Below are 55,875 nucleotides of genomic sequence, written 5' to 3'. Positions count from 1 at the left end.
TCAACGCATGCGATCGATTCCTGCAATAGCTACAAAAATAGACATTTTGATGCAGAATAACGCGTGATATAGGGTTAACGGGGAGTTTCAGTGCTAATCGACGCAAGCTCATTTTTTCACATAAATCCTTAGTATTATCAATGCATATTCTGCTTATCAAGTCTCATAATTTTAAGTAAAAGGCTACAATAGCTTGTATTTCTATAAACTATCAAAAACTAAAAAGAAATTTTAAAAATTGTTTTTGTTTTTTGAATTTGGCTAAGAATTCAACCATTGTAATTAAGAAAGATGCAAATCACTGTAAGAAATGAGAGAAAATAAGTTTAATTTTTAAAAATAAAAAATAAAAAACGAAATGATTACCAACGAGAAGTCAAATTTTAAAATTTAAATTTCCTCAAAACTAATTTTATCGCCTAGTGGTGTACATGAGTTGGGTTGGGGTGGGTTGAAGATGTTTTTAGGACCAACCGGAAGATTTGGGTTGGTTGGGTTGGCTACCCAAATGACCCAAATAAAATTTCCAATCCAACCCAACCCAATCCTTAAAATTCGGATTAGGTTGGGTTGGGTTGTCGGGTTATAATTTTTTTTAATTAAAAATATATAAATTTATATACAACACATGACTAATAACTAAAATCTCATAAAATTCAAATACTAAATACCAAATATCTATGATATTTATTGCAAATTTTTAAAAAAACAAATATCATAACAATTTTAAAAGAAAAATATTAAAAAATCACAAATTAATCAATACAAAGTAATCAAACTTTAAACAAAGATGTATATATATTATTAATATATATATAATTCAGGTTGGGTTGGGTCAACCCAAATTTTTTTTTGGCCAACACATGACCTAACCCAACCCAACTCAAGAACAAAACTAACCCAACTCAATCCTTACATTTTGGGTTGGGTAGTCCAGATTGTTTGGGTTGTCGGGTTATTTGAACACCGCTATTATTGTCGGTACCAACCAAATCAGTGAAAAATAGTCTAAATTGATAAAATTAGGATAGCTAAAAATCAGAAAAAAAAAAAAAGCTAAAAATCATTAAATCACTTATGATAAAATTATATATACATATATTCATTTTACTTTTATTTTATTTCATGTTTTTTCGGATAATTTACACCAACCCCCCCCCCCCAAAAAAAAAAAAAAAAAAAAAAAAACTCCTAAAGACACTTTGAGAAGATAATTTTATAAATTGAAATTGAGTTGTTAAGTTTAATTCAATATATGAAAATGATTAAACAAAATTTTTACGGAGAACATTTTACTTCTTTTTAGAATAAAAATTTAAATAAATGATCCGAGTAATCCAACCCAATTCAAATATTTCATGGTTGGATTGGATTGAGTTCATTCGTTAATTAGAATTATTTGGGTTGAAGAAATTTATGACCCGAACAATTGGGTTGGGTCTAAAAAATTCTTCAACCCAACCCAAACTAACCCATGAACACCTTCGAACATTTCATATCTTCTTCTAAATACTTTCATTTACATGATATCTTTGAATAATTGGTGAGGAGATATGTTTCTGAAACTTCATATTGTTATCGATGTCAATATCTATATCAGTCAATTTAGTAATTTTTTTTTTCTAAATCACGAGAGCATTATAATAATGGCTGCATTAGGTCCATTCCATTTTAGGTGTAAATAATGTAAACAACCTCAATAGAAATCAAATTCTGATTGTGAACCGCCTATGTAAACAAACTCAAAACAATCCAATACCAATTCCTTTTGCGATTGAGGGTTTATTACAATTGATACATGAATGAAAACTCATAAAAATCGGCATTAAAATCTCTCGACAATACTAGAAAAAAAATAGTAAATAAAAAGAAAAAAGTTTGTGTAAATTATACATATCAATCATTTAATTTATTCATTTTGAGTAAAAGTTTCCACTGTGTGTGAATGAACATCAAGGACAAAATGTGATGGCATAGTTAGCTCCACCCGAGCAAGTAAATGTACTTCTTATCATCATATGCATAACTATAAGCTTGAGGACATTGGCTCTTGAATACCTTCGAATAATTCGTCGGCGGGCAAGTTTCCGGCTGATTATGGTCTCCACTGCAACAATATTCCGGCTTATTAAAAGCCATACACGCACTTTTACATGCTATCACTACACCACGTTGGCCACGCACTTTTACATGCTATCACTACGCCACGTTGGCTTTTAACGGCCAATTCCGGTGGACATGGCTTTTAACGGCCAATTCCGGTGGACAAACGGCGTTCACATTTCTTGTACAAACACTTGATCCGCCTATTGGGCTTACTGAAACCAGCAAATTAAGACCCTTTAGGACCCTTATGGCTTTGTTTTTTGTGTCATCCCAAAATGCCTCATACCAATGAAGATAGTTATTCTCACTTATATACCCAATCTTTCTATTATCTAACCAATGTGGGACTTTTGGTTGTATTCCCAATAATCCTCCATCGAATAAAGGACCACCGAGCCTCCGGTCTTAATTAGTCATCCATCCGTCTAACTCTTACCTAGACTAACTCCTCTTCACTGAAGCACACCCATCTATCCGATAAAGTTCTCAACCATAGATTACACCATGACTACTTTTGAGGCTCCACTACATCTTTGATCGACACTGAAGGATTCTACCAACATTGCTAAGTTAGGGACATGACTCTGATACCATTTGTTGGGAAAAAAATCTTGTCACTTCTACCGCACGAAAAAGCAAAAATAACAGAGAAACTGAAAGGAAACCAATAAAATAGGAAACACAAGAATTTACATGAAAAGCTTCCAACATGGAGAAAAACCACAGTCAACCAGAAAGAAATCCACTATGTGAAAAATTGTTACAATCACACGGAATATTCTCTCCCGATTCCAACCCTAGAAACCCATGACTTTCCTTTTTTTTTTTTTTATGTAGGAAAGTGCACTTCTAATATTTTTTCAAAAACCCAACACTAATATCGTAATTAATTGCAACATTGGTAGAAATTAATTACAGAATTTAATTAACTATAGAATGAGTTTGATAGAATTTAAATGATACAAGTGACAATTTTAGAAGCGTAAAATTTGAATTGTTCACTTAAAATATACATGGCACGTAATTTCTACACAATTTTTTGGAAAAGGACCAAATAAATCTAACATTAACCAATGGTGGGCGACTTGGTGAAACATCAAATCTGTTGGTTTATCAATCATCTATTGCCATCCCACAAATTCCTAGTTTTTTATCACTACCCTATACAAAATTTAGAGGACAACTGAGTTTATAATTTATTGAAATTCCAAGAATGAAAGTACAACTTTTTCAACTTAGCCAAATTAAGAAGAAAAAAAACACACACAAACACAATAATTAGCCATCCAAAGAAAAGCCTTATTTGAAACACAATAATGATAAAAAGAAACTTTAGATGATCTTTCATTTTACACTGCCATAAGTTTGTGCATGAAATCACCCACATCTTTGATTAGCAATGAAGCATCCTTCAGCTCAGGAACTGCATAAAATCCATGAATGGCATTTGGATATTCAACCAAATCAACTTCTTTGCCACTCTCTTTCAGCCATTCATAGTACTTTTTCCCCCAATCTAGCAACTGGTCCTTTCCTCCCACGATCAGAAGCGTCGCCGGAAACTTCACGTCGGAAATGTCTCCGGCACGGGGACCGAACACATGCGCCGCCGGGTGGTTTCTGTTAGACCCATTTGGCAAAAACGCCTTCCAAAACCAATCTGCCTCTTCCAAGGTCAACATTGGCGACTTGCCAAATCGAATCTCCGACTCTACTCGCTCCTCTCCCCCGAAAAATGGTTGTATTGCAATTAAACCTTGTTAAGAATATGAATAAAATGTTAATTAAATATACCTAATGTTTTATCCCATTATTTAGTTTGACTATTATAGAAATAGAATATCGAACAATCGACCTTATGTAATAATGGATGTCATTTAATTCTAGATTAATATCGACAGTCATTATACTAAAACTTTTGAGCTCACATGTACACATAAAATGTTAAAGAATATGAATCAAAAGTTTAGTTTAATTTACAACTTATGATGACAAAATTCCTAAAGCTTCAAAAGAAAGTTTGTAAATAAAAGAAACATTAAATTGTGGGGTCCAAGTAGAAGTAGTTGGTTCCTTTTCTACATTACCCCTTAATATCTTAATAGAGTATCTATTCATAGGATACTTTAGGTTGGGTTTGACTCCGTCAAAATTTATAGTTTCGCCTTTTAATCTTAAAAAATACTTAATAAGTCTTTGTGATTTTTAATTATTTTTATATCTAATACGTCCCTAATTCATTTTTTTAAAAAAAAATTAATTGATTATTGACGTACTAAATAAATAACTTTATGTTTAGCAAGTATGTGAATTATAGAAAACGTCAAGTAGGTCAAAAAATAATTACATACATAATTGAGAGTGTTAGGAATTTATTGAACACAAATCTTAAATTTAAGGATCTATTCTACTTTTCTTTCAGAAAAAAAGATTCATAATACTGGACATAAAATGAAAAGTTCAAGAATATGTTAAACCATTTTTACCTACTTCATACAAAGTTGTAAGTTCATAATTGTCAAAACGGACATAATTCAACTTACATACATTGATGTATTGACAACTTAGAAATTTGTTGTTCAAATCGTCATACTTTCTATTATACTATACTAAAAAAAAAAATGTGATGAGTTTATGAAGATATTGATCACTTTTTAAAGTTGAAGTGGGCATCTAAAATGGAGGTGTATGAAGAGATGATAGAGACAGGAGGGAGGGGCGCTATCGAATTGATTGAAATTGGATGAAGAATTCATTTTTTTTTCCCTCTTTTTCATTAAATAATTAGAACGATCACATAAAATAGTAAGATATAATAGATTTGGTTGACCCATGGTTCAAGACATAGGATTAGATTAAGTTCGAATGAATTTCAAATTATTTATACAATTTTTATCTCACTTTATCGTTATTTTTTTGAGAGGCTTAAAATATATAGTCTTTTTTAGAATAAACGTTAATTTGATTGTTCTTAATCTTTGTAGAGTGAAAAGGGAGAATGTATCTATGTTTAAAAATGTTATCATTTTACTCGAGATTTGAATTTTGTTTACATTTGTAACCTATGCTTTAAGATTTACACTTTTTAGTCTCAATTTTTTTACTAAATTTGTTTTTCGTCTAATAATTTTTTAAAAAATTATAATTAATTAGGTTTATTATTTTTCATCAATTAATTAAATTTAAAATGTCAATTCATAGTTATTTTATATTAATTAATAAACAGTCAAATATTGAAAATGAATATTTGAGTGAAAAATCGAGGTTAAAAATATAAAATTTGAAAACTATGATCCAAATTGTAAAACAAGACTCAAATCTCAAAATTAAAATTGTAATATTTTTTTAAAAATTTATGTACTAAATAGAAATCAAACTCAAAACTTAACAATTAAAGAGTGTAATATTTTGTAACCTAAGGATGACTAAGTAAAAACTTATGAACCAAATTTTTTTGTTCCATTTATTTTTTTTCTTTTAAGTTTAGTAACTTAAGTAATCATTAATTTTAAAAAATAATATACTAAATTAATTCAACAAATTTAAAAATATAAACATCAAAATAAATATTTTAAAGTTCTGAAATAAAAATAAAACAAACTTCAAAAGTTTAGAATTTTTAAATTAAAAATTATTATTTTACGAAGCAATGTACTTTTTCCTATTATATTATATTATACACTTTTATTTTTCAAAGTTTCGTCATCATATAACCATATCAATAATTAAATCTAAAGACAATAAACAAAATTTGAAAATGTCATATGGCATAAAACTCATCAAACCTTTAATCTTCAGCTTCTTGAAGTCGTAGCCGCCGGCTTTAACTGCCACTTGGTGAGCCAGGTTGCCGCCGGCACTATCACCGGCAATAAAACACTGATCAAAATCAACGTTCGCCGGAAAAACCAAATCCGTACCGTCGAGAAATTTCAAAGCATCAAATCCATCTTCATAGGGAATTGGGTATCGGTGTTCCGGAGAGAGGCGATAATTAACAGAGACAACCACCACACGTAGGTCACGTGCGAGTCTTCGACAGAAATCATCGTAAGGCATCGAATTAGCCGAAAAAAACACAAACCCGCCGCCGTGATAGTAAACGACGACAGGCAGGGAAACGTTATCGGCGAGCACGGAAGAAGAAGGAAGAAAGAGGCGAAACCAAAGATTGCGGAAGGGGTCGAAAACGACGTCGTTAGTTGAAACGCCGTTACGGGGCTTAGAAGAAGGAGGGGTTTTGGGGTCGAAGAAGCTCATCAAGAAACGGTTGACGGTGATGTTAGGGCGGCGACTTATGAAGGAGGCAATGGAACGGAGGCGGAGAAGAATTCGAAACTTCAATGGAAGCTTTTCCATGGACATTATGGGATTCTGAATATGGGAGAAAATAATTAGCTTAAGTGACTTTTGTTTGGTTTATGTCACTCTATTTATTGCTTAAGTATTTAGTTATAAGATAATGAGAAATGGATCATTTCTTTGAAAGATTTTATACTCGTCCAAGTAAAATGACCGGTCTATAAATTAACCATTAGAATTAATTTCATCAATTTTCGTCATATAAGATCAATTAAAACCGTAAAGCTTGACTTTTAGGTCGATCATCGAAAATAAAAAAGTCATAAAGATAAATTTCGTAGACTTCGTGAAAATCGACTCATAGGATCACCCATAAAAGAAAAATAATGTTTAGGTATGGAACTAACCACATGTTAGGTAAATTATGACAAGATTAAGTTAATAATCGTTAAATTAATTATTCAAAAGATTAATGGTTGCGAAATCATTTTTCTATACAATAAAAAGAATTTGAGACATTTGAGGTATATGATGAAAAATATCCCAAATTCTTTATTCTCTTAACTCTCTTTATTGTGTAGTGCGATTGCCTTTCAAATATTACAAATTTACTAAAATTTGGTATCAATAATATCCCTAATTTGTTTTTTTAGTTTGTTTTCCAAAATTTCATATTAGAGATATCTGTTTTTTTTAATAAATTTATGATCATTTTCTTAAGGGGATGTGAATGAATAATTATTTTTATTATTATTGTCTTTTTTAAAGGGAAGTAACAATGGAAAAAGGAAGACAAAAATAATATTTGGTTTCGTTGGAGATTGCGTGATTATCTATGGAACTTCAATGGGGCAATGTGGGCTCCTTTTCTTATAATATCAGAAGCCGTCTAGAAAAAACAATATTTAAGAAAATAAATTATAGGGAAAATAAACGTTTATGTCGTCAGATTTATAATTTTCGTTTTTTGGTTCCTATGTTATAAAATGATACACATTTAGATTTTTAACCATTTTCGATTTAGTTTAACTTTTGAAAATCAAGCTAATTTTTTTTTTTTTTTTTTCATTTTCTTACCATGACTTGTATCTGTTTTAAATACAAGAGTTTAATTATTTATCAAAATTCAAAAGTAAAACAAGTTTTCAAAACTATTTTTTAGTTTTCAAAATTTGACTTAATTTTTAAAAACACTGACAAAAAATAGATAACAAAGCATGAAATTTTATAGGTAGGATGAGTGTTTATAGACTTAATTTTTAAAAATAAAACAAAAAACTAAGGCCCATCTGGTAACCATTTCGTTTTTTGTTTTTGGTTTTTGAAAATTAAGTTTATAGACACTATTTCCACTTCCAAATTTCTTCATTTGCTATCTACTTTTTACCAATGGTTTAAAAAATCAAGACAAAATTTGAAAACTAAAAAAATAGCTTTTAAAAACTTGTTTTTAGTTTTCTTTTTAATTTAATTTGGCTAAGAATCCAATCATTGTACTTAATAAATATGTTAATCATTGTAGGGAAATAGGCTTCATTTTCAACAATGAAAAACAAAAAACGAAATGGTTATTAAACGGGACCTAAATGGTTACTAAACGAGACCGTAATTTTTAGATTTTTGAAATTGATATCAATTAATTCATAGATTTCAAAATGTTACCATTTTCAATTTGGTCCCTAGGTTTCAAAATTTAAAGTTTTAGCCTCGATTTTACATTAAATAGTTGCTTTCTATCATTAGCATTGATGTCAATTAATTAATTTAAAATAATTATGAAATAAAATTTTAAATTTAATTTTATTGTCAAACTCAATTAATTTTAATTATTTTAATATTATTAAACCAATTAATATACATTAACATTACAGATAAAAAGTGAATAGTTGATGAAAATCAAGATTAAAAGTGTAAATCATGAAATTTAGAGACTAAAATGAAATAAAATTCAAATCTTAAAGGTAAAATTGTAAGATTTTAAACTTGATGACTAAATTTAAATCAAATACAAAATTTAAAGATTAAATATGTAGTGAAGATTAAACATAATGGACGAAAATAATTTTTTCCCCCAAGTTATAAAAAATAATATCGAACTTGTTCCTTGTCAACACTTTGGGCGCCATTTCTTAATCCATCTCAGCGTTTTATAAAAAGTCTTCTAAATAGTCAAAATAATAGGCTGATTTTGAAAATAATAAACGAAAGAAATAATTAAAAAAAATTAGATATATGGCAAAATGTGAGATGCATGTACATAGCAATTACATATAACAATTATATGTATTTCCACATTTTTCCATCGCATAGGATATATGCAGATTTTCCTCCTCTAATGATTAGATGGTGCAGTTTTGAAAATGCGACTAAAATCCTATATTAGTTAAATAAGGAGATGATTATAGATTTATAAGAGAAAATAACTATCTCCACTAATATGAGATATTTTGGCATTCGTGAAACCAAAAACAAAATCACGAAGATTTATGTCTAAAGTAAACAATATCACACCATTGTGGAGATAAGGGTCGTTCTCTCTATCTCTTTTTATCCTCTAACATTGAATCTCTCCTTAAATCTAAGTTTGTTATTCTTTTTAGTTTAAATATGATCAATTAAATTCTTATGGATTAAATTTTCGAATCACGAATTGAAATCATCGAGACTCATTCCTTTACCAACTCTCTAATAGTCAAAAAAGTTCATCTAGATCATTCATATCTTTTGCTATGACCAAGTTCAAACACAAAACTTAGATTTTTTTTTAAATAAAGAATAGTTACCTAGATTTGTTATAACAAGAAGAAATTGGTGGAGGAAGAGGCTATCAATAATAAAACAGTTACATTCTGTTTATTAGTTACAACAATTTATTTGTTACATTTTATTGTAACAATTTATTTGTTACAACAGTTATGATTCTGTTTGAGTTTGTTTGTATTTTCTAGTTGTTAGTTAGTCAAGCAAACTAACAAGTTCTTCTATAAAAGGAACTTGAAGTATGTAAATACAATAAGTGAAAGTAATAAGAAAGTATTTCCACATACCTTTTCTCTCCATTTGTTATGGTATTAGAGCATTTCCGCAAGAGAGAAAATTAAAAACCCACCCGAACGCCATTACCCTCGTGCAGTCCTATTATGATGACATCAGAGAGTTCAACGTCTGGCAACTCTTCGGAACTCGACGCCCAAATGAATCCCTTCATCCTTCAGCATTCAATCATCCCAACCACCAATCTGGTATCTACACCACTTGCAGGATCAAGCAACTACTCTTCATGGAGCAGAGCAATGAAACTTGCATTATCAGGGAAGAACAAGATTGGTTTTATTACTGGAACGATTGAAAAACTATCAGAAGGAAGCTTACAATCAGCATAGAAATGTAATAATGATATGATAACCTCATGGATTATCAACTCAATCTCAAAAGAAATTGTTGCCAGCTTAGTTTACAGGGGAAGCGTCAAAGAGATATGGGATAAATTAAAAGAAAGGTACTGTCAGTCCAATGGGCCACATATATACCAGTTGAGAAAGGATCTTGTAACTACTACTCAAGGAAACCTTTCAGTGGAAGTATATTACGCAAAAATCACTATGATATGGCAAGAACTTGTTGAATACAGACCAACGGATGAATGTACTTGTCAAGGGTCAAAGAAGATGATAAAATTCTTGAATGCAAAATTTGTAATGACATTCCTTATGGGCTTAAACGAGTCATATGCACAAATCAGAGCACAAATTCTATTGATCGACCCTCTGCCAACAATAAACAAGGTATTCTCTTTTATCATCTAAGAAGAAATGCAAAGATCCATTAGATCCACATCTACAATTGAAAGTATAACTCTAATGGCTAATGCTGAGAAAAGATTTACATCTGAGAAATCTAAGAAGAAAGATACTCGGCCAGTATGCACTGTGGATATAGAGGTCATATTTCTGACAAATGTTATAGACTACATGGTTATCTACTAGGGCATAGACTAGCAAATAACAATTCAGTCCATCAACAAAGGCCGCAGAACTCTATGCAAACTAGTAATGAAAAGCCATTAGAAGCTTCTAAAAGCAATCAGTCTGCCTTCTTTGCCAGCCTGAATAATGACCAATACTCACAGCTCTTGAACATGCTGCAAATACACTTGAATAATCAACAAATTGATGAGATCCCTAAGACAGATACTACCCACATAGCAGGTACATGTCTTTCTACTTCACTCATCGAATCTTGTTGGATCATTGATTCTGGAGCCTCTTCTCATATATGCCATGATAAATCTATGTTTAAAGAACTACATAACACTCAAAATATGTCAGTTATACTACCAACTAAAGCTCGTTTGAAGGTTGAGTATGTAGGGGACATTCTAATAGCAAAACAGTTGATATTGAAGGATGTTCTATACATTCCTGATTTCAAATATAATTTGTTATCAGTGAGTGCTTTACTTAAGGATGGAAGATATTATATATCCTTTACTAACACCAATTGTATCATTCAGGACAAGTCAGTTTCGAGAACGATTGGGAGGGCTGAACTAATCAGTGACCTATACTTACTCAAAGTAAATGATGAAAAGAATAAAGACTTGTCTATTGAATCTGCTGACTGGCCTATTGAATCTGCTGTGTTTTTGTGTAAAGCTTCTGCAACTACTTGGCATAATCGTATGGGACACCCCTCTATTAGTAGAATAAAAGAATTGTCAAAGATTATAGAGATTTCTGATTTCTCAAATTGTAAACAATTCTGTCACATTTGTCCTTTAGCTAAACAGAAGCGTCTTTCATTTCCTACCTTAAATAATGTTGCTGAGAATATTTTCGACCTTGTGCACTGTGATATATGGGGTCCCTTTAAAACCCGAACACATGCAGGTCACACTTACTTTGTCACCATTGTTGATGATAAATCAAGGTATACATGGATACATCTCTTGGAAAATAAAAGTGAAATTCTACTATTCATTCCCAGTTTCTTCAAACTTGTTGAGACTCAATTCTTAAAGAAAATCAAAAGTTTTCGTTCTGATAACACTCCTGAATTAAATTTCAGAGAATTTTTTGCCAAAACAGGAACTACTCATCAGTTCTTCTATGCATATACTCCTCGATAGAATTCAGTGGTTGAAAGGAAACATCAACACCTCCTCAACGTTGCAAGAGCCCTAATGTTTCAGTCCAATGTACCTCTCACTTTTTGGGGAGAATGCGTCCTCACTGTAGCATACTTAATCAACAGAACACCTATAGTTTTCCTATCCAACAGCACTCCCTATGTTGTTCTGTTTAACAAAACTATTGACTATGGCTTCATAAAGACATTCGGATGCCTTGCCTATGCTTCTACACCAACAGTCAACAGGTCACTATTTGATCACTTTGAAAACAAAGGTATTACTGAAAATCTTGTTGTTAAAACCTTAGAACGCTTATGTGAGAATAACCACGGTATTAATGATTCACAACCTCATATTGAAACCTCAGAAGAAACCAATCATACCACCCAAACAACCATTCCCACAGCCCCAAGAAGGTCATCGAGAGCACATTACCCACCTTCCTACCTAAAAGACTTCCACTGTAACCTCACATCCCATATAAAATCACCCTTTCCTCTTCACAAATACCTCTCATATAATACTTACAACCAAAACCATAAGACATACATCCTAAATGTCACTTCCATCTATGAACCCACCTATTACCACCAAGCTGCGAACCACCAGATTTGAAAGAAGGCTATGGCAGAGGAAATAGAAGCCATCGAACGAACTAATACATGGACTATTGTCTCTCTTCCAAAGAATCATCATACCGTAGGCAGTAAATGGGTTTACAAAGTCAAGTACAAACAAGATGGAACAGTTGACAGATATAAGGCGAGACTTGTAGCAAAAGGCTACAATCAACAAGAAGGAATAGATTTCTCAGACACCTTCTCACTTGTTGCCAAAATTGTCACTGTTAAAGTCTTCTTCACCCTTGCTGCATCCTACAATTGGTCACTCACTCAAATGGACATCAATAATGCCTTCCTAAATGGTGATTTGTTTAAAGAAGTGCATATGTCTTTTCCATTGGGTTATCAAACCTCACAAGTACCACGAAAAGGTGAGAAACTAGCCTGCAAACTTAACAAATCTATATATGGGCTGAAACAAGCCTCGAGACAATAGTTTCTCAAGTTTACAGCTGCTCTATCTTCACATGGCTTTCATCAATCCAAGTCTGATTATTCTCTTTTTATCCGAGGACATGGACATGATTTTGTATCATTGTTGGTATATGTAGATGACATATTACTAGCTGGACCATCCCCTTAAATACTCAGCTCAGTCAAAGAAGTCTTCAAAGGACATTTCAAACTCAAGGATTTAGACCATGCGAAATATTTTCTGGGATTAGAATTATCCAGATCTCAATAAGGGATCATGATTTCCCAAAGAAAATATTGCCTCCAAATACTTGAGGATACTGGATTTCTTGAAGCTAAACCAGTTACAACTTCTATGGATCCCAATTTGAAACTATCAAAGAATGAAGGGGAGCTTCTAAAGGCAGATGACATCACATGTTATAGGAGACTGATTGGTAGGCTTATATATCTTTAAATATCTCGGCCAGACATATGCTTTGCTGTTCATCGGCTAAGCCAATTCATCCACAACCCCACTAAAGCTCACTTAAATGTCGCTCATCACTTACTCAGGTACCTAAAACGGTCTCCTGGACAAGGCATTTTAATCAGCCCTATCACTTCCTTTCATTTAAAAGCCTTTGTGGATGCTGATTGGAGATCATGTCCTGATACTAGAAGATCCATTACTGGTTTCTGCATATTCTTAGGGGCATCTATCATATCATGAAAATCAAAGAAACAAGCCACTGTTTCTAGATCTTCTGCAGAAGCGGAGTATAGGGCACTAGCCTCAGTTACTAGTGAATTAATGTGGATCTCTCAACTCCTCAAAGATCTTTAGGTTAAGATCCTAATGCCCACTACTGTATTCTGTGACAATCAAGCTGCTATTGCCATTGCCTCTAATCCAATGTTTCATGAGAGGACAAAACACATAGAAATTGTTTGTCATTTTGTTCGGGACAAGATAGCTGATGGGTTCCTTAAGGTTCTCCCTATCTAATCCAGTCAATAACTCGTAGACATGTTCACTAAAGCATTGCCTACATCTGTTTTTTCTAAACTAGTATTCAAGTTGGGCATCATTGACATTCATCGTCCAACTTGAGGGGGAGTATCAACAGTAAAACAGTTACATTCTGTTTATTAGTTACAACAATTTATTTGTTACATTCTATTATAACAATTTATTTGTTACATTCTATTATAACAATTTATTTGTTACAACAGTTATGATTCTGTTCGAGTTTGTTTGTATTTTCCAACTGTTAGTTAGTCAAGCAAACTAACAAGTTCTTCTATAAAAGAAACTTGAAGTATGTAAATACAATAAGTGAAAGTAATAAGAAAGTATTTCCACATACCTTTTCTCTCCATTTGTTAGAGGGAATTGAGCAACATGCACCACATTTCAACTTTCTTTTACATACTTTCATTAAAGTTTTACGAGATCTTCTTTCCATTAATCTTTTTTATTGTTGGAAAAATTTTGATTTCTGTAGGGTTACAAGAAGATGATACAAGTGTACTGTGTACCTTTTGAGAAACGACCAACTTGAAGATGACAACGTGGAGATAATTATATGTTCTTGATGCTAATGCATGTTAAATGTTAATATTAATTTTAGAGTGGGAAGTAGTTGCATGTGTTACTATAATGGGCTTTGAAAAAGCCAAAGAACAACAGAATGATTTTGGACATTGCAAAAGAAAAAAGGCCTAAAGAGGAAAAACCACTTACTACTTTTAGAAATCAGCTGGAAGCTAATACCTTGTGCTAAAAGCATAATCCACATGAAGGAAGATCTTGGCCTTACACATTGACGATCAGATTTAATTACAAGCACTCACTGAAAATGGATTGATTTGAATGACTAACAAAAGGTTATTCTTTCTTGTAGATGCAAAACGAGAGAGAAAAGAAAATTGAGGAAGTGTTGCTGAAATGCTGCAAGAATGGTGATGGAGTTGAAGAACCTGAGCAAGAAGATGAATTAGATAAAGAGAAAAAGCAAGGATAACAAGGATTAACGTGGTTCAGCCCAAAATAGCCTACATTCACGAAGAAAAGCTGGTCATTTAGAGATGGAGAGAGTTTTTTTTTTTAATTTATTTTTTATCATTACAGAGGAGTATCTTACTCTTTTGTTCTTTTTTATGTATATTTTCTTAGTACACAAGTAAAGACTACAAATGTATTTATTGACTGTTTTATGTATAACTGAACAACAAACTTTAAAGTTGATTTCACCTTCTTTTATTAACAATCTCCACCTTGAAATTTACTTCAAGTAGTTTCTTCAGCTTCTCTTTGCTAACTCTCTTATTCCTCAACCTTTGTCTCTCAGCTCAAACCCTATAATATCGAAGCATTTTTGAAGTTTAAGTTGAGTGACAGTCTTGGTTAACATCTTGGAAGCATTCTCTGAGGTATGTACTTTTAACACTTCGATCTGTTTGTTTTCAATCTGCTCTCATATGAAATGAAATTTCACATCAATGTGTTTCGTTTTGTTGTGATATTGAGGATGCTTAGATAAATGTATAGTTCTCCGATTATCACAAAAAAATCTTTATTGTATCTTGCTTAATCCCAAAATCATGTAGAAGCCCTTTTAGGCATAGTCCCTCCTTTATTGCTTCTGAAAGGGCTATAAATTCAGCTTCAGTAGTGAAGAGGGCTACTACTGACTGTAATGTAGCCTTCCAACTTAGAACACACCTTCCATATAGGAAGATATAACCTGATAGGGATCGTCTCTTGTTTAAGTCTCCAACATAGTCAGAGTCACATATCCTACTAATTCTGGTTCTTTGTCTGATAATTGACAGTAGTCTGGCACTTGAAGCGCCTTCAAGATACCTCATTATCCATTTAGTTGCCTCCCAATGCTTCTTGCCTGAATTAGCCATGTACCTACTTACCAGACTTGTAACATAAGCAATATCTGGCCTTGTAGAAATCATTAGGTACATTAAACTTCCCACAACTTGGGAATAAAAAATAGTTAACACTATCTTCAAATGTTCAATGTCTGATTCTTTTGGTGAATTCTCTGCTAAAAATTTGAAATGATTTACAACAGAAGTACAAACTGATTTAGCTTCTATCATGTGATACTTCTTGAGTAACTTTTGACAATATTGTGATTGACCAATGCTGAGTTTGCATGATTTTCTGTTTCTGATTATGTCAATGCCTAAAATTCTGTTTGCATTACCCATGTCCTTCATTTCAAATTCTGATTTAAGTAGACCTTTAACTTTATTTAAGTCTTGCATAGTTGTTCCTGATAGCAACATATCATCCACATAGAGAAGTAGATAGATAGGATGTGAATAGGTGTTAGTGTTTATATACACATAGTTATCATAAGAACTCTTAGTAAAAACATTCTTCTGTACAAAATCGTTGAATCATCTGTTCCAACACCTAGGAGACTGTTTAAGGCCAAATACTGACCTTTTAAGCAGACATAAATGATCTTCTTTCCCTCTAAGTTCATACCCTTTATGTTGGCTCATATAAATGACTTCATCTAAGAAACCATGTAGAAAAGCTGTTTTAACATCAAGAACATCAAGTTGCTCCAGCTCTAGATCATGTTGAACCACAATGGACAGTAAGAGTTTGATAGAAGTTTGCTTGACCACAGGAGAAAATATCTCATTGTAGTCAACACCTAGTCTTTGAGTAAATCCCTTAGCAACTAACCTAGCCTTATATCTAGGTCCTTGACCATTAGGGAATCCTTCCTTATATTTATAAACCCATTTGGATGCAATAGGTTTGCAGCCTTTAGCCAAGAGTACCAACTCCCAAGTGTCATTCTTAACAAGTGATTCAATTTCCTCATTCATTGCCTCTATCCACAATTTAGCTTTAGGACAACTTACTGCTTCTTCAAAAGTAAAGGGTTCAACTTCATTATTTAGGTCTGAAGTATTTAGAGCTAAATTGATATAATCATCATATCTTGAAAGGGGCACTATAGTTCTTCTTTGTCTATCTTTTGCTAGTCTATAACCCCTTAGATCTGGTTCCTCTTGCTCTGGATCAGAAATAGCATCTTTTACATATTTTTCATGATGAAGTAGTTGATCAAAATGTGATTTTGAGCTTGAGGGATCAGTAGTAGGGTTTAGAACTTGCTCCTCAATTGTATCATACATTCCTTGAGATGCTGTAACTGTTGGAGTAGGTTTTCGCATGAACATCTGAGTCTCCCTGAAAATGACATCTCTACTAGTAATACACCTTTTTCTGTAGGATGCCACATTATGAATCCCTTTACTCCTTCAGTGAAACCCAAAGACATACATTTCACTGCTCGGGCAGCCAACTTCCCCTTGTTCTGATGTACAAAACTTGTGAAAAAAGCTAAAGAACAACATAATGATTTTGGGCTTTGCAAAAGAAAAAAGGCCCGAAGAGGAAAAACCACTTATTGCTTTTAGAAATTAGCTGGAAGCTAATACCTTGTGCTAAAAGCACAATCCAAGTGAAGGAAGATCTTGACCTTACACGTTGATGATCAAATTTAATTACAAACACTCACTGAAAATGGAGTGATTTGAATGACTAAAAAAAGGTTATTCTTTCTTTTAGATGCAAAATGAAAGAGAAAAGAAAATTGAGGAAGTGCTGCCGAAATACTGCAAGAATGGTGATGGAGTTGAAGAACCTGAGGAAGAAGATGAAGTAGATGAAGAGAAGAAGCAAGGACACCAAGGATTAACGTGGTTCGACCCAAAATAGCCTACATCCACGAAGAGAAGCTGATCATTTGGAGATTTTTTTTTTTTTTTTTTTTTTTTTTTTTTTTTTTTTTTATCATTATATCTTACTCTTTTGTTCTTTTTGATGTATATTTTCTTAGTACACAAGTAAAGACTACAAATTTATTTATAGACTGTTCTGTGTATAAGTGAATCAACAAACTTTGAAGTTGATTTCCCCTTCTTTTATTAACAACATGTTCTATATATTAAAGGTTTTGAGTACAACATATTTTTTTTATTTCATTCATTATTTTTTTTTTGTTTTCCGACCTTTGTATTCATGATTTCTATGGTTGTTTTGCTTTTATTTCTATTGTTTTCAAAACTTTAGGTTACATTTGGTTACCATTTCGATTTTTTTTTTTTTTTTAAAAATTAAATCTATTTCCTTATATTTTCTTATGATGGTTTGTATCTTTCATCATTAAATTAGATGAATTTTTAGTTAATTTCCAAAAACAAAAACAAGTTTTTTAAAAACTATTCTTTTAGTTTTTTGACTTAGTTTTTCAAAATTTGTACCAAATATAAGCATATAATTAACGTACAAATAAATAATTACACGATCAACTCCAAACAATTTAGAATAGACATATGTATAAGAGAAATTTACTAAACTATTGTTAAATTTCTCATACCAATAATTGGTGGTTGCAATTTGTTGACGAAACTGAGGTTCAAGTTTAGTGAGGATATTTTTTGTAATTTTATATATTATACAAACTGAGGTAGAAGTTTACTAAACCCTCTTTTTCTTTTTTTTTCTTTTTTTTTTTAGTTAAATACTAAAAGTAAACTAATCACACCTATTTCTTATAAACAATTCTTCACATTATCATTTTCGTTCCTTTTATCTATAATATATGTTGTAGAAAATAAGATTCTATAAGTTCTAACCAAGGCTTAATTTTATGAAAATGTTGAGATGAAAAATCAATGACGTCAATCTCAATGTGTATGTGTGGAAAAAGAGCATTTAAATTAATAAAGAAATTATTAAATATTTTACACTACTTTTTAAATCAATTAAAATACTTTTTGTTTATATTATATATTGCAAGAGTATTATTTTTTTTATTTTACTATTTCTTCCATTTTTTTGGTACAATGAATATCAATTCATTTCTTGTATCAATGTCAAACCTATTAACATGTGAAACTATGATACAAATATCGAGATAGAATGTTTTATTAATGAGATAGATGGATGACAATCAAATCTTGCTACGACCACATTTATTTATCCGTAATGCAAATTGGTGCAATCGTAATAGGATTCCATTAATATATAAATCGTAATGATCCACAATCACAAACTTATTAATTGCTTTTGATCTTATTTAATTAGAATTACAAATCTACCACATTTATTATTATCTTATCATTTAGGGACATACAGTCACAATAAAGGTAACAATAACAATAAATGTGACAAAAAAAAAATGTAACAAATTCATAATTCTCATGTTGTAATAGTAATAATAACGTTAATGGTAATGATAGCAACGTCAATTCCAAATGTAATTGGACTGAGCACCTTCTGCTCATCAATTAGTTTGCGTTTTTTTTTTTTTTAATTACAGGTTTGGAAGTAGGTCCCAATTGTTAGTACAAGAATGGAACACAAATAAACAACACAAAACATAATGAAGTGGTATTGAAGAAATTGACACAAAAAAAGAAGAGAGGTAATCTTGGAAGAAAGAAACTTTTATTAAGAACTTACAAAGCTGGATACTTTTGAGTGAATACTCTTTTACTCTCAAGACATTCAGTTACTTTTCTACACTAGCTTTCTAGCTTTGCTTGGCTCACATATGGGGTCACACCTTCTATTTATAGGTATGAGATCCTTGGAGCTCAAGTAAAATTATTTTTCTAGGCTATTCTTGGATCCTACAAACATTCTAGATATTTAAATTATTCTTAAAGGAATTCTCGATTTTCTTGAATCTAAGAAAAATCTAGGATATTTCTAGATCTTTTCTTTTGAGATATTTATTTTACATATTACAACATGCCTCTAGAAAATAATCTAATTTTACATTTTTATGTCATACATTGAATATTGGGGCTGATACCCTAAATCTTGTGGGTCTTATAGTTTGTAATTGGAATGTACAAACAATTTATTTATTTAATAAAATATGAGATATTTTATTCAACATTTAGTAGCATTAATCCACAAAACCAATAAAATAACATCCAAGATTATCTTCTGTAGCTTAAACAAGCATGTAAAGACATACTGGTGGATCATGTTTAAGTGATAACCTAAATGGTTTATAGTAGACGGATAAAGTTAGATACCTTATCTGGATGACACTACAAATATGACCTACTTTGTAGATGTTACAATCGTTGTAAAGTGCTACAAATGATTTGATTCTGATCATTAATGTACAGACATATGAGCGGGGGTGTTCTATACAAAAGGGTTTGTATAAGACCAGACCACAAAATGAATAGTCTCATTATATAACATCGTTAATAGTAGAGACTTACATTTCACCAAGATGACCATAGGTGACATGACCTGAATCCTGAGTGAGTTACAAACTCCTACCTATGAAGGCGATCCTTTGATTTGTATGGATGAGAGTGACCGGATCACCGACTCAATAAGCCTACCATTTCGGAAATTTGTCTGATTGGAAAGCTGGGAACACAGCTACATAAAACAGAATTCACCCCTTCCCTAATGTCGAGGTAAATAAATAAATTGCTCCCATAAAAGCTGATTCCGGGACTTGAACAATGTGGTGCCACACCCTCTCTTGGCCTGAGAAAGGTTTAGTCATAGTTGGACTATGACTTATTGTTCATTAGAGAGGTCAGTGGCACTTAAGGAGTTAGATGTACCTACAGAGACAAAATTGTAATTTTGGCCCAGCTGTACTTATAAGCAATCTGTGAAGGGTCATCGCTGTGGATTGGTTATATCCAATGAACACATAAATATATCTGTAGTACGAAGAGTGTAGTTGTAGGACTTTAGTAGAGTGACCAAAAATTAATGGATGCTCAATATTTTAATTAAAAGAGTTTAATTAATTATTTAAGTACCATTCGAGCTTCAATCTACAGGTCCATAAGATCCTATCTGTAGCTCAACAGGGATTATTTAGAATTAATTTTGGATTAACTTGAATTGTTCAAATTAATTGAGGGAATTAATTATATGTGATATAATTAATATAATGTATTTGATACTTTATAGTATAAAGTTTATTTTGAGAGGAATTAAGTATTTGAATATGATTCAAATGTTAATTATATGGATGTGATTCATATAATTATATTTACCACAAAACAATTACATTGAATAGCTAAACTCCCTTGCTGATGAATCTTAAGATCTCTCTAAAACGGAGAACTTTGATGGAAATCAAGCATAAGGTTCCATGAGCAGCGGAAGGGATCGTTCCAAATTCCATTCGAATTGAACACAAAACAATTACAGACTCAAAACGAAAACTAATAGGTCATGCACAATAAGAAATTATAGCATGTTAAATGATGATATAAGGGATAGAGGATGCATATCTTTGAAGAACCATTCTTCACAAATCCCTCAATCAATCTAACAAGCGTCTAAGAACAACCCTCAAACGCAACGAACAGAACACAGCACAAACACAACGATCGGCAAACTCGATCTACGAACTAAGTGAGGACACAACCATAATGGTTACCTTGGTATTCTCGGTGTGAGAATCCAGGAGTTGTGGGCCCTGTATGATCTTGGCTTGAGGAAGAGACTGAAGGTCTACGATCGAGTAGTCGATCGAGCAAGTGGGAGATAAGATGTTGTCTATCATATAGACGATGTGCTCAATCGTTTAATAAACGGCAGCCTATCACATAGACTTGCCATTTGATCGTTTAGCTACGATCAAAAGGTCAACGATCGTATTGTCAACTCTTAAACGATCGTTTAGCTACGATTAGCTGAATGACTATCGTATAGTCAAAGGTAAGCAATCGCTTAGCTGATCGTATAGTCTCTCAAAGTTATTGCTTAGTGAAACTCTTTCACTTGATAGCTTATCCGTGAGTTTTTTTCCAAATGAAGTAACTATTTTTTTTTTAATTTTAGGAAAACAGTTTTCCTTTTTATCTCACGATTACTATAAAACCATCAATAACTTCCCATTCAATTGTTATTAGAGAAAAAGAAATTAATTATCATATAATTAATGTATTATAAATAAATATGATAACCAACTTACCATATTATATTTATAACCTATAGTTTTAATATTTCATCTCATGAAATATACAAACCATAGTTCTTTTTCTATTTTATGGTACTTAATGTAAATCATATTTACATTAATTCCTCCACTTGATGTATCTTATACATCACACCAATTATATCATATATAATTGAATTTCCTCTTGTTAATTTGAACACTTCAAATTAACCCCAAGAACTGATTCTCAACTTGAATCCATTGAGCTACTAAGGGGACCTTATGGACCTGTAGCTTGAAGCTCCAACGGTATGTGAATAACTGACTAAACTCTTTAGTCACGGGATCCACCATCCGTTAACTGCCGGACACTAACCCGTATATCAATTTACGAGAATCTTTATTAGTCTGAAAGTCAGAGTCTGTATATCTTGTAAGGATCAAATCCTTATCTCCATACACGAGCATGTAGTCTCTCGTTCTCCGAAGATACTTGAGGATCGTTTTCACCGCCGTCCAGTGATCTAATCATAGATTGGACTGATAACGACTGACAATCCCTACTTCATAGCAAATGTCAGGTCGAGTACATAATATTGCATACATAAAGCTTCCAACAGCTGAAGCATAAGAAATCTATCTCATCTCCTTAACCTCTTAAGGTGTCTTAGGAAACTGATCCTTAGACAAAAAAAATTCCATGCTTGAAGGGTAATAAACCCCTTTTGGAATTCTGCATATCCTGTACCTAATCAACATTTGATCAAAGTACGATGCCTGAGACAATCTATACTTTTGTTCTTACGATCCCGAATGATTTGGATCCCTAGAACATACTGTGTGTCGCCCAAATATTTCATTTTGAATTGGGCAGCTAGCCACTTCTTAATGTCATTCAGAAAACATACATCATTCCCAATGAGTAGGATATCATCCACATACAGTAGTACTAGGAAAGCTATTGAGTTGTTGATTATTTTCTTATAAACAAAGGCCCATCAACATTCTGATCAAAGTCAAACGATTTGATTGCACTGTCAAATATAATGTTCCACGATCTAGACGCCTTTTTTAGCCTATAAATGGATCTATTAAGCTTGCAAACTCTTTGCTCTTGATCTGGAACAATGAACCCCTCTGGTTGAGCCATATAGATGGTCTCTTCAAGATTACCATTAAGAAAGGTAGTCTTGATGTCCATCTCATAATCATGTGGCTATAGACATTAGTATCCCGATAGACTTGATCATGACAACAGGTGAGAAAGTTTCCCCATAGTCCACTCTCTCGACCTTGGTATAACACTTTGTCGCGAGTCTAGCCTTAAAGTTTTACACCTTTCCATCTACACTTCGTCTTCGCTTGTAGATCCACTTATACCCTATAGGTTTTATCCCATCAGGTTGATCCACAAGTTCCCAGACATTATTGAACTACATAGACTCCATTTCCTAGTTTATGGCTTTCATCCACTCATCTTTGTCAACATCCTCCATTGCTTGCTTATAAGACAATGGATCCTCGACCCCATCAATAGACATGATGTTTTGGGCTTCAATCAAACCCATATAGCATTTCGGTGGGTTCATAACCCTCCCACTACGTCGAGGCAGTCTCAACTCTTGCGATGGTTGACTAGATGAACTGACATTAACAACTCTTGTTGATCTATAAGTCTGTTCAACAACTCTTGTTGAACCCTTAGTAGTCACACTAGAAATCTCATATAAAACAAGCTTACTTCGTGGTTTATGATCCCTGATGTGGTCTTCTTCCAAGAAGATAGTATTTATCGACACAAACACTTTGTTCTCACTCGGATCATACAAGTATCCACCCCTCATTTCCCTGGGGTAGCCTACAAAGAGGCAAACTTTCGAACGTGGTTCCAACTTCTTTGGGTTAGCCATAAGCACGTGGGTCGGACATCTCCAAATTCTAAAGTGGCGTAAACTACCTTTATGGCCACTCCATAACTCAAAAGGTGTTGAGAAACACTTTTTGAGGGAACGTTGTTCAAAACATAACATGCAGTCTCCATTGCAAATCCCTAAAACGAGTTTGGAAGATGAGCATAACTCATCGTAGACTGAACCATGTCCAACTGGGTTCTGTTTCTCCTTTATGATACACCATTCTGCTGAGGTGTACCCAGGGTTGAGAGTTGGAATGCAATTCCATGTTTTATCATATAGTTCTGGAATTCGAGGTCCATATACTCTCCACTACGATCAAATATTAGTGTTTTTAATTTCTTACCTAACAAGTTTTCAACTTCAGCCTTATACTCCTTGAACTTGTCAAGAGCTTCAAACTTACGTTGCATTAGGTATAGATACCCGTACCTTGAATAATCATCTATGAAAGAGATGAAATATTCATACCCACCTTGAGCTCTAACACTCATCGAACCACAAAGATCTAAATGTATAAGCTCAAAGATTTCCTTGGTTATATAACCTTTTCTAGTAAAAGGTCGTTTGGACATCTTTCCTTCAAGACATGATTCAGATACCGACAAGGAGTTTTCTTCTAAAATTTTTAAAAGTCCACATTTTACTAAACTCTCATCCTATTGAGATTGATGTGACCTAACCTTAGATGCCAAAAATGATCGTTTTCCTTAGGAGAAACCTTTGGTCTTTTGGTAGTTATCGCTGTACTGAACATTTCAGTATTAAGCAAGGCCTTTATGACCAACAACCTTAGTACATATAAGTTATTTTCCATTGAACCACAACCAATCTCCATGCCAAAATAAACATTTTACTTTCAGAAAAGAAAACGGTATAACCTTGTCCAATGAGACAAGAAACCGAGATTAAGTTCCTCTTGATATGAGGAACTACAAAAACATTATCCAGTACAGATAACATTTCTTGTCCAAAAATAACTTCAACTTGCCTATAGAAATAGCTTAAACAAACTCACCAATACCGACTCGAAGAGTCAACTTTCCCTCTTGCAACGTTTGACAGGAACTAAATCCTTGGTAGGAAGAACTGACGTGGTTAGTAGCACTCGAATTAAGGGTCCAGGCAGAATCATCATTCTCTACCAAACACGTCTCCAAAACCAATAAATCACATTTACTGCCTTTAGACTTCTTCCTCTTCTGGAGAGTAGTGGGATCAGTATCAGATCCTAAATACGCTTCAAGTTCCATTTCAGAGAACACTTCTCGTCGATGAACTTTATTAGAGTTAGCAACACTTGCTTTCTCTAACTGGAGGTTATCTTGAGAATTGATACTACTGGTTTCTTTGTCATCCATCCCTTTGTGCTAAAAGAGTAAGAACTGACATTTAAACAATTCTTGCAACGAGTCCAAGATCTCATGTGCAATGACCATGTTCTCAACCCTTTTGGCCAAGACATCAGAAATGCTAGCAAAAATGTGAAGTCGGGCCAACGAGTTAGGCTTCATCTACACCTCATATGCATTATGAACATTTCGCAGTGCATCAAAGGTCGGGACTTGAGGACACTACTCAACCATGAAAAACTCAAGCTCGTTTACCACAAAATATGTCTTAAGAGACTCTTTCCAATGTATGTAATCGGTCAAACTAGAGGCAACTAACGGAAAATCATTCATGTTGCTAAAAAACAAACATATTGACCTACATTAGGTTTTAGCAAATACTCGTTTGAAAAACAAGATCCAATACGGTTTAGCAAAACTGAAATGAACCCCGTGTGACATCTAGTTTGCAATGATGCTTCAAAGGTTTAGGACAAAAGCCACCGAAGGGTAGTCAATTTATCTCTCCTCTGAATTGAGACATTCTCAACAAGCCATTAATACCAGAACAACTCTTGTTCCTATAACGACTAGCCATCATTGATTTGGTCAAGAAATCATTAACTTGCTTAACAATTTTTCGTAAGTGTGACCCGTCATTTTAGGCCCTAGAGTTCCGCTCCAAGCAGCCAATCCGAAGGGAAAAAGTTCGATTGGGGAAAAAACTATAGTGACCCTATCCATTTCTGGAGTTCACCTTGATATTATTGGCCAACTGCACAAAACCCATCTGAAGGGGGACGCTTCCAGGGTGGCACGAGGGAGTGCAAGAATTTCTCATGGTGTGAACTAATGAAGGAGACCGCAGGACATGTTGACACACATCCTTCGCCCACTTACTATAAATACTTTCTTCGTCCACCTTGATATTGACTCATGCAAATACCATCCAAAGGGGGTTGCTCCCAAGACATTACGAGGCCAAGCATGAATCTCACGGCGTGAACATTTAAGGAGAAACGTGAGTGGAATCATTGACATATCATACATCTCTTCCTCCCACTGAGTATTTTATGACCTAGGGTTTAGTTTACTTAGAAAAAACAAGCTAAGTATTTTAACTAAGTTACTTTTTAGGTTTGCCAAAAGTAACGCTTACTTTGGAAAGTTGAACAAATTTTGATCATCATTCATTAAACTCTTTAACGAAGTCCTTGATCAACTGTCGCATGCTTGTAGCAAATCTATCTAATTCACCTTTCCAGGTAAATTCCCAGGTAGGGGTGTTTTGTTTCTGTTAGCTTAAGTACCCCAGCGTAGATAGAACCTGTCTTAGACAAAAGATCCCTTATAGATAGATTTAATACAAATTTAATCTTTTATGAAAATCAATTTAATCCTATTAAACCGATTTAAAAGATTAAACTTAGGTATCTAATCTCATTAGAACCTTGAACTTAGGTCAATCTCAATACAATTTTAGAACCCTTTTAAAACATGAGTTCACCTAAGTCCGCATGCAACTCTTTCTTATCGATTTTAGTTATAATTTCCATTATAACGCTTATAACGGGAAACAACCAAAACCATTCATAATGCAAAGCTACACATATAAGGCATTCATAACGCTTATAAATCAGCCTAAGTGTCATGCTCCGTGCATTGTTCATTCATTGCTACTTTTATATAACACTTATATAACAAAGCAATGAACCAAGCATACATGCTTTCATACATCCTTATACTATAACTCTTATAATACAAAGATGGTGCATAAATATGCTTAATGCATGCATAAATATAACTCTTATATTTCATGATGCATGTGCATGCTTTCTTGTAATTTTATCATGCCAGAAACTATATTATAACACTTATGATATATGATGCATGAATAATTGCATAACCTAAGGTGGATTTTAAATCTATATGTCATACACTATGATAGATAAACAACATACATCCCATGTATATTAAACAAAATTTTATGAATCGGGATAATTAGCCTCAAGTCCTTAGAAAACAAAGCTAACTATTACAAATAGCAATAAGTCTCCAGTCGAAACAGGCGAACTGGGTCTTGAACCGTTCCCGCGAAGAAACGCGTCTCCTTGATCGTGTACCAAATCCTTGTGATCGCCTACACGATAGAGTAAAATCTTTACTCAATCGTTTACCAACAATTCCCGAGCTTAAACAATTGTTTAGCAACGATTGTGTACTTTTGACTATGCGATGAAGCATGAAGGCATGCGATCGTGTAGCGCGCATCGTGCAACGCAAGCCTTAAAAGATCGACTAAACGACAATGAGGTCGTGAAGCACAATCATCTAAATGATTGCTGAGCAAGTGTCAAGGTATCGTATACCGGGTGATCGTGTAGTCAGTGACTATGCGTTGAAGCATGCTAACTACACGATTGTTTAGTGTACACGCCTTTTATTAAACGATGAGCATCAAATGCTCTATGCGATCGTTTACCTCTAGTGTCCACGCAATCGAGCAACCAATGCTACGGGATAGAGTAAACACTTTGCCTCATCGTTTAGTAAATACTACATGATCGCTTAGAACATTTTCTACACGATCGTTTACCTTAGGCTACACGATACGATCAACCTTTGGTCTTCTTCCTCGATGAGAACCGCATCTCCATGCTTCAAAACTTCATCTCGAACAACTCAACAACTTCAAACACTTTGAATTACGACCAATTGCTCGTTAATTATGTCCAGAAACGTAAGGGCCCTTATAAATTAACACTTTGTAAATTTGAAAAACAGAGGTAACCATCCTGTAAACATTCATCAATACATCCACAAATGCATTTAACACTTAAACGCAATGCAGAAACCTTAAAACCCACCACGACTATAAAATAAGTTCAAAACAGAAATGGTAATTTGGAATAACTAAACAACCTGACTCTGATACCAATTGAAGGAAATCAAGCATGAGGATTTCCATGAGCAACGGATGGGATCGTTCTAAATTCCATTCATATTAAACATACAACATGCTAAATGATGATACAAGGGATAGAAGATGCATACCTTTGAAGAACCATTCTTCATAAGTCCCTCGATCAATCTACAAGCATCCAAGAACAGCCCTTGAAAGCAATGAACAGAACATAGCACGAACACAACGAAAACAACGATTGGCCAACTTGATCCACAAACTGAGCGAGAACACCACCACAATGGTTACCTTGGTATTCTCGGTGTGATAATCCAAGAGTTGTGGGCCCTGTATGAACTTGGCTTGAGGAAGAGACTGGAGGTCTACGATCGAGTAGTCGATCGAGCAAGTGGGAAATAAGATGATGTCTATCGTATAGAAGATGTGCTCAATCGTTTAGTAAACGACAGTCTATCGCATAGACTTGCCACTCGATTGTTTAGTTATGATCAAAAGGTCAACGATCGTGTTGTCAAGTCTTAAACGATCGTTTAGCTACGAGTAGTTGAATGACTATCGTATAGTCAAAGGTAAGCAATCCCTTAGCTGATCGTGTAGTTTCTCAAAGCTATCGCTTAGTGAAACTCTTTCACTTGATAGCTTATCTGTGAGTTCTTTCCGAATGAAGTAACTCTTTTTTAAAAAAAAAATAGGAAAACAATTTTCCTTTTTATCTCACGGTTACCATAAAATCATCAATAACCTCCCACTCAATTGGTTATTAGAGAAAAAGAAATTAATTATCATATAATTAATGTATTATAAATAAATATGATAACCAACTTACCATATTATATTTATGACCTATAATTTTAATGTTTCATCTCATGAAACATACAAACCATAGTTCTTTTTCTATTTTATGGTACTAAATATAAATCATATTTACATTAATTCCTCCACATGATGTATCTCATACATCACCCCAATTATATCATATATAATTGAATTTTCTCTTGTTAATTTAAACACTTCAAATTAACCCCAAGAACTGATTCTCAACTTGAATCCATTGAGCTACCAAGGAGACCTTATGAACCTGTAGCTTGAAGCTCCAATGGTACATGAATAATTTACTAAACTCTTTAGTCACGGGATCCACCATCCGTTAACTGCCGGACACTCCACTAAAGATCGACAGCTATACTCTTCTCACTACAAATATATTTCTGTGTCCATATCAACCAATCAATAGTGTGATAACCCTTCACAGATCGCTCGTAAGTACAATTGGACCAATTTACCGTTTTGCTCCTATAATTACATCTAACTCCTTAAGTACCACTGATTCCTCTAATGAACAATAAGTCATAGTCCTACTATGACTGGTCCTCTCTTCCAAAGAGAGGATGTGGCCACTATGTTCAAGACCCGAAATTAGCCCTTAACGGAGCAATCTATCTACTTACCTCTGCTTCGGGGAAGGATTGAATTCCGTCTTGTGTAACTGAGTTCTCAGCTCCCCAATCAGAAAAATACCCAAAAAGGTAAGCTTGTTGAGTTGGCAATCTGGCCACTCTCACCCATACTAATCAAAGGACTGCCCTCATGAGCAGGAGTTCCCATAACAATTAGGATTAAGGTCATGTCACCTATGGTCGTTTTAGTGAGATGTAAGTCTCAATTATCAACGACGTTATATAAAAAAAAACTAATCATCTCGTGGTCCCGTCTTATACAACACTTTTAAACCTCCACAAAGTATAGGACACCTCGTTGTATAGGACACGTCTTATCATCTCGTTGTATAGGACACCTTCACTCGCATGTCTCTATATGAATGGTCAGGATCAGACCATCTGTAGTAGTTCACAACACTTTTAAACCTTCACAAAGTGAGTCGTATCCATAGTGTCACCAAGATAAGGTATCCCTTATTTATCCTTATACTACAGACCTTTTAGGTTATTACTTAAGGCATGATCCACTTGTATATCTCATATATATGCTCAAGTTTACATACAATAACCACGGATCTTTGTTATTTAGATATGAGTAAATGCAAAAAAAATAACTTTTATTTTATTAATAACAATGTGTACAAAGTTTACAAACTACAAGACTCTGGGAGAATTAAGATGCCAATCCCAACAAACTCCTCCGAAGCTAAGTCTTAGGCTTCCCCTAAGACTTAGAATCCTTTCTCTGGCAGCTATGACTTAGGCTCCCCCTAAGTCATGATAATCTTCAGAGTGTTGTAATCAACGAATGAAGAACTTACACAATGAAATAAAGTGAGCAATAACCAAGAACACAATGTAAAACATATCAATCGGTGTACTGTAAATGTTTTGCTCTCAAAAACATAAATCGATATTATAAAACTGCTCACTGAAAGTAAACCAAGACATTTCTTTTAGACGGATCCAGAAAAGAAAACATCTCCCAAAAAGGAGAAAATAGATTGTGACGCAATAAAGGAAAATATCAAACTAAATATCATTGTCGGATATTTATAGATAAGGAAAGTATTTTGCAAAAATATATTTTGATGTCACGACCAGATGTTAAGACTTTATTTGAGACATCTGCAAAACCACTGCCTTAGAGAAAATTAAAAAGCCAACAAACCAAATCTCCAACAAACTACCTACCAACTGACGGTACATTGTTGACTCTCCAAGATCTTTGCTTTCATGCATGCAAAACTTTTTATTAACCTCCATTGGTGTAGATATTGGCTTGTAGCCACTCATGCCATACTTTTGCAAAAGATCCTTTGCATATTTCGATTGTCCAAGGAACAATCATTTTTCTGAGCACTCTATCTCTAATCCGAGGAAATGCTTTAGTTCTCCAAGCTCTTTCATTTCGAATCACACTAGTAGATTCTGCTTTATTTTTCAAACTTCTTCTATGTGGTCTTCTGTTATAATTAGATCATCCACATAGACTAATATGATTGTGATCTTTGAGTCTTAAGCTTTAACAAATGAGCTTGAATTTGCTGAATCTACTACAAAGCCACTTTCAACTAGAAATTTTGTAATTTTACCGTACCAGGCTCTCGGTGCTTTCTTCAAACCATATAAAGCCTTTCTCAGTTTGCAAATGTAGTCATGATGAGTTTCATCCTCAAATCTTTTTGGTTGCTCCATATATATTTCTCGATCTAGGTTTTTATTTAAGAGAGCATTCTTCACATCCATCTACCACAGCTTCCAACCCTTACTAGCAACAAGTGCTAATAAGACTCGAACAGTAATGAGCTTTGCTAAAGGACTGAATGTCTCATCATAGTCCAAGCCATATTGTTGAGAAAACCCTTGAGCCACCAGTCGAGCTTTGTATCTCTCTACGGTCCCATCTGCTCGAGTTTTAATTTTGTAAACCCATTTTCAAGATATGAGTTTAATATCTTTAGGCTTCAGCACCAAGTCCCACGTTCAATTCTTTCTCAATGCATTAACTTCTTCTTCAATGGCTCTTCTCCATCGAATATTCTTTGACACTTCTTCATATGTTGTTGGCTCCTCAAACATTGGTAATGCCACATTCACGTTCCTAGAATTAGGTTTTCTTAGTCTTGTTGATCTCCGTAACTGTGGCTCTTGATTATGTACTTAATTTTTCCAAGGACTTCGTGTCCCCAATTGCACTTCTTTGTCTTGGTCATTTTGTTCTTCTCTTTCTATTGGAGCTTGTTGTACTTAACTTATTTCTTCTTCTACTCCTTCTTGAAAGACTTCTCATCTTTGGGTGTTTTTTCTAATTTGGGTGCCCACCGTGATGATGCCTCATCAAATATCACATTCCTTGATGTATAGCATTGTCCATTGATAGGATCAATGCACCTCCACCCTTTTCTTTGATTGTCATATCCAACAAAGATGCATCTGATTGCTTTCTTGTCAAGCTTCTTTCTCGGATGATCTGGTGCAAACACATAACACACACAACCAAAGACTTAAAAGTGTCCAACTATTGACTTGATATTTAGCAATCTTTCATAAGGCTGAACACAAGCCTTTACTGGGGAAGTCTGTTAACCACATGGATTGTTGTTCTCCTGCATTCAGCCCAAAATCTTCCTACCAAGTTATTTGCATGTAACATGCTGCGACATACTTTTGCAAAATGTCTATTTTCTCTTTCTGCCACTCCATCTTGTTGTGGAGTGTTTGGGCACGTCAATTGATGATGTATCTTATACTTTTGCAAGTATTGAGAAAATTCATTAGACGTATATTCTCCCCTGTCATTTGTACGTAGGTATTGAATTCTCTTTCTTAATTCACCTTCAACTTGTTCTTTGAATTCTTTAAACTTTATAATTGTTTCAGACTTCTTTTACATAAAGAAAACCCAAACATACCTAGAAAAGTCATCAATAAAGGTCACCATGTAGTGCATACCACTGATTGAAGATTGTTTGACAGGATAAAATTCATCCGAATGCACCAGCTCCAATGGTTGCTTGGCTCTGAATTTGGACTTCTTGAATGGCAGTTGATGTGCCTTTTCATACTAAAACCAGCACGGACCATGTCTTCTTTAATATCAAGTTGAGGCAGACCCTTAAGCATAGACTTGTTTATCATTGTCTTCAATTTGCTATAGCTAATATGACCAAGTCTTGCATGCCACAAATTTGTTGTTTCATTCTTTGAGGTTTTATTCACATAGGCAGTCTTTGCTGACATGACATAGATAGAGTTCATTCTTCGCCCTTCCATCAACTGCATACTACTGACTTTGAGATTATGGTACATCTTGACACCATGATGTCCAAACACAACAAAGTTGCCTGATGATGTCAATTGAGATACTAACACTAAATTCTTCTTCATTTCAGGCACATAAAACACGTTTTCTAATTCCATTTGATTGGAATTTGCACGAAGCATTATCATAGTTTTGCCAACATGAGCTATTGGCAACTTCGAGTTGTTTGCAGTGGCAACAACTCGGCTTCCTTTGCACTCAAATGTGTTTGGCAACTTCCTCTTATCTCCTGTCATGTGGTTAGAATAGCTTGAATAAAAAATCTAATCATTTTCATAATTTACCTCGTATACATAGAGAGTCAACACTTCGTTCTCCACTACATTGGATGTTGATTGGGCTTTGGAATCTGTTGTTGCAAAACATGCATCTGCAGTCCATTCTTCTTAACTAATGCTCTTAGCCTAGGAGGTGATTGCGTTGCTTTCTGCTACTCTTTTCTTTCGACGACAGTCTCTGGCATAGTGACCTATCTTTCCACAGTTATAACATTCACCCTTTTTTCTATGCTTTTGATTTTGATTAGTGTTACAAGCTCCCCCTACTTGAGAGCGTTTTGGAGTTTCTTCATCTCCATTTGATTCTACTTTCTTTTGATATTTTGATTGACCTTTTCTTTGGCCATTAAAGAGCACTTCTTCGTTATTGCACTTTATTGTGACCTCCTACATTTTCTTAGCCAATACTTCTTGACTGGAAAGCATATTTTCTAGGTCAATCAATCTTGAATAGCAGCAAAGCTTTTATATTCAGGTTTAAATCCATGAATAGTAATTCTTCTCATCCTTGATTATGAAATAACGGGAGTAGGATCTAATTCAGAGATTTCACATAGAGTTTTCATCGTGGTGAAGTATTGGTTGATATCATCTCCCCCTGAGCAATTGACAGGAGCTCGTTTTCTAGAAACTGCAATCTCGCATCATTTTTCTTTGAGAAAAGTTAGCCAAACGTGTCCCATGCTATCTTTGGTGTCTCCGTTGAATTGACGTGCTCCAACATTTCTTCATCAACCGTAGTTTTAATTGCAAACATCGTCTTACTTGCCACGATATTCCATTTGTTCAAAGTAGTAGCATCCTCAGGTGGACTGACTTCAGTGCCTCCCACAACATCCCACAAGTCTTGGCTTGGAGGTACTTCATGCACGTGGATCATGTTTTGTAGTTTTTAGTGTTGAGCTTCTTGATTCCTCCAACAACTTGAAGGTCTCCCATCATCTTGTAGTGATGAATGCACTCCACAAGTAGCTGTGTCCCAAACAACAAGCTTTACAGTCCAAAACTGTACTCGATCTTCAGAAGCTCCACCACAGCAAACTTGTCTCTGATATCACTTGTTGAATAAATTGACACCAAAAAAAAAAGAGAGAGATAACCTTGAAAGAAATGAACTTTTATTAAGAACTTATAAAGATGGACACCTTTGAATGATACTCTTTTACTCTTAAGACACCCACTCAATTTTCTACACTAGCTCTCTAACTTTACTTTACTTGCATATGAGATCACACCTTATATTTATAGGCATGAGATCCTTGGACCAAGTAAAAAGATTTTTCTTGGCTATTCTTGGATCCTGCAAACATTCTACATATTTAGATTATCCTTATCTAAAGGAATTCTCCTTAAATCTAAGAAAAATCTAAAATATTTTTAGATATTTTCTTTTGAGATATTTATTTTACATATTACAACATATCTCTAGAAAATAATCTAATTTTACATTTTTATGTCATATATTAGATAGTTCAAGAATCTCCTAGACTAGTTAGTGTTGATATATATATATATATATATATATATTTAACAAATGGTACCTATTTTTCAGATTACCATTGATTTACGTCTCTAGATAAACATGGTCTAATCTCAAATATAGGACAACCAAATTCAAAATGGAACGAAATTTTATCTTATTTTTTATTTATTTATTTTTTTTTTGGTTAACTTATCCAAATTAAGAACACAATTACATGAATATAAACTCTACCGAAAAACACAAAGGAATAAAAGAAAGCTAATTTGAAGAAATGACAATTTAGAGTGACATATGTTTGTGTATGAAATCAGTTGCATCTTTAATTAGCAACGAAGAATCCTTGAGCTCAGGAACTGCATAAAATCCATGAATAGCATTTGGATATTCGACCAAATCAACTTCTTTTCCAGCCTCTTTCAACCATTCGTAATACCTTTTTTGCCAATCTTGTAACAGGTCTCGTCCTCCCACAATCAGAAGCGTCGCCGGAAACACTATGCTCGACATGTCTCCGACACCGGCTCCGAACACGTGGGCCGCCGGGTGGTTTCTGCTTGACCCATTTGGCAAAAATGCTTTCCAAGACCAATCCGTTTGTTGCAAGGTCAACATTGGTGATTCCTTAAATTGAATCTCTGAATCAGTTCTCTCTTCTCCGCCAAAAAGTGGTTGTATTGCAATTAACCCTTTGATCTTCACCTGTTAAATTAACGTTACATCCAAAAATTTTAAGTTAACGATGGCCTATTGACCTTGTGGCTTTGAGGGAATCATAAGTCAAAAAAATTTAAATCTCCAAGTGATAAATTAGTAGCCATGAAGAAACCTATGGCCAATCTATGCATGTTTCAAAGCGTTTTTTAAATTGTTAAAAGCACTACAAAATACATTTTTATTTAGTAAAAAACAATTTTTCATTTAATTTTAAACTTTTGAACACGATTTTCATATCATTGAAATTGATTTTAAATGATCAAAAGTATTTTTTTTTTTTTGAGTGATTTTAAAAATAAAAGAAGTGTTTTTAATTTTTTTTAGAATCCCTCCCAAGCTTTGTCATAAGTAAACCCTTCACGTTGGATGGTAGCTTGGGACCAAAGTACTAAGGAATATTAATTCTGAATTGAAATATTGTTAAGGGGTGTGTAGTTTAACTTTTTCAAGTGTTTAATTTAGAAAAAAAATTTGAAGTGTTTGGCAATCATTAAAAATAGATTTTGCAACACTCTCAAAATATATTTTCAATTATTTTTATAGAAAAATTTAATAAAAATAACTTTTCTAAAAAACATTGTTTTTTTTTTAAAAAAAAAAAAAAAAAACATTTTGTGTATAGTCAATCCAAACAGGCCCAATACTTCTTACCCCAACTTTCAAAATTGCTCTTAAAGATTCATGAAACAACCGAATCGATGTGAAGAAGGATAAAAAATCAAGACTTTCCTCCCTGATATGAACCAAGCATTTATAAACAAAGAAGAGAAAGTAGAGGATAGGGGCTGATCATTTTTTAAAATAATATGGAAGTATCTACCGCATGTCAAATGATGTTATGAATAATGTTACAACATTCCAAGGAATGTTCAACAAACATAAATAACAAATAAAGTAATCATCAGAGATTGTTAACCCAATTTGGTGAGTGGCACCTACGTTTCAGAGGTAGTATGCCCAGGAAAGATAATTTCACTAATATATAAGATAAGCAATTACAACATAATATTTATATATTTATATATATATATATAATACACCATTATAGCGACGTCTGTGGAACTTAACAACTCAACCGTTCACCTAGGCTCCTTCTAGATGATACTTAGGCTTCCTTGAGCGATAACATTAGTGAAGAACTTCTTCTGCTCCCCCTAAGCTATGATACTAGTGAAGAACGTCTTAACCTCTCCCTAAGAATGTGATTCACTCTCTGCTAGACTTAAGCTCCCTTTAGATCGTAAAACTCCCTCTCACTTGAACTGTATCTTTCCCACTTGAACAAAGACCACTTAACTTGTTCAGCTTAGGCTCTCTCTAAGTTTGAGAATCTCTGTCAAGAAGTATAAACTAATGAAGCACACAGATAACTTGGAGTAGGTCTTCAACTTCACAGAAACACAACCTTCAACGTCCTTAAAGAATGATAGAGAAACATTTGTGATAGAAGGTACTTCACAAGACAACGACTCTCCAAATATTTTCATCAGAATGGCCAACCCTAAACCAAAGACTAAGGGACTTTAAATAAGCACAAGGGAAATATTGAAAGAGCAACCCTAACTTCCAAAAATACTCACACATGAAGAAGGAAAAAAATACAACAATACAAGATTTTTCACATCGGAAAATATTTTACAAAGACAACATTTCCAGAAAACATCTTTCAGTTAGATAGGTTGAATGCAGAGACAACCCAAATAACATCTGTTTGACTTAAAACAAGAGGTAGATGATTCTAAACTAACAAAAACTCAACATCTTCATTAATCAAACCGAAAAATGATCCTATCAAGAGAAAATTTTAAACTGCCACAATGAAAATCAAACTGTGTCAAATATGTGGAAAACTTAACCGTATTACTTTAAAGTGTTGTAATAGATTTGATCATATCAAAATGACGAGATCGATACCAACAGCCTTAATATAGCAGCTATGACATATCCAAATCTATATGCTAATTCAAGAGCAACTTCACACATAGTAAACGAAACAGGCACACTAATGTCTCACTTACACACCCTCCCAAAGGCTGTGATAAATTGTTTGTGGAAAATGAAGAAGCTTTAGAAACATTTATCACATAGGTCAAGTAGGATTCACATTCAAAACAATACACTCAACTTAAAAGATGTTTTAGTGGTTACCTACTTTAAAAACAACCTTATTTCTGTGAGACAATTCATTAGTGTCATATTATCATGGTTTTGTTGTAAACGACAAACAAATGGGGATCAATCTTGAAGCTTGATTGAAGAAGCCAGGAACACAATTACATATATATATATATGTATGTATTTTGTTCGATTCTAAACCTCTAGCATAGTAAAACATGCATAGTATTTTTTTTTCTTTTTTTTCTCTTGAGGTCAAGAATCCAAAAGGTTAGGACCAATATTATGGGTTTCACTAAACAATCGTATATAATATAACATTATATTGAAACCAATTTGAAAAATAGTTTAATCGGTGTGATCCAATCCATATTTGTACTAAAACAAAAGATTATTAAAAAAATTATTCTAAAATAAAAAGAAAATGAACCACTCCGATAAAATATCATTATCTATCCGTGATAGACCACAATAGATATCTATCGATATGCCATCTAAACTGCACCACGGCTGCACACAATTAATCACTTTGTAATTTATTTTTTTTTTTAATTATTAAAAAAATATTTTGATACGTAGAGGAAAGAGATCCTTGCTTGCATTAAGTATTGATTCATTTGACCTTTATTTTATTATCTAATTTTCTTTTCCGTAATATCTAGATTTGAGATGCTAGGTACATCTCACTCTCATCACTCACATCAATTAGCCAATAATTCTGAATTCAAGATTTAAAACTAACTCAAAATCGAAGAGTAAAAACAAAATCTTTACCACTTACCTTCTTGAAGTCGTGGCTACCGGCTCTAACTGCCACGTGGTGAGCCAGGTTGCCGCCAGCACTATCACCGGCAAGGAAGCACCGACTAACATCAACATTCACCGGAAAAACACCACAATTCAAATCCACACCGTCAAGAAATTTCAAAGCATCAAATCCATCTTCATACGGAATTGGGTATCGGTGTTCCGGAGAGAGGCGGTAATTTACAGACACAACCACCACACGTAGCTCACGTGCGAGTCTTCGACAGAGATCATCGTAAGCCATCGAATTAGCCCAAAAAAACACAAACCCGCCGCCGTGATAGTAAACGACGACAGGCAGGGAAATGTTATCGGCTAGCACGGAAGAAGAAGGAAGAAAGAGGCGAAACCAAAGATTGCGGGAGGGGTCGAAAACGACGTCGTTAGTGGTAACGCCGTAACGGGGTTTAGAAGAAGGAGGGATTTTGGGGTCGAAGAAGCTCATCAAGAAACGGTTGACGGTGATGTTAGGGCGGCGACTTATGAAGGAGGCAAAGGAATGGAGGCGGAGAAGAATTCGAAACTTCAATGGAAGCTTTGGAGGTGTTTCCATGGCTAAACTTTATATCACCATTTAGTTTCTTTCTTCCAAAGACCACTTTTGGTATTTAGTTTTGGGATTTGGATATATATGGTATATTTATTATTTGATTTTGTATTGGCTAAAATCATATTATTAAATTTTTGTTGGTATCGAGATATTTCCATCAATATTTTTATGTTTCTATAGATTCATCCGTACAAAAATCTACAAAAACATAATAATAAAACAATAAAGTATTGCTAATGTGACTCCAATATAAATAATAAATACTTGGACTTGTTTTAAAATATTTATTTATTAATTTAAATTTATTTTTTTAACTTCTTTTATTTTTATAATTTTTTTAAATATATCTGTCAAAATTTTCATAAAATTAAGACGTCAATATTTTCATCGACATTTCAAACATCGGATAAAACTAAAATATTGAAATGATATAAAATTACGATTAAGAATTTGGAAATGGTGTAGTGTAATACAAGTTTGGTTAAAATAAAAAGGTTCTTTCTACTTTTTAAGCTTTTAAAAAATGTTTAGAAACAATTTGTACCATGTTTCAAAATTACTTATAAATTTTTTAAAGGTCCATCAACCTTAATCTCTCGAAAAATATTAGAAGATATTTCTTATGTACCGTTAATATAATCCTCTAGGAAGCATTTAAATTGTTGTAATAAATCATGATTATGAAAATATGTTTATGATGAAATTTGTTGTCTAGAATCAGAATTATTAGAAATGTTGGCTTTAATAATATAAAATTACAGTTAAAATTGTAGAAATGGCATAGCATATATAACACAAGTTTGGTTAAAATGAATAGGGTTCTTTCTACCTTTCCCACTTTTAAAAATGGTTCATAATTATCTCTTAGTTTTTTTTTTTTTTTTTTTAATATGGACAACAACTATTAGTACCTTATTTAAAAAATAATTTAAAAAAGTTATATTAGTATCCTTAATTTTTAAAATAATGTTTACAAATATTCTTTGGTACAGCTAATATATTCTTCTTTTTTTTTCATTTGTTCAATTCTTTACGCTATCTCACCAACTAAATAAGTCTCAAAATTTCTAACTCAAACTTAAAATCACACAAATCCTAAAAAAAAAATTCTCCGGTTAAAATTAAATAAAACGTTTAATCAACAAATATAAATGATAACATTTTTTGCTTTAATAATTTTTTCAGAAATATCAATTATCATTTATATTACCATTGATATCTGCATTGACGTCGATATTACTATTTTTTTCTTTTCCGTAAGAAAAGATCCACGTAGCAATTCAATTATTTATTTGCTCTAATTAATACTCCAAAAGAAAAATGTGTAGCAATTAAAGAAGCATTAAATTGTGGTGTCTAAGTAGAAGTAGTTGGTTCCTTTTCTACATCACCTCTTAATATCTTAATAAAATATGTACTCATTGAACATCTGGTGAGTTGACTCTCGGCTGCCAAATATTCAAATCTATTAGATTAAATTACAACTTCAGTCTCTCTACTTTAAGTTTGTTTCTATTTGGTCCTTCAAATTCAAAAGCACCTAATCAGACTCTAAACTTTCAATCTTATTTTTAATATGTTCTTAAAGTTTTACTTTTTGAAATAGTTAGCACCTCGTTTCGAAAATATTTATATAGACTTTCAAAAAAAAATTGCATCAAATACTTTTAATCCCTAATAAGAATATATATCACAACAATTTACAAAACAAGTTGTGAACAAAATGTTGAAATATGTATAAATAGCAGTGGTTTGGTTATGTTTTTCAGAATCGTTGACATTGTAAAACCTTCGTAGTATTTGTCAAACCACTGAAAAAAAAACAAAAAACAAAAAGAAATTCCAATAAACATGTTTTGTTGTATTGTTGTAGTGAATGTTTAAAAATGTTTTTACTAACTAATCATTTTTTTTTCCATATAATATACAAATCTTGTTTTCTTCCTTCATTAGAAATTCTTACATCAATTTTTTCAACATCCAAACAAACTTCCTTAAAGTTAGAGTATAAAATCCCAGAAAGCCCAAAAATCAAATCAACAAATTCTTCGTGATTACAAATTTAGTGTGTTTCCTCCTATCATTTGTTCTCAAAATTATGACCCAAACGTTCAACGGATCTTTCTCTTTGTATATTTAAACTCAAAGAGTATATTGACACATACTCAACTACTAATGTACAATGATTTTAATAGAATATTTAAGTCCCAAAAGTCTCTTTGATGATTATATTATTCTTTATCTTCTTGTTATCTTATATACCATAATTGAAATGGATAGTTTTAGAGATTGAGAAATAAAGGACAATAAGAGGGTATAGAAGAACAGAGCTAAGATAAGAAAGTGTTAGATTGTATATTGGAGCCGACGACAAAAAAATTTGAAGAGGGAGGTGATGAGGTATAGATAAACAACTTACATTCATATACTAACGGTAGAAGCATATTTTTAATATTTTTTAAAGTTTAGCAATATGATTGAAATTTTTAAAAGTTTAGAACTATTTTTAAAATAAAAAATTAATAGTTTCTAAAAAAAAAAAAGAAGAAGAAAAAAACAGGTGGTAAGAATAGTTTCAAATATTTTTCTTTAAAAAAATTATAGTGTTATTGTAAGAATAATTTCAAATACATGTATATTTTTAAATTTAAAGTATTATTGTAAGAATAATTTCAAATATATTTTTAAAAGGGAAAGTATTTCGAATTATAAAACTATTTACAAGATATATCAAAATTTTAGAACTATCAATGATAGACGTTGATAGACATTGATAGACACTTCTATCAGTGTCTATTAGCATCTATCACTGATAGCTCTAAAATTTTGATATACTTCGTAAATATTTTGAATCCTTTTTAAAAATTGATAGTATTAAAGCTTGAAAGAATTTTTTAAACAAAGTATAAACTATAAAGTTACATAAACATATTTTTTTAATAATTTTTAGCCGTATGAAAAATAAGTTTTGCACTTTTTGAAATTTTTGGAAAGCAAAAAAAAAAAAAAAAGGGAAAGAATGATAAGAACAAAGTAAATGGTTGACAGCTGGTAACAAAAAACTGAAATAAAATCCACCCTAAAAATAAAAAGAATAATAAAAAAAATTCAAGGAAAAAAATATAAAAGGAAAAGAAACTTGATGGCCATGGGAGAACAAAATTGGTTTAAAAGGTTTTAAAAATGGTTCAAGAAAAGTAGGAAAGAAGGAAGAAAATGGTTTCTAAAAAAATCATTGGTGGTTAAACATTCATACTAACAGTGATTTTGTCTTTTTAAACCCTAATAATTATTGTTTCAACTTACTATCAATCAACCATGTCTTAGGTTCTCGTTGCGGGAGATCTTGGAACGTGCCCGTCGTGTGAATGCACATACAAATAGGGTCACTATTCGCCTACTACTAAGTTAAGTAAACGCGGAGAGTGGATTCTAGATTATGTCAGTCGGGTAGGCTGGACTGGGGTTCTGGAAAAATCTCTACGAATTCTTCTTTGCAAGAGACATCCCCGGGTGGTTTAGTGATGTCTCCGGCAGCCTTGCTGGGATCTCCAGATTGAATAATTTGTTTACAAGACGCTCTTAGGAGTCTTGTTTTCTCGGATTCCAGCTTTTGACTTTTCTAAAAAAAAAAAGGCTTTGACCTACTCCCTGAGAATATGCACGCTTTATACAGGTAGTGAGGTCATGTATACTCATGGGATGGCTCTTTTTTTTTTTGGAGTAATGCGAACATTCCATTGCATCCAAATCAATCGAAGATCTAAGTCGTTGTTTAGTAAACTATTATACTTCTCGCATGCAATATCCGAGTCTTGCCCCTTTAAGGAATATGGAGGAGGTATGTGTCCTCTTGGTCGCCTTGACCAATCACAGATCAGTCCGACTAACGGTCGCTTTGATCCGTTACACATCAGCTCAAAAGTACCCCTTTCCATTATGATGATAGGGGTGGACGGTAGGGCTAAAACGGGCATAATCGCTGGAACGACTAAAAGTGGGCCGACTCTCTTCCATAAAGATATATATGGATATTCGGCCTTTAATGAGATAGTCGACATTCTAGACTCAAGTTAACAAAAAACAAGACTGAGGTCGATAGGGGCATTAGATTTAGGTTCAATTTTCAATTAATTGTTGATGCCAAATTCTGGTCAAATGAAAATGCACCTGACCTCCACGTGACATCAATGGAGATGATGTACAAAATAAAGAAAAATGACTCTGATGCCTAAGATAGTAAGAGAATTGAATAATAGGGAAGAAGTTAGAAGTTTTAGTTACTCATATGAAGCCATAATGGTTTATTTATTGGGAATTTGATCTTAATCCTAGTAGGAATAAGATATGAGATTTCAACCTCCTAAGCTTAGGATATTGCTTTTCTTAATTTCAAACAAGCTAGATTAAATCTTATTTCATTTTATTTTATATTATCTCATATTATCTTGATTTTTAGTTTTATTCTGTTAGGCAAAATCCACTCCTCAACATTAGCCCCACTCCTAAGCTTGGTTTTAAGGACCGATTACTTGCTAGTCATGTGTGTTGATGCAAACGTTGAAGTATTGCTTTCACCTTCTACTGCTTTCTGACTTGATCCTTGCTTTAAATTTTATGACATACCTTCCTTTAACAGACTTCATTTCGTCATAATGAACTTGGTCTTCCAAGATTACCTTGGACTCTCTGGTCATGCATGGAGTGTTCAATTGAAACTTTTTTTTCTTCCAAAAATGCACAATTGAGTTCTTGGCATGCATCCACCACAATTAAGTAGTGTTAAGCAACATATTTACACCGTACTTGTCCTTTTTTTTTTTTTATGAGAATAGGTGTACGAACTTGGTTTTTCGTCAATCAAGGATCATTCTCCTCCTCGTATGACATGCCTATTCGAGAGTGTTAATTAGATTACCATTGTATTTAAATAGTTCCCCAGTTTTCATCCTTCTGTACTTAAGCGAAGTTAACCTACCTATCATTTGCGATGGGCTTCGGCAAATGTCTTCAATCTGACCTGAAGTGGTCCTCAGGTGTTGGACTTTGAATTTGATTAGTTAACTGTGGGGTGACCAGTGCTCAGTTTTTCATGAAATATTTTCTTCATAAAATTTTTTAGTCCCAATCGAGTTCCTCATGACAATTTTTCCTTTAGTGAATAAGTCAAATCTCCAGCTCCTAGTTGTTGTAGAATATTTTATAATCTCCTGCATCCAAATACTATATTGTACAAAAAGTTACATTGATTCACATATTCTTTTGTACCTTCTTTGTGTAATTCAATTAATCAATAATTTGAGATATACACAAATTGAATTTAAATGTAGCATAAGAGTATACTTATCTTGTTTTTTGCAATTTTGTGGACATCCTTTAGATTGTTGCTTCAAAATTTTGCTCTGATTATAATCATTTTGCCACTTGTAGGATTGAGTTCCATCATCATCATAGTGTCATGACTCCATTGTCTTGTTTAAAAGCAACATTTTCTTTAGATTTAATTCCTTAAATCTTTGATTTTTCACGTTCTAAGTCCAATAAAGCTGCTTCTTTTCCTGTCCTCACACATCTGCTCAAAATGGTTGGACAAACCGCCCAAAACATACCCAGTGCATCAGAACCTTGAAAAATTGCCATGTCCCGGAGGATTTTGGGAATAGAGCTCATTTGAAGCCCGACACGGCTTTTGGGCCCACCCTGGCTGCCTTTGAGGCCCAATTTTCGTACGCGAATTTTTCGCCAGTCAAATCACCCGAAACGGACCAAGTGGGTCTAAACCTTGAAAAAAATTATGCACCAGAGGATTTTTGGAACTAAGTTCATTTAGTGCCCTAAAAAGCTTCTTGGCCCGCCTGGGCTGCCCTTGAGGCCCAATTTTCATGCCCAAACTTTTCGCTAGGAAAATCGCCCGAAACGGACCCAGTGCGTCCGAACTTTGACAAAATGCATGCAACGGTGGATTTTAGGAATAGAACTTTTTTGGTGACCCAAACGGCTTCTGGGCCCGTTTGGGTTGCCCACAAGGCCCAGTTTTCGTGCAAGAACATTTGCGGGAAAATCGTGCAAAATAGACTTAGTGTGTAAAAACTAGAGATGTCTATGGGGCGGGGCGGGGTGGGTATGGGGAACTTCTCCATCCCCACCCCCCCCCCAAATACATTACCCCGCCCCCCGAATTTTTACACGGGGAACAGGGTGGGGAGGGATTTGTGGGAATCGGGTTCCCTGCGGGGAAAAATTCCCCGCCTTTATTTTTCTTTAACATTTTTTTAATTTCAATTAAAATATATATATATATATATATATATTTACAATTCTTTAAACATTTTCAATGAAATTTTTATTTAAATGAAATATTATCAATTTTACTAATTAAAATGATAATACACATGCAATTTAAAAAATATAACTAAAATGCTAAATTCTCATAATTTGTAAAAATTAAAATTCAACAATTAGAGGATCCTATTTTAAATATTACAATATCTAAAGAATTAAAGTAATAAAAATCTTGAACTTAAATAATTGAAACATCCATAATTATCTTAATAAAGTCTACAATATTAATATGAATATATATATATATATATATTAAAAATTTATAATTTATATACAAAGTTGGGGCGGGGCGGGGCGGGGTCGGGGTCGGAGAATATATTTCCCATCCCCGGCCCCGAATAGTAAATGGGAAAAAAAATTACTCACTCCCTCCCCCATTCCCCGTATATTTGGGGATTCCCCACCCCGTTCGGGTAGGTCCCCGCAGGTTTTTTAGATATCTCTAGTCAGAACCTTGACAAAACAACGTTCTCTGCAGGATTTCGGGATCAAAGCTCATTTGGTGCCCTCAAATGGCTTCTAGGCCTGCCCGGGCTGCTCCCGAGGCCCAATTTTCGTGCGTGTACTTTTCGCAAAGCAAATCACCCAAAAGAAGGACCCAAGGCATCAAAACCAAGAAAAAACGCCATGCCCTGGAGGATTTTAGGAACATAGCTCATTTGGTGCCCCAAATGGCTTATAGGATCGGCCTGGGCTACCCCCGAGGCCCAATTTTCGTGCATCGACTTTTTGCCAAGCAAATCGCATGAAACGAACACAATGCGTCAGAACATTGAAAAAACACCATGTGCCGTATGATTTTGGGAACAAAGCTCATTTGGTGCCCCAAATGGCTTTTAGGCTCGCTCGGGCTGTACCGAGCCTCAATTTTTGTTCGTGAACTTTCCGCTAGGAAAATCATCCGAAATGGACCCAGTGCGTCAAAACTTTGAAAAAACGTTGTGCTCAGGAGGATTTTGGGAACGGACCTCAAACGATGTGATCAGTTCGTTCATGTAAAGACATGTGAGCGGGGGTGTTCTACACAATGAGATTGTGTAAGAAAGATCACGAAATAATCATTGTTACGTATTAACACCATTTACTGTTAACACTGATTAATTTCACTTCTTAATGGCCTAGATAACTTGATCTGAATCCTAAGTTGTTTATGAGCTCCTGTTTATTCGTGATTGTCCCTTGATCAGCATAAGTGGGGGTAAGCCCAGCATCGTTGCTTAATATGCCTCCCATTTCAGGGATAAGATCGGGTAGATGGCTGGGGACATAGAATTTGCAAGATGGAATTCACTTCTACCCATTTCAGGGATAGTAGAAAGGTTGTTCCCTTAAGGGCTGATCCTGGTTCTTGAACAATGGGCCCCATCCACTCGTTGGCCTGAGAGGGAATGGATTTAGTCATTATGATCCTAAATCAATTGTTCATCAGAGGGACAGTGGTACTTAAGGAGAAAAGATGTAACTCAGGGGTATTTCGATACTTTACCTAGCTGAGGTTACGAACAACCTGTGAATGATCAACTTATTGATGACGGTTATATCAAATGGACACATAATATATCTACAGTGAAGGGAGTGCACCTACAAGCTATAATGGACAGTCCTATTAGTTAACGAATGTTGATTAACTAGGTTAAAGAGTTTGATCCGTTAGTCTCGAATCGTTGGAGCCTATGATTTGTAAGTCCATTGGGTCTCCTTGCTAGCTCAATACGGACAAAATTGAAGAACTAGGTGAAGTGAGAATTTGAAATGTTCAAATTCGGTCTTAAGGGAATATTGTATTTTATATGAGATGTAATTTACAATTAAATAATTATTTATTTTTGAGAGTATACTTGATCATTAGCATGAAAGTTTTTTTAAAAAAAACTTGATTAATGTGATTAATCGAAGTTAGGTGTCTTAAACAATTTAATATGTGATATTAATTTTTTTTTTTATTTAATTGAAATTGTTTTAATTAAATATTTTTCTAAAATTTGAAATTGTTTTTCATTTTTTTTATTAAAAAAATTAGTTAGTGGAAAATCTAATTGTTGGATTTTCCCACTAACTAAGTGGACTTTGGAGTGTCATTTCCCAAGCTTGACACCTAGAGATTACATGCTAATGGAGTTTGAGGTAGAAGACATGCAAAATGAGATTTTGCATGTGTTTTCTCTACAAAAAGCTGTTTTTTTTTTTTTAAATTTAAAAAACTAATGCTTCCACAACTTTTGACCTAAAATTCTTCCACCTCATTTCTCTTTACTCTTCTTCTTTCTATAGTGAAATTCCCTTGTTTTCACTAACATAACGGTCCTACAACCGTGTTCTTCAACTAGAGAATAGCGAGATTTACCATTGGTGATGTCGATCGAGCTCGGGAGAGGAAGATTGCGGTGGAGTCTTTAAAGGTTGTATTCTCTAACCCTTTGCATGCTTATGTTTATTTTTAATGCAATTAGAATGTTGTCAATTTCATCGCTTCCATTGTGCATGAGTTCTTTATGTTCCATCAAATGGTATCAGAGCATGTTTATAACATTCTATTGCATTTTGGTGGGTGTTATTCATGTGATGAATGTTTGGTTGACTAAAGTGAATACATTACGGTTTTGGCATAAGTTTTCATTTAATTTCTTGTTGAAGGTTGTAATTGCTCACATGCATATGAGCTTTAATGTGTAGCAAAAGGATCTGTAAATTTGCTAGTCTTTAGAGTCATTTTTAGGTTGTAATTACTTGGTTCCGGGAAAGAGGACAGCTTTTTTTTTGTGAAGAAAAGCTCACAGATACGAAAGTTACTCCCAGACCCGGTTAAGACCCGAAGATCCGACCCACAGAGTCCATCCGACCCAGTTCTTTGAGTTCTCGTATGCGCACCTCGTTCAGACCCACGTCCAACCTGCTTGTAACCCGTCCGACCCGATTTCTTCAGCACTCCCCATGCGCCAGTTGTTTTGTCTACCTGACCCGCCCGCGTGCCCGCTTCGCGACCCGGTTTGCGCCTCGTTGACTCACATGCTCCGTCCATTGACCAACTGCTGTGCATGTTGACCAGTCGATCTGGAAAGTTCCAGCTGACCTGGTTGAGCCGGTTTGGCCAATTCAACCTGGTTTTTGGTGTTTTCAAGCTGGTTCGAGTGTTTTTTGGATGGTTCGAGTTGGTTCAAAGCGTTTGAAGCCGGTTTGAGGGAGCTGCTTGCTGAATTATGTAATAATTTAGTTATTTGTTTGCTTTTAATGCCAAAATCGGTCCACTTTAGTGTTGTTTATTTATTATGCATGTAATGTATAATATTGTTTGATTATGTGTGCATAAAATATACCGTATAGGTTTTTAAAAAACCCCACCATAGGATAAGCATGTGGCATGAATTTGTTATATGTTATAAGTGTTATAATGTATAGTATGCATGCTAGGTTTCAATATAAGGTTATATTAAAGCATGTTATAGATGAATGTTCTAGGGTTGTAAATGTTATAATTTATTTTATAATTGTTATAAAATAACCTAGACTTTTAAAATCTATAACAAAGATAAGATGTATGCTCACCTAGGTTAACCAGTGCAATTCAATTGCCTTTTTAAGAGTTAGAATAGGTCGATTACTTGTAAAACAAGAGTTGTTTACTTACCCGGGGAGATCTTGTCGAAGGTTGGGGGTGCTTAAGTTGACGGTTTACAGAACACCTCCTACCTGGAGATCAAACCAGTGTCTAAGTCAATAACCCTAGTTTTATGAGCATGCATGAGTGGTGTGAGGTAATAAAATTGATTTATCACCTATACATCATAGGTTAATCCCGGTATAAGAGTTATACTAGGAAAAATCACCTAGACTTAGGTTGTTAAATATTAGCCGGTTAATAACCAAGTAAATACTCAATCTTTTATAAAATAGAATAATTCAATAGGAGATTAATAGTATATGAGATATATTATTTCTAGCTCTCACGTCTCTAAGAGTTCACACCGTGAGATCCATGCTCGGCTTTGAGTTGTTATTAGCGAAAACCTCCCTTCGGAAAGTATTTTCATGGGTCAATAACAAGGTGAATAGGGGAAGTAGTTCATAGTAAGTGGGTGAAGAGTGTGTGTCAACACATCCTACGGTCTCTTCCATTAGGTCACACCGTGAGATTCCTATGTTACGCCTACTAGTTGGCTTTATGCGACCCTTTGCTAGTCGTTTAGTGACGGCTATCCCTTCGGAGGGTTGTAACATAGGATTCAGAACACCGTGAACTTCAGAAATGGATAGGGCTACTTAGGTCCGTTTTCAAACAATTGTTTCTCCTTCAAGGGCTTGTTTGATTCCGATCTCTGTAATTCAAAAGTGGTGGGTATACACTTACAAGACTTATTAAGTGTTAGTAAAGTTCTTGACCAAATACTATAAGGATATTAACACGATACTAGTATTAGTATTTAGTATTAGTATTAGTATTTAGTCAAGAATGTCTTGATTCAGTGAAGGAGTAGTCAACTGCCCTTCCGTGGGGGCTATTCTGACTCATTGAAGTATCATAGCAAAAGAATAATGAGAACGGGTACATTATTTTTGCTAAATAAATTGGATTAAAAAAAAGTTAAATCATTTCTCTAATAATTTGTTTACTTTTTCAGCAATGTCAACATCCATTATACAACTGCTAGCTTCTGAAAAACTTAATGGCGATAATTACGGAACTTGAAAATCGAATATTAACACGATACTAGTAATAGATGATCTTCGATTCGTTTTAATGGAGAGGTGTCCTTCATCCCCTAGTCCCACGCAAACCAGACAGTTCGGGATGCGTATGACAGATGGGTCAAAGCTAATGAGAAGGCTCGGGTTTATATTTTAACCAGTATATCTGATGTACTGTCTAAGAGACATGAGAGGTTAACTACTGCAAGAGAGATCATGGACTCTTTGCTGGGCCTGTTTGGACAACCGTCCACATCTGCCCTGCATGTCACAATTAAATTCATTTACAAATGTAGAATGAAGGAATGAACCTCCATAAGGGAACATACTTTGAACATGATGGTTCACTTCAATGTTGCAAAAGTGAATAGAGTCGTCATGAATGAGAGAGTCAAGTTGGATTCATCATGCAGTCTCTTTCAAAGAGCTTTTTTCAATTCAAAATGAATGCAATGATGAATAAGATTGAGTATAACTTGACGATTCTTCTCAATGAACTTCATATTTATGAATCTTTATTGAAAAATAAAGGTTTAGAGGCAGAAGCAAATGTTGCTTCCACCTCAAGGATGAAATCCCAGAAAGAATCGTCTTCTAGGATTAAATCTGGCCCTTTTTTCTCCAAGAATAGAGGTATTCAAAAGAGAAAGAAGAAAATTGGGAAGGGGAAGGCTCCAGCTGCACAGAAAAGCACAAAGTTGCCAAAGGAAAATGTTTCAATTGCAACAAAAATGGGCATTGGAAAAGAAATTGTCCTAAATATCTTACCAAGAAGAAAGCTGAAAAAGAAAGACAAGGTAAATTAGATTGACTGGTTATTGAAACATGTATAGTGGAGAATGAAGATTTTACCTAGATATTGGATTTAGGAGCCACTAATCATGTTTGTTTTTCTTCTCAGGAAACTAGTTCCTGGAGGCAGCTTGAAGAAGATGAGATTACTCTCCAGGTTGGATTAGGGGAGCGCATCTTAGCTAAAGTAGTGGGAGCTGTTAAGTTAACTTTTGGAAATAGATATCTGTATTTAGAAAATGTTCTTTATGTACCTTCTTGTAAAAAAAATTTGATACCTATTTCCTGTTTGTTGGAAGATTTGTACAAAGTAAACTTTTGTCTTAATGAAGCATTCATTACAAAAAGAGGTATCCAAATCTGTTCTGCAAACTTAGAAAGTAACTTATATAAGTTAAAACCATATAAAGTTGAAGTTGTATATAACACAAAAATGTTTAAAACAGCTGATACTCAAAGAAAAAGGCAATACATTTCTCATAGTACATATCTTTAGCACTTGAGACTTGGCCACATTAATGTCAATAGGATTGATAGATTGGCTAAAAGTGGACTTCTAAAAAAGTTATAAGATGTCTCTTTACCGCCACGTGAGTCATGTCTCGAAGGAAAAATGACAAAAAGATATTTTTTTGGAAAAGGTCGTCGAGCCAAAGAAACCTTAGAGCTCATGCATTCGGACCTCTGTGGACCGATGAATGTTAAAGCACGGGGAGGTTATGAATATTTCATTAGCTTTATAGATGATTATTCTAGGTACGGTTACATTTACCTAATTCATTTTAAGTTTGAAGCTCTTGAAAAGTTCAAGGAATTTAATACCGAGGTTGAGAACCAATTAGATAAATCTATTAAGACACTTCGATCAGATTAAGGTGGGGAGTATTTGGACTTGAAATTCTAGGACTATATGTTAGAACACGGGATTCAGTCACAACTCTCTGCACCAGGAACACCTCCGCAGAATGGTGTATTTGAATGGGAACAAAACCTTGTTAGGTTCGGTCCATGATGAGTTATGCTCGGTTGCCTAACTCATTCTGGGGATATGCGGTAGAGACCGCAACTTACATTTTGAATAACGTTCCCTCTAAGAGTATTTCAAAAACACCATATGAGTTATGAACAGGACGTAAAACTAGTTTACATCATTTCCAAATTTTGGGTTGCCTGGCACAACCAGGTCAACTGGACTGGTTCAGCTGACCTGGTTGAGACAAGGTAATAAACCCTTTTGGGATTGTGCATCGAATATCTGACAAGCATCTTGCCAATATATGATGCTTGAGACAAGGCCAACATTTTGTTCTTACGATCCCTGATAATCTGGATCCCTAGAACAAACTGCGTCTTTCCTAGATCTTTCATTTGGAATTGGGCGGCCAACCATTTCTTTACATCAGTCAGAAACCTACATCATTCCCAATGAATAGGATATCATCAACATATAACATGAGGAAAGCTACTGAGCTATTGATGATTTTCTTGTAAACACAAGGCTCATCAACATTCTGATCATAAAGGAACCATTGAAGATCCTTCAGCAGAAACGGGATTGGACCTAAATCCCAAATTTACAAAATATGAATTTTACAGCAAACATACATAAAAAATTATGCATTTAATTAAATACAGCATGTTCTAAAAACATGTAGAAGAAAAAACATTAAGAAAACCCTTACCTTTGAATACCGATCTTCAATGGAAATCCTTCGAATGAAACGAACACGACCACGAAAGCAACCTCAGTATTCTCTGGGTGAGATTCCAAGAGTTTTATGGGCTCTGGCTATTCTGGAAGAGGGGAATTTTTAGAGATATGAGAGGAAAAGGAGAATTAAGAACTCTTTTGTTTTCTTTGTGTTTTGTTCGGTTGGTTTCTGTGAAAGCCAAAGGGAGAAGAAGAAGCACAACTTTCCATTCCCCACTATCATGTAGAAGGGAGAAAAGAGGGGGGAAGGAGTTACAACTCCCTTCCAAAATGATTTTTAAAATAAAATAAATTCAATTAATTTGTTTTATAAAATCAATTAATATATATTTATATGATAGCTACCTTATCAGATAATATATATTAAACTATATGTTATATCAAGTATAACATATAACTTATAGTTTCTATATTGTATCAAATACAATTAACCTATAGTTTCTATTCTTTCACCAATGACATTTAATATAAATCCCATTTATAATAAATTTAATTATATGAATCCAATTCATATAATTAATATTTAAATCATATTCAAATATTTATTTCCTCTCATAAATACTTTATATTATAATATATCAAATACATTATAGTAATTATATCATATATAATTAGATTAAATTAATTATAACACATATAATTAATTTCCTCAATTAATTTGAACAATTCAAATTAATCCAAAAATTGATTCTCATGAATTCCCGTTGAGCTACATAGGGGGCCTCATAGACTTGTAGCTTGAAGCTCTAACGGTACGTGAATAATTAATTAAACTCATTTAATTAAATTATTCACCATCCGTTAACTGTCGAGCACTCTACTAAAAAATAAAAGTTGTATTCTTCACACTACAGATATATTTTCGTGTCCATTGGATATAACCAGTCAACAGTACGATACCCCTTCACAAATTGCTCATAAGTACAGCTAGGCCAAAATTATCGTTTTGCCTCTATAGTTACATTTAACTCCTTGAGTACCACTAATCCTTCTAATGAGCAATACATCATAGTCCAACTATGACCAAACCCCACTAAGGCTAGGAGAGGGTGTGGTGCCATATTGTCCAAGCCCCGTAATCAACCCTTAAAGGCGTCAATTTATCTACTTACCCCGACGTTGGAGAATGAGTGAAATTATTCTTGTGTAGTTATGTTCCTAGCTCCCCAAAATGGTAGGCTTATTGAGTTGGTGATCTGGCCACTCTCACCCATACAAATCAAAAGATTACCTTCATAGGCATGATTTCACAGGTCACTCAGGATTCAGGTCATGTTACCTATGGTCATTCTAGTGAAATGTAAGTCTCTTTTATTAACGGCGTTATATAATGAGACTAGTCAATTTATGGTCTAGCTTATACAAACTCCTTTGTATAGAATATCCCCATTCACATGTCTCCACATGAATGATCAGGATCAGATCACTTGTAGCACTTTACAACAATTGTAACATCTACAAAACAGGTCGTACTCAGAGTGTCACCAAGATAAGGTATCCAGTCTTATTCATCTACTATAAACCATTTAGGTTATCACTAAAAAATGATCCATCTATTCTCTACATACATGTTTAAGCACAAGAGAACCTTGGATGTTAGTTTATTGGTTTGTGGATTAATGCATCTAAATGTCAAATAAAATATCACATATTTTATTAGATAAATAAAATATTTGTACAATACAATTACAAACTACAGGACGCTACGAAATTTAGGGCACCAACCCCAACAATCTCCCACTTGTCCTAAAGCTAGTAGGATGTACAATATACAAGTCACACTAATATACAAGTACACAAAACAATAAACTAGGGCATAATACGCTCCTAGTACAAAATCTCCCACTTGTCATAGACTATATGTGGCCAATCCCGTAGACCCATACTTTGCATGTGACCCTCAAACGCCTTAGCTGTGTGGGCTTTTATAAATGGATCAGCAACATTGTGCTCCGAAGCTATCTGCGTGACGATCACGTCGAATGAGATGATACTTCCGCTCTATGTGCTTCACCAGCTTTCACTTGGTTCATCCCCGAACCACATCTTATTGGAAGAGGTTCCGCTATGATACCATCTATAATGCCCTAGGCCCAGGATTCGGATCAGGATGAGGTCATCCAACATAGGATTGCTCCAAGCTAAGCACGCTTAACTTTGGAGTTCTTATGATTGAGCCACTGAAAAGGAAGGTGCATGATAACTGGCAGAAATGTCAGTTATTATAAGCCTTTTATTTAGAATCATGAGGGCTAATAAGTAGAAAATGCAGTGATAATACTTAGAATTTGTGAAAAAATTAAGTTTTGCGTCAATTAGCACCTAGATCCTCACTGACCCCAATATTATGCGTTACTCCATGTCGAAGTGTCTATTTTTGTAGCTATCGCAGGAATCAAACGCATGCGTTTGAAATAAGCAATCACAGACAAATGCATACGCTAAAGTTAGGCGACTGCAAAGACAAACGCATGCATTGAAGGTTGGATTGTATGCATCCATCGCATGGAAGTTGCGATGATCGTATGAGTCCAACGCATTGAAGTTGCGATGATCGTATGAGTCCAACGCATGGAAGTTGCGATGATCGTATGTGTCAACGCATAGAAGTTGTGGCAATCGTATGCGTCCAACGCATGGAAGTTGCGGTAATCGTATGCGTCCATCGCATGGAAGTTGCAATAATCAAGCGAATGCAGTGATCGATTGGAAATTGCGGCCACGGAGTGACGACCATAATAGAAGGACAATCGCAAGACAGGTAGAATGCGTTGATGCTTCAGCTAAATCAAGCTCGGACACATACCTTGGGAGTATCAACAAGATAAGGCAATGTGACATTGCCTATACCGCGAAAAAAGCATCAGTGAGCCATAACGCAATCATTATAGCTGTCAGCATTTAAACTCTATAAATAGCCTTTGGACCTTCATTTCAAGACATCCAAACTTCTGCCTCAAGGTAGAAGTTTGTGATCACAGATAAGAGCTTGAAATAGATTTCCAATGAGAATTCTTCATCTCCACATCCCAGACCGAGTGACGATCGGAGTATTCGTCGGAGATAGAGCTCGAGAGAGACATCTCCACCATTCAACCATGGCACCACCGGCAGCCTTGACGTAGAGTCCTTCATCTCCCTTCTAATCTCTGTATTGTATTACATTTTAGCTTGAGATATTAAGATATTTTGTGATCAATGCAAATCTTACTCCTTCATTACTGTCTTCTTCATCTTCATCTCTATCATAGTTTATCTTCAGCGTTTATTTATCAAAGTTAATCGCATGCTTAATCGTGTAGCCTAAAGATAGGACGCATGTAGCAACCCACCGAAAGGTGTGCGTTGTGCGAGTATAGTGAGTTAATCCTCTTTGCTTGGTGAAAGGCTGTGGCAATGCCTGTCTATGGGATGTTGCATTACTTGTCTATAAATTAAATAGCCGTGTCTAACTATCTGAGAAGGTAAGAGATGGAACGCACTAAGCAAGGTTCGTATTGTTCCTAGAGATAGGCACAATCTTATGCTCGACGCAACCATGCACTATAGAGATATAGTCATGCGGCTGACCACCTAGAGGTGTGATGCGTTAATGCAACGAGCTGGGATTACTAGGGCGATTTAAGATAGTAAACATTACTATGCGTTAATGATTGTTTTGTCTCTACTTATTCTCATTGCAAGTCTTCTATTGCTCAATCTGTTTAGTTAGGAGTAGGAGTAGTGTGTAAAACATTTAAACCTTCTTCGCTTTATTTTTATTCTTATTCATCGCCTCAAGCGCATCACCTCACAAATATTATTGAGTGACAAGTCCTTGTGTTCGACCTCGGATTACCCGAGAAACTTGCGTTTGCGTTATACTTGGCGCAAGCATAAGAAAACTTGTGATAAGAACGCGTGATCATTGCATGCTAAGATTAACGCATC

General features: G+C 34.2%; 2 protein-coding genes and 2 pseudogenes across 2 annotated transcripts; all 4 read right to left on the bottom strand.

The window, feature by feature from the left end:
- Positions 1-3,277: 3,277 nt before the first annotated feature.
- LOC120080171 (putative carboxylesterase 18) lies at positions 3,278-6,573 on the bottom strand. Its single transcript, XM_039034744.2, has 2 exons — positions 5,892-6,573; positions 3,278-3,862 (listed from the first exon to the last, which is right to left on the bottom strand). Exons 1-2 carry the CDS (start codon positions 6,469-6,471, stop codon positions 3,456-3,458), a joined length of 987 nt encoding a protein of 328 aa, XP_038890672.1. The 5' UTR covers positions 6,472-6,573; the 3' UTR covers positions 3,278-3,455.
- Positions 6,574-15,120: 8,547 nt separating this feature from the next.
- LOC150035345 (secreted RxLR effector protein 161 pseudogene) lies at positions 15,121-15,786 on the bottom strand (annotated as a pseudogene).
- A 17,088-nt stretch (positions 15,787-32,874) lies between these two features.
- Positions 32,875-33,687, bottom strand: LOC150035344 (uncharacterized; annotated as a pseudogene).
- A 674-nt stretch (positions 33,688-34,361) lies between these two features.
- On the bottom strand, positions 34,362-38,494 carry LOC120079570 (putative carboxylesterase 18). The gene is made up of 2 exons (XM_039033798.2): positions 37,842-38,494; positions 34,362-34,930 (listed from the first exon to the last, which is right to left on the bottom strand). The coding sequence occupies exons 1-2, from the start codon at positions 38,418-38,420 to the stop codon at positions 34,511-34,513; spliced, it is 999 nt and encodes a 332-aa protein (XP_038889726.1). The 5' UTR covers positions 38,421-38,494; the 3' UTR covers positions 34,362-34,510.
- Positions 38,495-55,875: the final 17,381 nt, after the last annotated feature.

This window comes from Benincasa hispida, chromosome 6, assembly GCF_027475165.1.
Source record: "Benincasa hispida cultivar pf3 chromosome 6, pf3_genome.v1.1, whole genome shotgun sequence".
NCBI classification, from domain to species: Eukaryota; Viridiplantae; Streptophyta; class Magnoliopsida; order Cucurbitales; family Cucurbitaceae; genus Benincasa; species Benincasa hispida.
This window is presented reverse-complemented; position numbering and strand designations above follow the sequence as displayed.

What these genes read in the sequence shown, in the direction of transcription:
- LOC120080171 (XM_039034744.2), bottom strand. Translation starts at nt 6,471, where the DNA reads ATGTCCATGGAAAAGCTTCCATTGAAGTTTCGAATTCTTCTCCGCCTC. An exon ending in CAAGAAGCTGAAGATTAAAG is followed by an intron (nt 3,863 to 5,891) that starts GTTTGATGAGTT and finishes ATTCTTAACAAG; the next exon opens with GTTTAATTGCAATACAACCA.
- LOC120079570 (XM_039033798.2), bottom strand. Translation starts at nt 38,420, where the DNA reads ATGGAAACACCTCCAAAGCTTCCATTGAAGTTTCGAATTCTTCTCCGC. An exon ending in GTAGCCACGACTTCAAGAAG is followed by an intron (nt 34,931 to 37,841) that starts GTAAGTGGTAAA and finishes TTAATTTAACAG; the next exon opens with GTGAAGATCAAAGGGTTAAT.